The sequence below is a fragment of the Cricetulus griseus genome, chromosome 3, assembly GCF_003668045.3.
Source record: "Cricetulus griseus strain 17A/GY chromosome 3, alternate assembly CriGri-PICRH-1.0, whole genome shotgun sequence".
Taxonomy (NCBI): Eukaryota; Metazoa; Chordata; class Mammalia; order Rodentia; family Cricetidae; genus Cricetulus; species Cricetulus griseus.
Window position 1 is genome coordinate 180944309 of NC_048596.1, and position 72089 is coordinate 181016397.

Sequence of the window (72089 nt, forward strand, 5' to 3'; positions counted from 1 at the left end):
CCAAAGCATCTTCTCTCTGTCATTAAAGGGCTCTATCCCTGGTCCTTTTGATCCTGATGCTCACAAGACCCCTGTATATGACAAACCAGTCCCATCCAAAGACACTGTCTTTTTCATGTTTCATTAATTGTCTTGCAGGCCAACCATAGGACATCACCAAAATGATGATTCTTGTAATGCCAATCTTCAACACCAGGAAGCAGAGAGAGCTGAGGAGGAACTTCAGCTGGGCCCAGGAGCTGGGTGGAGAGAAAAGCCCTTCCTTTGAGTGCAGGAGGGATGACAACTGGGAGTCCACTAGCACAGTGCTTCTCAACCTGTGGGCCAGGACCACTTTGGGAGTTGAAGGAGCCTTTTACGAAAGTGGTAATCAGATATTTATTTTGTGATTCATAACAAGGAAAATTATTGTTATAAAGTAACCATTTGAGGATCCCCACAACATGAAGAATTGTGTTAAAGGGTCTCAGAATTTGGGAGGTTGAGAACCACTGCACTAGGGCCTCAAGGTGTTATTGAACTGCTGCACACACAGGAAGAGGAGCCACAATTTCAGTGTCCTTCAAAGAAACTGCCATGACCTAACAGGGAGGGGACCTGCAGATTCTAAGGGTAGCATAAAGGACAAGGGACCCTGAAGATGGACTCACTATTCTGTGAGTCTTGACAGTAAAGAGGTGTCATGAGGATGAAGGTCACACTCAGTGCTCCTGCTCTTTCACTTATCTCCATCTGTGACATCTTGAGTCTCTGTATCTATTCACAGAAGCCCTGTGGCTTCTTCTGTTACAGCTTTCTGCTCCCTCATCTTCACTCCAACAACCACATTGTGTTGGTGAGTAAAAGGCCAGGGGTCGTGGTGACTCTGTGTTCAAGGACAGGGATCCTGGTATACCAGAAGGATTTCAGAAGTCATGATGTGTTTATCCAAGAGACAAGAGAAGCAGCAGAAACTGCAGAGGTGTCTTTGTACTGCCTGGGGCTATTGGCTCCCTGAGCATTCTGCCTTATCAATTCTCCTGCAATAAGAACTTTGCCCAGCCCAACCAAATTTCGACACCTACACCCAGAAAGGTATAAACTGCTGCCTAGGCCTACCTGTTCTGTTTTCTGTTATTGTGAGACTGTCATCTTGTAGCAGCACAAACTTAGGCCTGGGATTCAACTATGCCACTCGATAGACTTCGTGGCTGGCTGTATGCTGTGTCCTGTGGGCTCCTGCTTCTCCTCCTCCATGTGCATGTTGAGACTGTCTAAGTGAGCAGAGGTGACCAGGGTCAGAGATGCCCAGTTCTGATGTCAGAGGCTGAGCCAGTGGAAGGGAAGGTACCTGGGTTAGAGGAGCTAGTGGAGATGAGAGATGAAAGCTAGGGAACTGTGTACCTTATAAAGCCCCCACTAAAGTCCACAGGACTGGCCATGTAGGACAAGGAGGGTCAGAGATGTGTAATGTTACCATGTACTGAGGAGCCAGCAGGGAAAGATGAGCAGGAGGGACATGTCCCTCCTCCATGTGTGGTTGTGATTAGAGCTCCTAGTGCATGTGGATAATGATAATAATTCTTTCATAATGCCAAGCCTCGAAGAGCCTGTCACCATCCGGACTAGAGAAGTGCCCTGCCAATTTTCAAGAGGGCCAAATGGACAATGTTTCCACTACTAGGTAATCTAGAAGGCCTCATCTACACATTCCACAGCTGAACTGAGAGGACCCAGTTACCTTCCCCATGTACTACGGTGACAATGAGGTAGGAATTCCTAAGAGTTGTGACAGCTGATGGCATCTCTTCACCTGCAGGACAGGACTTAGCCAGCCCCATCAGGAACACACACACAGGGCAGGTGAGAGGAAGCCTTGTCCTTGTGAAAGATGGTGAACTTGGTGTCTATACCTTCCTGGGAATTCCCTTTGCCAAGCCATCTGTGGGACCACTGTGCTTTGCACCACCTGAGGTCCCTGAGACGTGGAGTGGTGTGAGAGATGGGACCTCTGAGCCAGCCATGTAAGTTCTGGTACCCAGGGGACTTCAGGCCTGAGCTCGAGGCCACACTGCAGTGTTTCATCCATCTTGGTCCTATAGTAGATTTCTGTCTGTGCTAAGGGCAGTCTCTCATGCATTTTTCAATGAACGTGTTAAGGATTAGAGAATAACAACTGTGCCAGGCTTGACACTTGCAGGGACTTAGCTCCTGGTACTGCAGTTAGGAGCAGTAAGGCCAATCTTCAGTCACTGTGACCATCCACTGTCCAGATGCCAATGACTAAGGAGCAGGTACACATGCTTTCAACTGTGAAGAGACAATGTAGAAAAATGAGGCACTATGGGAGTCTGGAGTGAGAAGAAGAATGTCTCACCACCTTATGGTATTATCCATTCATTCCTTTAGTTCCCATGTGGGCATAGAACCCCAGTACTTAAGTTTCTTAGTTTGTGTTCTGTTGCTGAGTTAGAGAACCCTGACAAAAGCAATGTAGTGAAGAAAGATTTTACTATGGGTCACAATTCCTGATTATAATCAACCATAGGTGGAAACCACAGAGGAAGAAGTTTAAGGGAGCTGATCACATCTCATCCATACACAGGAACAGAGCCTATAGGTCACATGCATGCCTTCTAATGCTTCACTTAGTCTCCCCATTCTCACACAATTCAGAAGATCTTCCTAGGGAATTGTGCCTCCTACAATAGGCAGGTGTTCTTGTCTCAATGAACATAATCAAGATAATTTTCCACAGGCATACCCAGAGGCCAAAAGGATCTAGACCAGTTGTTCTCAACTTGTGAGTTACTATTCCCACAGGGGCTGCATATCAGATATCCTGCATGTCGGATATTTGCATCACTATTCATAGGAGTAGCAAAAGTACACTTTTGAAGTAGCAATTTTATGGTTGGGGATCACTACAACATGAGGGATTGTATTAAAAGATAGCAGCATTAAGAAGGTTGAGAACTGCTGATCTAGACATTCCCTCATTAAGACTCTTTTCCCAGTGATTCCATATTATGTCACATCAACAGTCAAAAGTAATCACCACACCAGGATTTAAATAGTACAGAAGTGATGAATGTCAGTACAGGAAGATGATCATTTCCATAAAGGATGCCAGCATTCTCCACATACTAGCCTGATTCAGGATATTACTATCCAACCAGAGGACTCCCTAAAAGTCTTGCTACATTTCCAATTCCACATGGCCTTTATCTTGGTAGTTAGGGACTTTAGAGAGGGGTCACATGTTAGCATGATACCATGGAAAGCAGTATCTAAAGGTCGATGAAAGAAGATTCAGACTAAGATTTATGTTTGAACACCACATATCTTTGACTAACTTTTCCATTTTCCCAGGTGTCTGCAGACTGATATGCTGAGTTTACAAGTTTTAAAGGAGAGGAAGATGATGGTGCCTCCCATCTCTATATCTGAGGACTGCCTGTATCTCAACATCTACACACCAGCTCATGCCCATGAAGGTTCTAACTTACCTGTGAGTGTCAGGCTGTGGACAGCTGGGGAAGAGGATGTTTATTCCTCTGGAAGATTGGAAGGGAGAAAATAATTCTGAAATCCACTGTAGTTTAGACCCTGATTAGTAGTCTTACCTTATTGGGTTCAAGAAAGTCATCTCAGCCATGGTCAGCTGCTGAAACATGGGTGAGTGACTCAGAGTTCTGGGGCTCTGAGAGGTAAAGGGCTCTAGGTCTTTGTTTAAATCAGGAATTCTTCTATTGCTTTCAACTTGGCAGACTCACTCTGGAATGAGTTCAAGGGCTGCATATTGACTTCACCAAAATTTCTTACTCCAGGTTATCTTTGGTGCAAATGGAATCTGATGTCCCTTCTGATTAGCAGTCAGGAAAGACACACATGGAGACACTCCTATTTGCTCTACTTTGATGGGTTTGAGAACTATGATGACTTCACTTTAGATCAAGAGCCATGAATCCATGCTGAGATATCCTGTTGGGGAAGTGTGAATAGAAATATGCTTCTAGGCCTATGGTACCCCATCAGTGGGCCATATCCCAAAATCCCGAGGAGATCTGTGTGTATATCAAACTGCACAGAGAAAAAGTAGTTGATAATATAATAGGCACTCCAGTTGAGCTTGGGCTGGGTGTGGTCCTCCTGAGATCTGTGTTGATGTCTCTAGGGGATGGTATGGATCCATGGTGGTGCACTGGTTATAGGAATGGCTTCCATGAATGATGGATCCATACTGTCAGCTATTGAGGAAATAGTAATTGTCTGTATCCAATATCGCTTGGGTATCCTTGGCTTCTTCAGGTGAGCCTGGGACTGGGATGAGAAATGGGAGCTGAGTAGAATATTTAGAGACCTCTAATTCCTGTTCCTGCCACTTCGCAGCACTGGAGACAAGCATGCCAGAGGCAACTGGGGCTACCTGGACCAAGTGGCTGCCCTACGCTGGGTCCAACAGAATATTGCTTACTTTGGAGGCAACCCTGGCAGGGTCACTGTTTTTGGTGGGTCAGCAGGTGGCACAAGTGTGTCTTCACTTGTAATGTCACCCATGTCCAAAGGACTCTTCCATGGAGCCATTATGCAGAGTGGAGTGGCCCTACTGCCTGACCTTATCTCTGACACATCTGAGATGGTCTACACAGTAAGTATCCTCATCAACACCAGCCCCTACTTTGCTATCTCAGTACTTGCCTCTGGTACTCTGTTAATCTGTTAATTGAGGAAAACAAGGATCATGGGAAATTGCTTCTTTCCAGTAATTTCTCAAAGTCATAATATTTAGAGTTCATCCTCTCTGCTTTATGTATGCTGAGTGAATTATATGACAGCAAGGCTGTGCACAATGTCTTCCACCATTGGCAAAATTATTCCTCATGGTTTCCTAGTTTGCTTTTATTGCTGTGATAAAGACCATGAGCAAAAGCTACTTGGGAAGAAAGAGATTTATTTCAGCATACAGTTGATAGTCCATCTTGAAGGAAAGTGGATACTCAGAGAGGGCCCTGGTGAACTGAACAGAGGACAGGGAGGAACCCTGCTTACTGACATGTAGCCCATGGCTTCCTCAGTTTGCTTTCTTATACAGACTAAGATGCCTGCCCATGGTGGCACTACAGACACTGGGATGTACCCTTCTGTATCAGTCATTTATCAGGAAAATGCCTGGACTCACCTGTGAATCAATCTGATACAGACATTTTCTTAGTTGAAGTCCCACTTTCAAGATTACCATGGCTTGTGTCAAGTTGACAAAAAGTATCTAATTGGGACAAAGGGAAAGGGTCAGCTGGTATAAACATTTGCTGTGCGAGTGTGTGGTCCCAAATTCAAATCCCCACAGCCCACATAAGGCTAGAGGTGGTAATATGTGTTCAGTAAACCCAGTGTTCCTATGGACAGATGGGCAGTTTAAACAGCAGGATCCCTGTAATGTCATAGTCCAGCTAAGCTGGTGTAGACAAAGCATACAAAAGGTAAGGTGACCAGTGACACTCAGGGATGTTCTCTGACTTTCATAGGCAAAATATGACACACCATACCCATTGTCATACATGAACACCACACACACAAATAATTCAAAACAAATATGCAAATATCCATTTCCCAGCTGTTACTGCTGGGCAACTGAAAATGTGAACAATTCCCCTCAAGTCCTTTCATACACAACAAACAGTAGGGTTTGGTATTTAGAGGCAATGACATCTATTTGAAATCAAGGAAACTCTGCTCCCTGATGGGACAGATGAGCAAAACAGTGCCTGTTCCATTTACAGATAATGGCCAACTTATCAGGATGTGAGACCAAGGACTCAGAGGCCCTGGTACACTGCCTACGAGACAAGACTGAAGCAGAAATTCTGGCTATCAACCAGGTTGGGAGAATTGTGTGGATTGGAGGACCTGGTCACTAGGATGTGGGGTTGTCAGTACTTACTACTCTAACCAGTTAACTGGTCTCCAAGGTTTGGTGTCCTTTTAATCCTGTGTGCAGAAATAACAATTAGGTGTGTTTTGGTGTCCAGTTTCTTCTGGAATGAGCCTGGGATGAGACAGGAAATGGGGAAATAGATGGGTGTTCTGTTCTATATTTTACTATGTTCTGAAAATGGGCATCACAACATTTGTATGATTCATCTTCATCATTGACACTTAATGCCCCATAGGTCTTCACTATGATCCCTGGTGTTGTGGATGGGACCCTAGGCACCCTCAGGAGCTCTTGGCCTCTGTGGATTTTCACCCTGTCCCCAGTATTATTGGTGTAGACAGTGATGAGTATGGCTGGGCAATGCCCTTGGTAAGACCTAGTTCTAAGCCCCTGGGAATCTAAACTCAAATTGTGGGTAGTGGGAACTCAGAAATACTTTGATCTAGACCCAAGCCATCCTATTCTTAAAACTGTTCTCTACTTCCCAGTACATGGGCCTTGATCATGTCATAAAGAACATAACCAGAGAGACCCTGCCAGCTGTTCTGAAGAGCAGAGCAGCACAGATGGTGAGAGACCTTGTTTCATGTCCTGATAGAATTATTATTAGTACTATTTATTATTATTGATTAGTCTTAGAAAAATCATTAATAATAATTATTATAATTATTCCCATATACTCTTCTGAGATATCATGACCAGAAATAAAGGCTGTGTATGTGTGTGTTTCTGTGTGGGTTTACCAAAGCTTGTACCTATACCCTATACCCTGTCTCACCCCGGGCCCATTCCTTACTAGGAGATTGCTGATTACCTACATAAGGTCCTGTCCTGCATCACTCTTCTTGATTCCTCTTGGTGTAGATGCTGCCTCCTGAATGTAGTGACCTGCTAATGGAAGAGTACATGGGGGACACTGAGGACCCACAGACCCCCCAAGCACAGTTCAGAGAGTTAATGGAGGACTTCATGTTTGTGATCCCTGCACTCCGAGTAGCATATTTTCAGTGTGAGTACATCTTTAGCAAGACCAAGTGCAGTAGGGGGGCACTCAGTGTTGTGGGTCCCAGGTGAGCTCTGTAAAGTCTCCAGGCCTGACACATGTCTTGATCATGTATCTGATACCAGAGTTCTTAAGCCAATTACCTTAGTAAATACTTATGTGTAGTGGAAAAGAGTGACATCTCATCCAGGTCCAGAGGAGGAAATATAGAAGTTACACTTGGGGCCTTGTCAAAACCATCATCTGGGAATGCCAGGGTCACTGTTAAAAAAAATAGGTTTTCCCATAGCCAATACTCCAGGCTGCAGCTCACCACTCCACTGTGATTCCACATAACTTTGGAGCAAAGTTTCTTGTCACCAATGTTAGGTAGGAAAAGCTCCATGTGAGAGATGATGCTAACATGTGTCCTCACCCCCAGGTCCCCATGCTCCTGTCTATTTCTATGAGTTCCAGCACCAGCCCAGCTTCATCAAGCATAAGCATGTCAGACCATCTCATGTGAGGGCTGACCATGGTGATCACATTAACTTTGTCTTTGGCTCTGATTTCTGGGGCATGAAAGGTGAGCCTTTCTAGTTTTCCTTGTGCTGAATGGTGTCCCTGATGTGCTCCTGAGGAATTAGTACACTCTCAGGACAATTGAGGAACCTGAGGCTCTATGAGAGAATGGGATCAAATGGTAACCATTTCTGAGCTAAAAAAATACCCAAAATAAAACAAAAAATGTACCAGAGATAGAATATGAACCTTTGTCCATCTAGCTTGTGCTGGAAGGAATGAGCACACACTGGGGTAGGCATAAACCTGAGTAGAGATTGAATGGACGCTGGGTTCAGAGTGCTGAGGGAAGAGAGTACACACCAGGCAGAGCATTCAGGTTCAGGCTGTGGTTGCTATAGTAGAGCATGAGTTGCATCTGCATGAGGTGAGCAGGACTTGGACCCTTGTCTCCTTCTGTCTGCAGTTGACTTCACTGAGGAGGAGAAGCTGCTGAACAGGAGGATGATGAAGCACTGGGCCAACTTTGCAAGACAAGGGTGAGAACATGCCCCTCCCTCACCCTCCTCTGGTTTTGTTTCCATCCAGGGCTCTCATGTGTTCTGGGTCCTTAATTACACCATAGTTTTCTCCAAGCCCTGGCACACTTAGGCAGATACCTTCTAGCTTTCAGTTACTGCTCACCCCACAGACATCTGGTTGGTGAGTTATAGTATTGTGGTACTGTTCTTTAGATTTTCCCTTTGAGAGGGAGACACAAAACCAGACATCTTCCCTTGCTTCATATGAACCAGACATTAGTGAGTGACACTTGTATTCTATATCAGTATACCAGTCATCTGTCCCCTTAGGCCCTTGGACTGCTGCTCATCTATTACTTTGATACAAATCAAGGGATCAGGCCTTGAATGAGAGTGACCTCACCCTTCCCTGTTGGTGGCATATCCACAGGAACCCCAACAGCGAGGGTCTACCCTACTGGCCTGAGTTGGTTCATGATGAGCAGTACCTGAAGCTGGACATTCAGCCTGCTGTGGGCCGAGCCCTGAAGGCTAGAAAGCTGCAGTTTTGGACGAAGATTCTGCCACAGAAGATCCAGGAGCTAAAGCAGGCTCAGGACAAGCATGGGGAGCTTTAGTGCAGGTTCCAGGAAGGTGTGTGTGGTTGAGGGCAAATGTGGTCATCCTGAGGTTTCAGAGTCCCTTTATTTATTTTATTAAATGCTTACATAAGCCAGGCATTGGTGGCACACGCCTTTAATCCCAGCACTCGGGAGGCAGAGGCAGGCGGATCTCTGTGAGTTCGAGGCCAGCCTGGTCTCCAGAGCGAGTGCCAGGATAGGCTCCAGAGCTACACAGAGAAACCCTGTCTCCAAAAACCAAAAAAAAAAAGCTTACATAAGCATTTTTACCCTCAGCATTTGTCCTTTCAGTAGTGTATGACAAACCCTTTGTGTGTTACTCATCATTTTGTACACATTTTATTAGACTCAATAGATGGTCCCACAACCGTATGGGGACCGTGCGTTCCTCTCATTTTCTTCAACGCTTCACTCTTTTAGGCTCTGCCCTTCTTCCACCCTCTCTCCCTCCAATCGTCTTTTCTCCATCCTCTCTCTCATCTTCTTCAAGCCTCAGACCCTCGTCAAACAGTGAAGCCCATGTCCTCTCTCAGCGGAGTTCATGTTTTCACAAGTTACCAGTAGAAAACCTGATTTTCCCAAGCTGTATTGCCTTCTTACGTTCACAATGCTGTTCTCAATAGATAATAAACTACAAACTGGACTGTTGGTGTCTGTGGCCTCAAACCTTGCAGGGTGAGACATGCGGATTACATAAACCCAGGGCAAGATAACAAGACTCACACCTCAGAAAGAAAACAAAAACCATGATGCTCAGTAACTTATAAGCAGTAACAATTGTACAGTTTTGTATTTTGAGAAATCCTTGCCCAAGACACTCACAGATCTGCTGTGTGGTGAGAAACCGGTCTTTGGCTAGAGGTCTCAAGGATTACATCTTGTGCCCTCTGCTGGTAGAATATGTAAACAATGGCATTCCAAGGACAACATTAGGTCCCTGCTGACTTGAACTGTGGGAAGGGAAGATCTTCCTGTTAGTGAGACTGACCATGCAGGTTGTTTCCATTCTCTATGTAGAACATTTATTGACATTCCTACTGCTAGCTTGTCTTTGCTTTACAGTCCTCTATATACTCACTAAACTTCCCACAGGGAGTCAGAATATGCTTTAGACTTTAAATTATTTAATTTTTAGTAGCTTGAGTGTGAATTGTTTTATGGGACTAGGGATTGATCTTAGGGCTTGTATACCCTCAGACTACTGCAGATTGTTTAAGTGCAATTAATCTCTTTTAGATGTATGGTTTAGTATGTCTGAGAAAATTCTCAAAGCATGTAACTGGCACCACATCAGATTTAGAAAAACCCTCCCCTGGGGCTGGAGAGATGGCTCAGTGGTTAAGAAAAACCTTTCTTACCCCACCCAAGGATCTCCTTAGGCCCTTTTGGTTTCATTCAGTAACTTTAGTCTGCTTTCAAAGTAACTATGGCATTACTTTGTCTTGTTATATTGAGGCTTGTCTGAAATCTTAATATAAATAGAATTTTCTATGACTGTATGTCACCTTGCACAATATTTTTGTTTTCTTCCACTGTGGACTTGTTGGGGAATATTATTTTAGGTGTTCAAGGTTTGTTTATGCTGCATTTGTTTCACTCTGTGAATCTGTGTTACTGTTCCTGTATGAAACACCTGATGGTTTAATAAAGAGCTGAATGGTCAATAGCAAGGCAGGAGCAAGCATAGGCAGGGCTACTAGGAAGAGAGAATAAATAGAAGGTGAAACAATGGAGGAGCAGGACGAGAACAAGGAGAGGAGGACATCAGGGGCCAGCCACCTAGCCACCCAGCCAGCCATGGAATAAGAGTGAAAGTAAGATATACAGAAGTAAGAAAGAGCCCTTCTTGAAACTTCCTGGGTCTGCTCTGCGTGTATTGGACCCACCTAGGTTGGAAGGACCACCCTGAGTCTGATTACACCTCAGTCTTGGCCCCCCTCTGCCCTCTGCCCTCTGTCCTCTACGTTAGTCTTGGCTCCCATATGCCCTCCTCTTGAGTGAGGAGAACACCAGGAGAGGTCAGACCATCCAGAGTTGCCCACATTGAAGCCTTGGCTCATCTACACCCACTGGGAGATGAGAGAAGAGGGAGACACCCCATCTGCACCCACTCGAAGAAGGGATGGGAAGATGACAGTATAAGAACACAACAATAGAAAGACCAATATGACACCACCAGAATCTAGGGTCTCTACACCAGCAAGATCTGAACATCTCAACATGGATGAAGCAGAAGAGAAAGACCTCAAAAACAACTTTATGAAGATGATAGAAACCCTCAAAGAGGAAATGAGAAAATCCCATAAAGAAATGGAGGAAAAGACAAACCAAAAAATTCAAGAAATAAACAAATCTTTTAAAGAATTCAAAGAAAGCCAAGAAAAAAATAAACTAAACAATTGAAGGAAACAATTCAAACAGTTCAAGGCTTGAAAGCTGAAATAGAAACAATAAAGAAAACATAGAATGAAGGGATGCTGGAAATAGAAAAGCTGGGTAAATGATCAGGAACTACAGATGTAAGTATAACCAATAGAATATAAGAGATGGAAGAGAGAATCTCAGGTGTTGAAGACTCACTAGAGGAAATACAGTCATCCACCAAAGAAAATCTCAAGACCAACAAAACCCTAACAAAAATATCCAGGAAATATGGGACACCATGAAAAGGCCAAACCTAAGAATAATAGGTATAGAAGAAAGTGAAGAAATACAGCTCAAGGGTACAGAAAACATATTCAACAAAATCATAGAAGAAAACTTCCCCAACCTAAAGAAGGATATGCCTATGAAAGTACAAGAAGCTTACAGAACACCAAATAGACTGGACCATAAAAAGAAGTCCCCTTGCCACATGATAATCAAAACACCAAACTTACAGAATAAAGAAAAAAATATTAAGAGCATCAAAGGAAAAAGTCCAAGTAACATATAAAGGTAGACCTATCACAATTACACCTGACTTCTAAATGGAAACTCTTAAAGCCATAAGGTGCTGGGTAGATGTTCTACAAATGTTAAGGGAACATGGATGCCAGTCCAAACTACTGTAGTTTGTTTGCATCAAGTTTCCGCCTCCGCATGGTGATTGGGGTGGCCGCGGTCAGGGAAAAAGATCCTGGAGGCCTGAGTCTCTGGGGGGTCTTACAGGTGGAAGGATGAAAAGCCAGAGCTAACATGGGGTTAGCTCGTTAAACAACTGCAATAAAGCCTCGTGCTGTTTGCATCAAGTTTTTGCCTCTGCCTGGTGATTGGGGTGGCCGGGTCCTGGGTTGAGATCCTGGGGGCCTGAGATTCTGGGGGTCTTTCAATACATGCTGAGGCTAATCACTTTATCTTGAGCTAGTTTCAGATGCTTTAGCTATTCCTTGTCCCTCTGTGTCTGAAAACAGACAGGGTTTCTCTGTGTAATCCTGACTGTCCTGGAACTCATTATGTAGACAAGGCTTGCCTGCAAATCTGCAGATCCACATTTGAGGTCACCATTAGATACAGAGGATCTTCATTCACCTTCAGAATAGGCTACTAGTCCTGTCCCAAAGAAACAGAAGTAAAAATGCCTTGAGAGACACAAAAGTTCAATTGATCTTTTATGATTCTGCGTGTGTGTGTGTGTGTGTGTGTGTGTGTGTGTGTGTGTGTGTGTGCGCGCGCGCGCGCGCGCTCGCGCTCGTCTGTCTGTTTCTTATTACATGTGTGCAGGTATACTTGTGTCTGTGTGTACACATGCATTCATTTGTGTATGTCCATATTGAAGGAAAAGCACAGTATTTTTTCCTTAGACACATTGACCTTGTCTTTTTGACACAGCATCACACATTAATATGAGGTCTCAGGGATTCTGATAGTCTGGCAGGATTGAGAGTGAGACCCAGGAATCAGCATCTGGCTGTCTGCCCAATGGGGGACTCCATGCATGTGTCAAGATACCTGTTTGCAAAAGGAGGAGGATGAAGTAAGGTCTCATGCTTGCCTACCAAGCAGTATACATACACCACTCTCTCAACTTTCCTTTGCTTTTTCCTTCCCCCTTTTAAATTTTTGTTTCATTTTATTTCATTTTTTTTGGTTTTGGTTTTTGGTTTCCCTTATGTAATGGTGTAACTCCCATTGTAGACATCTTGAACTCACAGAGATCATCCTGGCTCTGTCTCCTGAATGTGCTTCCTTTGTTCAGAGGTCTTTGTGTTTCTGAATTTCCTGATGCAGATCTGTGCTGATGGCTGCACAGCTGAAGCAGGGACATCTGAACTGAGGACCTCCTGTGGCCTCTGGCTGATTCATTGACCTATAAATGTTTTTCTCTGTGGCTGGCAGCTTTACATCCCTTGAGGTCTCCTTTGCATTTTCCCATCCTAGGAAATGTCTGTGTTGTTACCATCAATGAGAGCCTGGTGCCATGTGACCCTGAGAAGGGCAGGCCTTTCTAGCTCCTTCCTGTACTTCTCATGTCAATGCCATGAAGAAGCCCTGGGTATCCCCGTGGAAGGGCTGCAGACTGGACATGTCTAGGGCCTTCAAACACAGCTACCAACAAGACATACTTGCCCTGGCCCAAGAGCTGCTTCAGGTGTCAATGCCACAGTTTTGGTGTGGAATATTACCAGGAAGTCCATGCCACAGTGAAGAGCACACAGGATTAGAGAGTCCTGACTGAGAATTTTGCTGCAATATTGCACTTCACTTGGGACTGGATATCATAAGTTTCTTTCAAGGACAAGACATGGGTCAGGATGAAAATCAAGTGAACATTTAATAAAATAAAGGAATTTCCATGTCAGGTCAGGGAAATCTTAGTGCAATTATGGAGAGTGGAACATTGCTCCAGGCTCATGTACAGTCCTGATGTGTCAACATCAAGCAGAAGTGACCCATAGGGTCCACAATACTGAGTCAATGTGGGAATGGCTCCCACAGAAAACCAAGAGCTGCCATTCTGTGGAGGTCACACAAAGGCAGCTGCCAAGAGTTTGCCCTGCTCTTCTTCAGGGATTCCAGCCACACATGGGCTTTTCAGCAGACTCACCTGAGGAGACAAAAAGCAAATTGTAACCACAGTTATGCAGGAGCCGCTCACTTGAATGCTGGTGGACACAGTCAGAGTTATGGCAGGTCGAGGAACAGATGTCACATGGAAGGACAATCCTTTATGAGAGATGAAACCTTCATGCATGTTTTGTTCTATTCCCTTTCCTTAATGCCTCCCACATGTTGTGTGTGTGTCTGGGTTCATCCGTGTCTTCTGGTGCACACGCATGTGATCTCAAATGTGTGATAGGAGAGGTCTCAATTGTCCCAGTTTCCTTGTTTTCTGAGGTACTCTCCTTGAAGCTAGAGTTGGGTAATAAGCCTAGACTGTCTGAGCAAGCAGTCAGTCTGAACAACCATAGAGGTGGAGTTATGCTCACCATGACATGCAAGGCTTTGATGTGGTTGCTGCTTCTGAGCTCATGTCCACATGTTTGCAGACCAAGTACTTGGTGCAGTGAGTTACCGCTGCCTCTAGTGGGGCATTTGATGGCTACATTCTCATCTGATGATATCTCTCATGAGCCTAATGTAGTCAACAGATCAATGGGTCATGGACCCTTTGTGGTGGTCAGTCCCCAGGAGCCACATAAAGGGATACAGTGGGAAAGCTCCTTCTAGGGCCACACACATCTTCAGGTTCATGTCCTATGCATGGTTGCAGAGTATCAGAGGCAAAGGGCCTTGCACTTCAAAGATGAAATACACCAGGGAATGCCCACTTAGTTTGCTTGGGACTCCATGTCCCATGCCTTGCTGTCCCTTACCTGGGAACTGTGTCTTCTGTCTTTGGGGTGAGGAGGCAACAGCATAAACTGGAAAAGAGGTGACTAATTCACCTCCTCACCCCTTTCCAGCCCCTTCTGTGCTTCTTCTTGGAGGCTATGGCTCCCTCCTGGGGCTGGTCCTTGCTAGAGATGGGTGGTGACTGTTGAACCGCTATTTCCTCGGTGTTTTCATATTCAGGGTTCTCACTCTGGATGTCCAGGATGTCGATAGTGTCATGTGTTTCCTCCCTGCACTGTACATCGGTTTCCTTCAGATCTCTAGATGTGCTGATGCTAGCTGTGACCTCTGTGTCACTCTGTGGTCCTGGCATCCCTGTACCACTGTTGTCTTCGTGGATCCACAGCCAATCAAGGGATATGACACTGAGCATGGTGTCACTGCCCGTGTCCTCAGTCTCAGCCTCCTCAGCATCATGGGGAGCTGAGTTATAATAAGAAGTGGTGTCCTCCAGGCAGGAGAGGGAGTCCTCAGATGAGTCACTATCACTAGATGAGCTAGTGCTCTCTGTGTCCTCTGAATCTTTATTGATGTTATGGGCGGGCACAGGAGAAAACTGTGGGCCGGAATTCCAAGGCCAGCTGATATCCGGCAGCTTGTATAAATCTGGAGCGCTGGATCTAGAGGACATCTGGCTCTTTTTCACATTATCCAACTCTTGCCTGTTGTAGTCTTCAGATGTCATGAGTGTGGGCAAGGCGGGTTCACTCCCTGCCCTCCTTAGGGTGGCAGGGAGGGTTGGAGGACCTGCAGAATTGCTCTTTGGAACCTGCCATACTTCACCAAGGATGGTACTATCCCCTTTTCTCCTGTGGACCATATTGGTTTTTGCTAGGCCAACATTGAGCATATTTGTTCCTTGGGGTTCCAGGGTTTTATCCAGCAGCTTGTATAAATCTGGAGAACTTGACCTAGAGGCGCTCTTGCTTTTTCTCCTTTCATTCACCTCTTGCCCCTTTTTGTCTTCAGATGTCATGAATGTGGGCAAGTCAGGTTCACTCCCTGCCCTCCTTAGGTTGGGAGGGAGGGTGGGAGGACCTGTAGGCCTCTTGAGAGAATGGCTCTTTGGGACATGCCATATTTCTCTAAGAATGTTACCCCCACTCTTTCTCCTGCTGAACATATTGTTTTCTCTCAGGGCATCATTAAGCCTATTTGTTTCTAGGAGTCCCAGGCTTTCTTTGGCCCTGGGGCCTAAGCAACACATAGCATCAGCAATGGTCGTGATGGACAGACTGGAACCAGTGTCTCTACAAGGTGATGGAAAATCTCCATCCCAGAGATTCATGAATGGTAATTCCTCTTCCATGTTCACCACCGGGAAAGGTGGGGCTTTGGGCCCCCACAAGATGCTACAAGTCAAAAGACAAAGGAAGGTTTAGGGGAGTAGTTTGTAGTTCTAATTTATACTTCATGAAAATCATAGCTTCCTCAACATCGTAATGATAATCTTGGGGTCAGATGTTTAAAAAAAAAGCCAACCCAAACCCCAAAGCAATTATGAGAAAGCATAAGAAAGATCAGAGTTGAATTAAGTGGTCACTTAGAGGTTGAAACAAAGACCAAAGAAACAAAGATCAAGGGAAGACATGATTTGAAAGGATGAAGAAGTCTGACAAACTTGTGTCACCCTGAAACATGAGAGAAATTGTTGAAATGTAAGACAGGACATAGGGTATGAACGAAAGAAAAGTAGGGTCTCAGGCACTGTGTGTGTGTGTGTGTGTGTGTGTGTGTGTGTGTGTGTGTGGGATGTGAATTAACTCTAGAGATGTGGTAAAACTGAAAGGAGTTTTCTCGAACCATAAAAGAGACACCAGCATTGATAAGATGTTATCCACCCTACATACCACTTGCTGTCTTCCAGCTACTACACTCTGGGTGTGATGATGAATTCTGGATGTTACAAAACTTGGAAAGGGATCAATTTAGGGATAAGATGGAAAGAGTAATACAATTTCTATTAACAAGGACATCCCAGGCCAACATTGCATGATGGACTTACCTACAGGCCTTACATTATAATGGAGGCCAACTCAGCTCAAGAACCATCATCAGACACACGTAAAAATCACTCCAAACTCAGTCTGGAAATCCAGTATTCCCCCGTGGCTGAACACACACACACACACACACACACACACACACACACACACACACAGGCATTCATGCACACAGGCTTGAGTGAACTCTAATATCCTTGATGGGCACACATACGCAAGCACACACAAACACATAAGCTTGTGTATTCTCCAATGTCTTTGATGAACATCCACAAACATGCACTCAGAGACACACTTGCACAGACACACACACACAAACTTGAGTATGCTAAAGTGTCATTGATGAATATCCACACACACACACACACACACACACACACACACACACACACATATGCACATGCCCACATATGCAGACATGAACACATGAGCACAGGCTTTAGTATATTCAAGTGTCATTGATGAAAATCCACACACAGGCACACACATGCATACACACACACACACACACACACACACACACACACACACACACACACACACAAATGCAGGCACACACACACACATGCACAAGCATCCATGCACACCCACACATGTACAAGCACACACACAGCAGCATGAGTATACTCCAGTGTCACTGATGAACATTCGCTTGTACATCTGGTATCAGCTTCTTGGTATTTACACAAAGTTCATAAACACACGACAGAGTTGATGCTTCATGTTCCCAGTGAGTTCAACAGGGAATCCTTGGATAATTCTATGGGAAACTAGTGGACAACAAGCATGGTAGGAGGTCCAATGAGAGGCCAATGCTCAGCCACAAGAAGTTTGTGTCGTTTTTCTGAAGTAGAAATAGACATGAGATTTGTGTCTGTAACCCCAGGTGCAGAGAGATGGTGATCCTGACTAGAACCATGGAGAAGTGGGTGGACTCTTAACTGAAATGGGGGCCTTTGGGGTACATACAAGGGGCAGCTGCCATGTAACAGAGCAGAGGAAATGATCCCAGGTCCCTGTGCATCTCTAGAAGTTTATAGGGGAATGTCTTAATCACACAGTTAAGGTTTCAAACAAGAAAAATAAAACCAATGTAAAACATGGCAAAACATCTTTCATGGAACAATTAAGCAAAATGAACACAGGAGCAGAAATCCATGCCACAACCAAAAGCACTGAGTGTATGAATCAAAATGACTAACAATACGCAAAATCCAAACTAAAAGAGGAAATCTGCCAATGTCAACGTTCAAGAGATTCTGAGAGTCCATTTGATCATGACAAATGGAGAACTCTGACTGCTCCCCACCACACAAGAGTTGCTCTGCAACATCAAGACAAACCCCAGCCTTCTGCAGGGCTTATGTGAACTGATTTCCATAACTACTCACCACGGCTTTGTGTGATGTCAGAGAAAGGAATGGACCAGCAAGAGCTGGGAATAACCCAAAGATGTTTCTCTATCCAGATCATGGGACTGTATAACTGTTGTCAATGTGAGCACATCCCCAACAAGATGCTTTTTAAAGGGCAAAGGGAAACTCTGCTCTCATGCTCTCAGAGGACAGGGAGGTATGACAGATGAGGAGCTGCAGACTTGGAAAGATAGGTTTGAAGCTGCTGGGTACATGACTTTCAGGCTCCTCCTGCATACAGTCACCCAATTCCTCCTGCTGCTTCTCATTTCCCTGGGCCTTTATGACCTTCCCAAACTGCACCTCCTGCTGTGTATGTTTGGTGTTTTGATTATTATGTGGCGAGGTGATCTTTTTTTTTTTTTTTTTTGGTTCAGTCTATTTGGTGTTCTGTAGGCTTCTTGTATTTTCATTATTTTCTTTAGGTTGGGAAAGTTTTCTTCTGTGACTTTGTTGAATATGTTTTCTGTGCCTTTGAATTGGATTTCTTCACCTTCTTCTATACCTATTATTCTTAGGTTTGCTCTTTTCACAGTATCCCATATTTCCTGGATATTTTATGATAGGGTTTTGTTGGACTTAGGATTTTCTTTGGTTGATGAATCTATTTCTGCTAGTGTGTCTTCAACTCCTGAGATTTTCTCTTCCATCTCTTGTATTCTGTTGATTATGCTTACATCTGTAGTTCCTGATCATTTACCCAGATTTTCTATTTCCAGCATTCCCTCAGATTGTGCTTTCTTTATTGTCTCTATTACAGTTTTTAGGTCTTGAACTGTTTCCTTGAGAGATTTGTTGATGTCTTGTATTTTTTGGTTTGTTCTGTCTTTAATTTCTTTAAGGGACTTTCTCATGTCCTCTTTGTGGTCCTCTATCATTTTCATGAAGATGTTTTTAAGGTCATTCTCTTCTGGTTCATCTGCATTGTGATGTTCAGGTCTTACTTGTGTATGGGGAGATCTGGGTGAATGACGCTTTGGACTGGAGTTGGGTAAGAGCAGGGGGTCACTCACCTTGTTTCGGATCAGTCAGTGGAAAGGGAAGGAAGAGTGGCCTGTTCCCAGATTCAGGGAGCTCCTCCCTGCCTGGGCATGTCTACTCCAAACAGGCACAAGCCTGGGGAGATCTGGGTGAATGGTGCTTTGGAAGGGAGTTGGGTAAGAGCAGGGGGTCACTCACCTAGTTGCGGATCAGTCAGCGGAAAGGGAAGGAAGAGCCAAGTTTTAACTTTTGAAGAAAATTACAACCTGTATTTCAGCATGACTACACCATTTTGCATCTCCTCTAGCCATGCATTGTGAGCATGCCAATAGTTCCATGTCTTTGCCAACACTGATCATGTGTGTATGCTGTAGTGGTACCTGAAGGGCTCTCTAGGAGGTCCAAGCATTGCAGATAGGTTTTGTCCTTCTCCCTTTCTTCTCTCTTGATGAACTGTTAGACTACGTTCCTAAAAATAGTCCCCAGGGTCTATTTCCTTACTTATCCACTGACTCATTCCTTAGACTGATCCCCAAGTCCAACTATAAAAACAAAAAGGTCCAGGAATCAAAATTTGCTATTTGGCTACACTGGCTAACCTGTCCAATCAGGAGCTACCAACTCATGTTAATACAAACTTCTTTGTTGTGAAATATTCCTTTACACTGTGTGGATATATGTCACTGTGATTGGTTTAATAAATAGCTGGGCAGAAAGAGTTGGACAGGAGAATCAGACTAGGAAAGTGCTGGGAGGAAAAAGGTGGAATCTGGAGTCATGAGAGACCCAGAAAGAAGCAAGATGAATGTGCTGTGCTGAAAGACAGCACCACCATGTAGCAGAGAGTAGAGGAGGTATATGGAGAACCATAACTGTAAGAATCTAGTCTTCAATCCCATCAAAGACCTAAGAAGGACATAATATTATGTGAGTAAAAGGAAATGCAGAGCAACCAGCTTCTAAAATTAAGAGATGACACCAACAGCTGACTGACTGTTCAGTCACCCAAAGTTCGTCTGTAATATTTAGGCATCCAACTTTGATCTATACACTGAAATTTTTGACAGCAGGGAATTTTGGATGACTGTAATACCCTTTCTTGGCAAATCATGGCAGTTATTTTTTGTCTCTTATTGGTCCAGCTTAGACAGTATACTGTCAGCAATTGAGGCAAGAGCAGTTTCTTTGACCAAATGACTAGCTTGTGCCATAAAGAAAATAAACTCTGTGTAGCCCTACTATATGCCGATGACACATTGGTGGAGAAAGAAATCAGAGAAACATCACCCTTTACAATTGCCACAAGCAACATAAAATACCTTGGGGTAACACTAACCAAAAAAGTTACAGACATGTACAGTAAGAATTTTGAGTCTCTAAAGAAAGAAATTAAAGAAGATACCAGAAAATGGAAAGATCTCCCATGCTCTTGGATATGTAGGATCAACATAGTAAAAATGGCAATCTTACCAAAAGCAATCTACAGATTCAATGCAATTCCCATCAAAATCCCAACACAGTTCTTCACAGAACTTGAAAGAACAATACTCAACTTTATATGGAGAAACAAAAGACCCAGGATAGCCAAAACAAACTCTGTACAATAGAGGAACTTTTGGAGGCATTACCATCTCTGACTTCAAGCTCTATTATAGAGCCATAGTTCTGAAAACAGCTTGGTATCAGCACAAAAACAGACAGGTAGACCAATGGAATTGAATTGAAAACCCGGATATTAACCCACATATGTATCAAAACCTGATTTTTGACAAAGAAACTAAATCTATACAATGGAAAAAAGAAAGCATCTTCAACAAATGGTGCTGGTAGAACTGGATTCAGACATGCAGGCAATTGCAGATAGATCCACATCTGTCACCATGCACAAAACTTAAGTCCAAATGGATCAAAGATCTCAATATAAATTCAGCCACACTGAATCTTCTAGAAGAGAAAGTGGGTGATACCCTTGATTGAATTGGCACAGGAGACCGCTTCCTGAACATTACACCAGTAGCATAGACATTGAGATCTTCAATTAATAAATGGGACCTCCATGAGGGAGCAGAAAGGTTGAGTCAGGTGAAGAATAGAAGAAAGGGTATGTGATAGATAGGGCTTTAGTTGGGAGGTGGTAGGGGAGGAAGGGAGGGAGAAGGGAACTGTGATTGTCATGTAAATCAATCTTGTTTCTAATTCAAATAAAAATGATAAAAAAATAAATGATACCTCCTGAAACTGAGAAGCTTGTAAGACCATTTTGGAAATCAGTATGGCAGTTGCTCAGAAAAATGGGAATCAGTCTACTGATGTGTAATTTGAGCTTTAGTAATGTTTCTTTTACAAATGTGGGTGCCTTTGTATTTGGGGCATAGATGTTCATGATTGAGACTTCAGCTTGATGGACTTTTCCTGTGATGAATATGAAATGACCTTCATTATCTCTTTTGATTTTAGTTTGAAGTCTGATTTGTTAGATATTAGGATTGCTACACCCGCTTGTTTCTTGGGTCCATTTGATTGGAAAATCTTTTCCCAACCCTTTACTCTGAGGTACCGTCTGTCTTTGAAGTTGAGATGTGTTTCTTGTATGCAGCAGAAGGATGAATTCTGTCTTTGTATCCATTCTGTTAGCCTGTATCTTTTTATAGGCAAGTTAAGACCATTCGCATTGATGGATATTAATGACCATTGATTGTTTATTCTTGTTTGTTTTGGATTTGTTGGTGTTATTGTGTGTGGATTTCCCCACTTTTTTTTTGGTGTTTGTTAAAGTGGGATTATCTATTGCCTGTGGTTTTTTGAGAATAGTCATCTTCATTGCATTTGAGTTTTTCTTTCATGAATTTCTGTAGGGCTGGATTTGTGGATATGTATTGCTTAAATCTGGTTTTGTCATGGAATATCTTATTTTCTCCATCTATAGTGATTGAAAGCTTTGCTGGATACAGTAGTCTGGGCTGGCATCCATGTTCTCTTAGCATTTGTAGAACATCTATTCAGGATCTGGCTTTCAAGTTTCCCTTGAGATGTTGGGTATAATTTAGATAGGTCTGCCTGTATATGTTACTTGGCCTTTTTCTTTTGCTGCTCTTAAAATTTTTTCTTTATTCCTTAAGTTTGGTGCTTTGATTATTATGTGGCAAGAGGACTTCTTTTTGTGTTCTTTTGAACACCATCTATTTGGTGTTCTGTAAGCTTCTTGTACTTTTATAGGCATATCCTTCTTTAGGTTGGGGAAGTTTTCTTCTATGATTTTGTTGAATATGTTTTCTGTACCTTTGAGCTGAATTTCTTCACCTTTTCTATACCTATTATTATTAGGTTTGGTCTTTTCACGGTGTCCCACATTTCCTGGATATTTTGTGTTAGGGATTTGTTGGACTTGAGATTTTCTTTGGTCAATGACTGTATATCCTCTAATGAGTCTTCAACACTTGAGATTCTCTCTTCCATTTCTTGTATTCTATTGGTTATGCTTACATCTGAGGTTCCTGATTGTTTACCCAGCTTTTCTATTTCCAGAATCCCCTCATTACTGTGTTTTCCTTATTGTTTCTAATTCTGCTTTCAAACCGTGGACTGTTTGAATTGTTTCCTTCACTTGTTTGGTTGTTTTTTCTTGGCTTTCTTTAGATTCTTTAAGAGATTTGTTTATTTCTTGAATTTTTTGGTTTGTGTTTTCCTCCATTTCATGTAGTTTTTTGCTTGTTTTTTCTTCTATTTCTTTAAGGGATTTTCTTGTTTCCTCTTTAATGGTCTCTATCATCTTCATAAGATAAGTTTTAAGGTCCATCTCTTCTTCATCCTCTGTGTTGGGCTTTTCAGATCTTGCTGGTGTGGAGTCCTTAGATTGTGGTGGTGTCATATTGGTCTTTCTGTTGTTGAGTGTGTTCTTATTCTGTCATCTTCCCATCCCTTTTTCCAGTGGGTCCAGATGGGGTCTCTCCCTCTCTCAGGTGGCAGGTGGAGGGCTGAGAGCAGAGGGGGAACCAAGAGTGAGGTGTGTCTGAACTCAGGGTGGGCCTTCTGGTCTGGGCAGGTGCACTCTTGTCCTGGGGGAGGATAAGGAAGAAGGGAACAAGGGGTGATGGGGGAAGTTGGTTGCAGAGTAGTGCCCAGACTCACCTCAGGTGGCAGGCAGAGGGCCGATAATTTCTTTAAATGTTTAACATGTGTCTCCTGACTTAGGAAGTTTGCTCTAGATTATAAATACAAAATCTGAATACATGTGATCACATGAAACTATGTGTGAGAATGTTCATACAACTTTATTAAAAACCAAACCTGGGATCGTAGGTCAGGACCTACAATTCAACAACTCAGGAAGCCAAGTAGTGTGACCTTGAGGTCAGGGCCATTGTGGGCTACATAGAGCTCTTGTCCAAAAAAGAGGAGCAAATAAGCTAGTGAAACAACTGTGCATAGATTTGGTACATGAATAGAATGTGTTATGTGTACACTTAGATGTCATTCCACAATATAAGGAAACAAAAATATTATGTAAAGTGACATAGTCAGTCATTAAACATTCTACTTATATTGCATTGGAGATAAGTCCCAATATAGTAAGATAAAGTAATGTCTTGGCTACATTGAAACGGGGTCAAAGGTAGTGAATGACAACAAAGTGTCTGGAGGAATGCCTTTGGTAGGGGAGTGAGGCTGTTCTGAAACTGATGTGCCGTTGCATGACTTGAGAATTTTCTCAGACTTACTAAACCACACATCTGAAAGAGATTAATTTAATTGCATTTCAATTATCCACAGTAGTCTGAAAAGTATAGTTCTCATGCACAAGCCCCAAGATCAATCCCTCACCCAATAAAAATAATCCACACTCAAGCTACTAAAATTGAGTTAACTATTAAAAGTCTAGAACACATTCTGGCTCTCTGTTGGAAGTTTAGTGTGTATATACAGAAATGAAAACACAGAGAAGCTAACAGTAGCAACCTCAATAAATTCTTCCCTGTCCACAGTTCAAGTCTGCAGGGACCTAATGTTGTCCTTGGAATGCAATTGTTTACACTTTCCACCAGCAGAGGGCATACGATGTTATCCATCAGACCTCTAGAGAACCAGTTTCTCACCACAAAGCAGATCTGTGGTTGTCTGGACCCTGAATTTCTCATCTACAACTGAACATTTGTTACTGCTTGTAAGTTACTGTGATTGTGGTTTTTGTTTTGTTTCTGAGATGTTGGTCTTGTTATCTTGCCCTGTGCTTATGTAATCCTCCTGTCTGAGGCCACAGACACTAAGAGTTTATAGTTTACTATGTATTAGGAACAGCATTGTTAACTTATGAAGGCAATATGGCTTAGGGAAATCAGGTTTTATATTGGCAACTTAGATATTTGAGAAAACATGAACTTGCTGAGAGAGGACATGGGATTTCCTGTAGTCAACAGTACCTGAAGTTACTGCTTCATTTGAAAAGGGTCTGAGGCTTGGAAAAGAGGAAAGAGAGGATGGGGAGAAGATGATGAGAGGAAGGAAGGAATGAACAAATGAATGAATGAATGAGCCTAATCACAGTGAAGTGTTAAATCAGATTGGATAACTTTGGGGCTTACAACACATCCATTCAGTTATGTGAATATTTATTGACTTTAACAAAATCTGTTCAGAAAGATAAGGAGTAGCTCATGGAGTTTTTCCATGCATTTCCTGAGGTTAGAAATGCTTATGTGAGTGTTGGAACAAATAAAAATAAATAAATGCACTTTGTAACCTCAGGATGACCCCATCTGACCTCAACCCTACAACCTTTCCCGTCACAGGGCACTAAAGCTCTGTGTGCTTGTCCTGATACCACTTTAGCTCCTGGATCTTCTCTGGCAGAGTCTTGGTCCAGAACTACAGCCTTCCGGCTTTCAGAGCTCGGCCCACAGTAGGATGAATGTCCAGCCGCAGGTACTGCTCATCATGGATCATCTTAGGCCAGTAGGTCAGACCCTCACTGTTGGGGTTCCTGTGTATATGACACCAACAGGGAAGGTTGATGTCATCCCGATCTAAATCCTGATCCCCTGAGTTGGGTCAGAGTAATAGATGGGTAGGACAAGGCCCTCAAGGGACAGATGGACAGGTGTACTAATGTGGAACGCAAGTGTCAGTCACTAGTGTTTGCTCCATATGAAGCAAGGGAAGATGTCTAGTTTTGTGTCTCACTCTCAGAGGGAAAATCTAAAGAATAGTACCACAATACTGTGACTCACTCACCAGGTCTTTGTAGGACGAGCAGTAACTTAAAGCTCAAAGGTGTCTGTCTAAGTGTGCCCTGGGTTACAGAAGACTATGGTGTAATTAACGACCACATACGCTAATGAGGCACACTCACATGGGAGCCCTAGATGGAGACAAAATCAGAGGAGGCTGAGGGAGGGGCATGTTCTCACCCATGTCTTGCAAAGTTGGCCCAGTAGTTCATCATCCTCCTGTTCAGCAGCTTCTCCTCCTCAGTGAAGTCAACTGCAGACAGAAAGAGACAAGGGTCCATATCCTACCCACCTCATGCAAGCACAACTCACACACCCCTATAGCAACTACAGCCTGATCCTGAACCCTAGGCTTGGTTTAAACTCTCTTCCCTCAGCACTCAGAAAACAGCGTCCATCCAACACTCTACTTGAATTCTCTCAGGTTCACTCCTATCCCAGTGTGCTCTCTTTCCTTCTAGTAGAAGCTAGACTAGGAAAGGTTCATATCCTAACCTTGGTAGAGTTTTTGTTGTTTTGTTTTGGTTTTGGGGATTATTTTTGGAGCTTAGAAATGGATAGCACTTGATCCCATCTCTCTGAGAGTCTTGGTTTTCTCAACCGGACTGAGAGCTCAATAATTCCTCAGGACATCATCTGGGGCTCCAATCAGTTCAAGAAAACAAGAAGGACTCACGTTTCAAGCCCCAAAGGTGAGAGACAAAGACAAAGGGAAGGTGATCACCATGGTCAGCTCTCACATGTGATGGCCTGACATGCTTGATGTAGCTTGGCTGGTGCTGGAAATCATAGAAGTAGACAGGAGCATGGGAACCTGGGAATGAGGACAATGTTGACATAATTATCTCTCATATAGAGCTTTTCTTCCTAATCCTTGGCTACAAGAAACCTAGCTCTGAAGTTATCAAGAGTCATAGTTGAGTGGTTAGCTCTAGGCTGGAGAATAGGCTATGGGAATCCTTTTGTTAAACAATAACCCTGCCATTCCCAGGTGAGTATTGACAGGATACCAAGTGTAACTAATATGTTTCTCCTTGTGGACCTGGATAAAATGCCACTTTTTTTTTTACACTACACATAAGGATTTACTGAGGAAAGTGTCCTCAGAGGCCTGGTGTCAGAGACCTGATGAAGATATGGGTCAGGCCTGAATCCTACAGTGCTCACCTAGAATTCAAATCTCCAAGTTTCCCCACCCTTTGTCTCATTAAAGATGTACTCACGCTGAAAATGTGCTACTTGTAGTGCAGGGATCCCAAACGTGAAGTTCCCCATAATGTCTCTGAACTGTGCTTGCAGGGCCTGGGGGTCCTCAGTGTCCCCCATGTACTCTTCCATTACCAGGTCACTACATTCAGGAGGCAGCATCTACACCAAAGAGAGCAGGAAGAGTGATGTAGGGCGGGCCCCTGGATAGGTAGGCAGAGACATCCTAGTAAGAAATGTGGCCAGGGGTGAGACAAAAAATAGGGGGAAATGTACAAGCTTTGGGTGAGCTCACATAGAAACACACAATACATAGTCTTTTATTTCTGGGCATGCTGTAGAGAAGAATATATGGGAACCCGTTCTGTTAGGATAGGATTCAAATTTCTTACCATCTGTGTTGCTCTGCTGTTTTGAACAGCTGGCAGGGTCTCTCTGGTTATGTTCTTTATGACATGATCAAGGCCCATGTACTGGGAAGTAGAGAACAGTTTTAAGAATAGGATGGCTTGGATCTAGATCAAAGTATTTCTGAGTTCCCACTACCCACAATTTGAGTTTAGATTCCCAGGGGCTTAGAACTAGGTCTTACCAAGGGCATTGCTCGTCACGGTCTATAACAATGATGCTGGGGACAGGGTGAAAATCCACAGAGGCCAAGAGCTCCTGAGGGTGCCTAGGTAGGAACGTCCCATCCACCACAGCAGGGATCATAGTGAAGACCTATGGGGCATTAAATGTCAACGATGAAATTGAATCATATACATGTTGTGATGCCCACTGGATATCCACACGATTTTCCCATTTTCTATATTATCTCAGGATGCTATCCTAATGGCAGAAGAAACTTTACATCAAAATTAGCAAATCTTGTTATTTCTACACACAGTACTAAAAGGACACCAAACCGTTAACTGGTTTGAGTAGTAAGCACTGGCAATCCCACATCCTGGTGATCAAGTGCGACAAGTCACACAATTCTCCCAACCTGGTTGATAGCCAGAATCTCTGCTTCCGTCTTGTGTCGTAGGCAATGTACTAGGGTCTCTGAGTTCTTTGCCTCACATCCTGATAGTTTGGCCACTGTCTATAAACAAAAAGTCTTTCACCCCTCCCAGCAGGGAGCATACTTTCCTTGATTCTAAATCTATGTCATTGCCCCTAAGTATCACATCCTATTGTTTGCCATGTATGAAAGGACTTTAAGTGGAACTATTCACATTTTTTTGTACCCCTTTGTTCCACTATTTTTCTTACCCCATGTTTGCATTTGTCTACACCAGCTTAGTTGGACTATGAACTTCCAAGGATTCTACTGTCTCTACTTCCCATCTCACCATAGGTGCACTGGATTTACTGAACACATATTACCACCTCTAGCCTTATAAGGGGTTTGGGAATCTGAACTTGGGACCTCACACTTGCACAGCAAGTATGTACACCATCTGACTCTCTGTCTCAATTTATGAGTTCTGGTTAGATTTTTTTTTAGTCAACTTGACACAAGCCAGGGTGATCTTGATAGCGGGACTTCAACTGAGAAAATGCCACTATCAGATTGGCTCATAGGCAAGCCTGGCATTTTCCTGATAAGTATCTGATACTGGAGGGCCCATCCGATGGTGGGCAGTGCAACCCATGGGCAGGTGTCCTGGGCTGTGTAAGAAAGCATACTGAAGAAACCATCAATAGCAATTCAGTAAGAAGTGTTCCTCCCTGGTCTCTGCTTGAGTTCTGACCACCAGAGACCTGCCTGAGTGCCGACTCTGACATCCCTTCAAGATGGAGTATATACAGGAACCTGAAGTCAACCTTTTCCTCCATAAGTAGCTTTTGGTCATGGTATTTATCACTGGGAAACCCTGTGTAAGAGTTTGGCCAGTGGTGGTAGCCACTGGACACAGCTTTTCTGTTGTATATCATACTCAGTATACATAAACTAGAAGGAGCATGGATCCTAAATTTTATGCTTTTTAGAAATTATATGGAAAGAAGCTATATTTCATGATCCTTGTTTATCCTCACTTTACGGATTAACAGAGAACCAGAGACAAGGACTGAAACATCAAAGTAGGGGCTGGTGCTGTTGAGGGCACTCACTGTGTAGACCACCTCGGACTTCTCAGAGATAAGGTCAGGCAGCAGGGCCACTCCATTCTGCATAATGGCTCTGTGGAAGAGTCCTTTGGACATGGGGGACACAACAAGTGAAGACACACTTGTGCCACCTGCTGATGCACCAAAAATAGTGACCTGGTCAGGGTTGCCTCTGAAGTAGGCAACATTCTGCTGGACCTAGTGTAGAGCAGCCACTTGGTCCAGGTAGCCCCAGTTGCCTCTGGCATGCTCGTCTCCAGTGCTGTGAATTGGCAGGAACAGGAATCACAGGTCTGTCCATGTTCTACTTAGAATCCATTGTCCAGCCCATTCCCAGGATTACCTGAAGAAGCCAAGGACACCTAAGCGATACTGGATAGCAACCATTCCTATATCCTCAGTAGCTGCTAGTTTGGATCCATCATTCATGGAAGCCATTCCTGCAACCAGTCCACCACCATGGATTCATACCATCACCTGGTGATATCAATACAGATGCCAGGAGGCTCACAGGGAGGTCAAAGTCAACTGGACTATCTATTAGTAACTGCTTTTTCTCTGTGCAGGTCGACTTACACTCAGTTCTCCTCAAAATTTCTGGACATGGTTCACAGATTGGGTACTTTAGGCCTATAACCATTTCTTTCACTTTTGCCTCTAGGAAATCTTGCATGGATTAATGGCTCTATATCTAAAGTAATATCATCATTATTCTTAGATCCATCAAAGTAGAGAAAAAGGAGTGTCTCCATGAGTGTTTTTCCTGATTGCTAATCAGAAGGGACATCAGATCCTATTAGCACAAAAGATAACCTGCAGTTAGAAATTTTGGGGATGTCAATATGCAGCCCTTGAGTATCTTCCGTAGTGGGTCCTCCAGATACAGTTGATATAAGAATGTGATTTAATCAAAGACCTAGAGCCTCTTGCCTCTCAGAGCTCAAGGGCTCCGAGTCACTTACCCAGGTTTTAAGCAGCTGACCATGGCTGAGATGAGCTTCTTGAATCCAATAAGGTAAGACTACTAATCAGGGTCTAAACTACAGTGGATCTCTGAATTACTTTGTTCCTTCCAATCTTTCAGAGAAAGAAATATCCTCTTCCTCAACCGACCACTGTCTGACCCTCACAGGTAAGTTAGAACCTTTATGGGCATGAGCTGGTGTGTAGATGTTGAGATACAGGCAGTCCTCAGACATAGAGGTTGGATGCCTGATCAGTTTCATCTTCTTTGCAAACTCTGACTTTATTCTATCAGTCTGTGGACACCTGGGGGGAAATTGAAGACAGTTAGTTCAAGATACGTGATGATCAAACCTAAATCTTTGTCTGAATTTTCTCTCAGCCACCTTCAGCTCCTGCTTTCCATGATGCCCTGATAACATGATCTCTCTCTAAAGTACCTTCCTACCAAGATAAAGGCCACCAGCTCTGTAGAAATGACAATGGAGCAGGACTTTTAGGGTGGCCTCCAGTTTGATAGTAATATCCTGAATCAGGCTAGTGTATGGAGACTGCAGGCATCCTCTATGGAAATGATTGTCTTCCTGTACTGACAGTCATTGCTCCTCTACTATTTAAATCCTGGTGTGGTGGTTAGTTTTGAGTGTTGATGGGACACAATGTGGAATCACCCGGTAAAAGAACATTAATGAGGCATTGTCTTGATCAGTAGTTCTCAACCTTCCTAATGCCTTGATCCTTTAATACATTTCCTCATGTTGTGGTGACCCCCAAAGATAAAAATCACTTTGTTGCTCCTGCATAACTCTAATATTGCTGTGGTTATGAATAGTAATGTAGATATCTGTTATGCAAGATAACTGATATGTTACCCCTGGTGAGTTCTGACCTATATATAGGTTGAGCACCACTGGCCTGATTCCTGTTGGCCTCTGAGCACACCTGTGACAAATTATCTCAATAAACATTGAGACAGGAGTACCTGCCTGTTGCATGAAGCACCATTCTCTGGAGAGAGTCTTCTGAATTATATATGAATGGAGAGAGTAAGTGAAGCATTAGCAGGCATGTGTGTGTCTGTAGTGATTGTAAGTAAAGCCCATATGTCCAGGTTTAAGTAAAATTTACAGTAAAGCCTTTGTGTCTGTCTTTGAGAGAAAGTCCATTGATATGTTTGGATTAACCAGTAGAGGTGAGAAATAGTTTTGAGACTGTTTAAACCTTGAAGAAATGTTGTTTCTCTGGAATCTGGACTATCAGAATGAATGGATACCGTAGGGTAGTGACATATTCTTCATCTCAGTTCCAGACTCTCAAAGTACCTCTTTTTTCCACATAGTCTGCAGTGGAAAGCATTTGTACCTGTTCCTTAGTCAGTGGCACCTGGAGAATGGATGGTCACAGTGACTGTGAAGGATTGCCTTGGTCTGCTCCTCACTGCAGTACCTGTGGCTAACTCCCTACAGGTGTCAAGTTTTCACCCAGGAGCCTGGCACAGTTGTTTTTCTCTGTTCCTTAGCACAGTCACTGAAAAATGCCTGGTAGACTGCCCTTAGCACACAGAGAAAGCTGCTCTAGAGATGAGATGGAGGAAGCACTGCAGTGTGGCCTGGAGCTCAGGCTTGAAGTCCCCTGGGTCCCAGAACTTACATGGCTGGATGGGAGGTCCCATCTCTCACACCACTCCACAACTCAGGGGGCTCAGGTGGAGCAAAGCGCAGTTTTCCTACAGGTGGCTTGGCAAAGGGAATTCTCAGGAAAGTGTGGACACCATCATCACGTCTTTCACATGGACAAGGCTTCCTTTCACCTGCCCTGTGTGTATGTGTTCCTGATGGGGCTGGCTGAGTCCTGGTCTGTAGGTGGAAAGAAGCCATCAGTTTTGACATATGGAGATTGCTACCTTATTGTCACTGTGGTACATGGGGGAAGATAACCTGGGTCCTTTCAGTACAGCTGTGGGATATGGAGATGAGGCCTTTTGGAATACCTAGGGCCAGAATCCTTGTCCATTGACCCTCTTGAAAATTGGCAGGGCACTTCTCTAGTTGGCAAGGTGACAGACTCAGAGCCATTTGGAATTAAGAAGGAATTATTGTCATTATCCAAGGCCAGTAGGAGCTCCAAGCACAATCACACACAGAAGAGAGACATGTCTCTCTTGCTCTTCTGTCCCTGCTGGATCCTCAGTACAGGTACCTTAGATATCCCCAACCCTCAGTGTGCCACAGGGACCTTCCGATGGGATTTGGTAGGGGCATTAGGAGGCACACAATTTCCACATGTTCATCTGTCATTCCAACAGCCTCTTCCCTCCCTGGTGCCCCACCACTAGCTCAGCTTGTCTCTGCAGAACTGGGCAGCTCTGACCCTGGTCCCCTCTGCTCACTTAGACAGTCCTACCATGCACATGGAGGAGGAGAAGTAGGAGCCTACAGACCACAGCATATAGCCAGCCATGAAGTCTATTGAGTGGCATGGTTGAATCCCAGGCCTAAGTTTGTGCTGCTACAAGATGACAGTCTTATAACAACAGAAAACAGAACTAGTAGGCCTTGCCCAGGCCCGAATTTATACCTTTAGGGGTGTAGGTGTTGAAATTTGGTTGAGCTGGACAAAGTTCTTATTGCAGGAGAACTGATAAGGCAGAAGCCACAGGGAGCCAATTGTCAGCAGGTAGGACAAAGACACCTCTGCAGTTTCTGCTCTTTCCTTGGTCTCTAGGATAGACCCAGCATGACTCTGAAGTCCTTCTGGAATGCCAGGATCCCTGTCCTTGAACATGGAGTCACCATAGTGATTCCATCCTTATCCTTAAGTCACCTTTGTGCTTCAAGATTCATAGAGCATTGAGTCCACTGCCAGGGTGGTCATAGGATCTGCAGGTCCCCTCACTGTTAGGTCCCCTCACTGTTAGGTTATGCTGGTTTCTTTGAAAGATCCTGAAATTCTGGCTCCTCTTCCTGTGTGTGCAGCAGTTTTATAAAACTTTCAGGCCCTAGTGCAGTGGTTCTCAATGTCCCAAATTTTGTGAACCTTTGATACAGTTCCTCATGTTGTATTGACCCATAAAGATAAAATTACTTTGTTGCTACTTCATAACTGTACTTTTGCTACAGTTATGAATCACAATATAAATACCTGGTATATAAGATATCTGATATGAAACTACGAAAGTGGTTCTGTCTCACAGGTTGAGAAGCACTGCCCTAGTAGAAATCCCAGGCATCAGCCCTCCTGCACTCAAAGGAAGGGCTTTTCTTTCTGCTCAGCTCCTGAGCCCAGCTGAAGTTTATTCTTAATTCTCTATTCTTCCTGGTGTTGAAGATTGTCATTACAAGAATCATCATTTTGGTGCTATCCTATGGATGGCCTTCAAGGTAATTTAAAAGCTAGCATACCCAAAGGATGCATTCTCATACCTCAAGGACATTAGCTCAACTGTGTTCATAGCAGCATTATTTGTAATATCCAGTACACAGAAACAACCTAGATGCCCCTCACGGGAAGAATGGATAAAAAAAATGTGGTACATTTACACAATGGAGCACTACTCAGTGGTAAAAAAGCAATGGCATCATGAAATGTGCAGGTCAATGGATGGAACTAGAAAAAAAAGATCCTTGGTGAGGCAACCCAGACTTAGAAAGATAAACACAGTATGTACTCACTCATAAATGGATATTAGACATAAAGCAAAGGATAACCAGCCTATAGCCCATGATCCCAGAGAATCTAGGTAACAAGGAGAACCCTAAGAAGACATACATGGATCCCCCCTGGGAAGGGGAAATAGATAAGGTCTCCTAAGAAAATTGGGAGTTCGGGGGAGGAAGGGGGAAGGGGAGGGTGAAGAGAGAAGAGTTGGGAATGGGATGGTCAAGATGGAGGAAGGGCAGAGAGGAGAAACCTGGCCTAAGGATATTCCCAGAAATCCACAAGGATGACCCAAGCTAACACCGTAAGCAATAGTGGAGAGGGTACATTAAGTGCTCTTCACCTGTAATCAGATTGATGACTACCTGAATTTCATCATATAATCATCATCCAATAATTGATGGAGGCAGATGCAGAGATCCTCAGACAAGCACTGGGCCGAGCTTCCAGAGTCCAGTCAAAGAGATGAAAGAGCGATAATATGAGCAAAGGGTCAAAACCATTTGGGGGATACCCACAGCAACAGCTGACCTTAGCTAGTGAGAGCTCACCGACTCTGGATTGACAGAGGGGGAACCTGCATAGGACCAAACTATTCCCTTTGAATATGGGTGACAGTTGTGTGGCTTGGACAGTCTGTGGGGTCCCACTGGCAGTGGGACCAGGATTTGTTCCTAGTGTTTGAACTGGCTTTTTGGAGTCCATTCTCTTTGGAGGGATACCTTTCTCAGCCTATATATAGGGAAGAGGGCCTTGGTCCAGCCTCAAAGTGATGTTCCAGACTTAGTTGCTTCCCATGGGAAGCCTTGTCCTCTCTGAGGCGTGGATGGATGGATGGGGGGGGGGTGGGAAGGTGGGGAGAGCAGGAGGAAGGAAGGGCATGGGACCTGGGATTGGTATGTAAAATGAGAAAAGATTGTTTCAAACTAAAAAAATGATAAAAATATATTAAAGAAGCAGTATCCTAGGATGCAGCAGGTTTGGCATATGTAGCTAATTGAGAGCATCAGGATCTAGAAGATGGGGGGATAGAGCCCTTTAAGGACAGCAAGAAAATGATTTAGGGAAACCCAGAGGCAGATTTGGCATCATCTGTCACCTTGGTATAATGGAATATACTATAAGAGAAACTTTTAATAGAGGGCCTATAAAAAGCTTGGGGACAACAATAAGCTCACAGTATAAATTAATAACGTGGGAGGTGAAGGAGGAGAATTATTCAGTCAGAAGAAACCAAAGAAGGAGAATTATTGTGTCACAAGGGGTCAAAGAGTTTATGGCGACCTCTGAAATTTAGAAACAGCCTTGCTTACATGGACAGCTGTAGCATGAATTCTAATAGGTCTTAATAATAAAAGCCTGGAGTCAGATATAGGAGAAAATGCTGAAAAATCAGAGACAAAGAAATAAGCCACAGCCACACCTTACCTCGATAACTTCCCAGTTGAAAAGCTGTGCTAGCCTTTAGTTCACCACAGAGGTCTGGATATTTGTACAGTGAGACAGAAAGTGAGATGGTTGGACAGAGAGAGGAATAGAAGCTGGAGGAGACAGGAGCTCAGTCTCTTTTGGCTGGGAAGTTAGCAAGTTAAGGTGTGGCTATGTCTTGCTCCTTCTTCTCTCTGATCTTCAGGCAAGCTTTATTGTTAGAGTACAAACAAGATATTACCAAAGACAAGTACCCAGACAAATGCCCATCTTCTGGACCTTCTCATGCTCCCATCCCACTTATAGAACACACCTTACAGTCAAACATTTTCACAGATGTCCTGAGCGTGAAAGATGTACCTCATAGTATCTCCAGGTCCTGGGGGTGGGGAGAAACACCAAGAGGATAAAATACACACACACACACACACACACACACACACACACACACACACACACACACACACACACACACACACACACGAGAACGAGAAAGAGAGACTCATAATGACAACATCGTCTGTACCAGCACTGCCAAGAGAGCTGCTGAGAGAAGCACAGCTGTGACCTGCACACAAAATGCCAGCCTGCTGTGATAGAGATCAGAAAATGAGGAGATGACAGAAAGTCATCTAAGGACTTAAGAAACCTACATGCTCTAAGTCTTGAAGGTAAGTGTTTGAACACATCGGTTTATTAATTCCTCTTTACCTCAGAAAATGCCTGCTTTGGATGTTGTGCAGTCTTAAGCAGTCCTGATCCTCTCTTCCTGGGACTGCAAGGAGTTATCCAGTGAGACCCTCCTTCTGCTGTGTGTGTCATCTCTACCAGCTCCCACCTCCCTGGTACCTCCCCTCCCACAGCTCCACGTTCTGACATTGCAGAATTTGGCAGACCTGGTAAGTTGCAACAAGAATAGTTAAAAACCCCAAATCAGACTAATGAATCTTCTGTTGCAGCCCTCATTTTGATCCACAGGAATCAGCATCTTTGGTGCCATCTTTGTGGATGAGTCCAGGGCACCAGCTACTCACAGCTACCAACAGCGACTTTCAACATCTTTGTGAGTCTATGTGCTCACCCTGTCCTGTAACTCGCTGCCTACAAACAATGGCCTAGCAGACGGTATCTTTGTTCATGTATCTCACTAAGGGCAACTGCCTATGATGACTGACAGTTATTACAACAGACAAAACCTATGGAAATGGTCTTTCTTAGAGCTTGATCACACCCACAGTGCACTATCTTCAAAGAAAACCTCTCCATGAAACCCTGTGTAATGGAGAAAAATGTCCTGCCTGGAAGCTAAAAAAACCTTACTCCAAATCAGGAGTTATTGGTGAAAATTAAATTAGTTGAACATATTTCTTATCTTTCTGCTTTTGTTTTTGTTTTGATTTTTTTTTGGTTTTTTGAGACAGGCTTTCTCTGTATTTCTTTGGAGCCTGCCCTGGAACTCGCTCTGCAGACCAGACTGGCCTCAAACCCACAGAGATCTGCCTGCCTCTGCCTCCTGAGTACTGGGATTAAAGGCATGCTCCACCAATGTCCGGATTGTTTTGATTTTTGAGACAGAGTATTTTATGTAATCCAGACTGGCCTGCTGTCTCAGTGTTCTGGGTTAACAGGTGTGTCACAAAACATGCAGCTAACACAGGGCTTCTAAGTAATCCAAGGCATCGTCTTTAAGCCTCCTTTCTTTTGGTGTTCCTGTGGACAATACAGGTCAGGGTGAGACAGAAGAGGACAGGTACACTCCATCCCTCTTACAGTTGTCACCAACTTTGAGCCCAATAATTCAGACAAAAAATACTCCAAACAGTAGCCATGAGTGATTCAGACAGATCTTCCTGCCTGGAGAACCCTGGTTGACCTCTTAGAGCCTGGTGACCCACAGCAGGGGTCATGGGTGAGGTGAGTTCAGTTCATCTGACTAGGGAAGCTAAGGAAGAGGTCAACTAAGTTCACGCTATCAGATTACAGAGGCCCATGAAGAAGTCAAGGGTTCATATTAGGAGAGTATAAGTGCTGCATGCATACCCTGGACTTGAAGTCGTTCTGGATGAACTTCAGATAAAAGCCTGGGAGTTGCTGATAGCCCCAGAGCACACATGCCCTTTGCTCTGGAATCCAACCTGCCCTTGCCCCAGGTTAGGTGCATGGTGAAAGGAGCCCAGGAACCACTAAGGTTGAGGTTTATAGGCTTCCAGGAACTCCTGGATGCCTAATACTCTGTACCCTTTAAAGGATGACAGGTCACTAATCTGTCCTAGGAGGTGACACACTCAGAAATATCTGACATTGTGAATGTACTGTATTATCATTATCCAAAAGTCCAGGAGTAGCTACAGCTACAAAAACACTGAGGGAAAAGATCCATCTGCTCCTTTATGCCCTGAAGTCAGTTCTCTTCCTTCCACAATATGGAAGTTGAACTCTGCTTGGAGGCAGGCACCTTTACCTGTTGAGTCATTTCACAGGCTCTGGTAAGGGAATTTGGAGACATACATTTATTATGATTTCTTCTGACATGTCTGTGAGTTACTCCCTCTCTGTAGTCTCAGTATATGACTCTGTAGAGCTTACCAGTTTAACTAAGATTCCCTCTGTTCCCTTAAGAGTCTCCCCTGTGAATCCTGTAACAAAGGGAGATTAAGGATTGTAGGAGCCAGAGCACCTTCTCAAGGACACCATGAGAAGACCCACAGAATCAACTACCCAGGCCCATAGGAGCCCATACAGAGTGAACCAATAAGTAGGAAGCCTACCTGGGTCCTAGGCCTTCTGCATATATGTGACAATTCTGTAGCTTGATATTCTTGTGGGACTCCTAACAGTGGGACCAGGGTCTGTCTCTGACTCTTTTGCAGTCACACTGGGTTACCTGGCCAAGTCTCAAAACAAGAGAGGCACTTAATCTTACTACAACTTGTTATGCCATGTTTTGTTGACATCCATGAGAGCCCTGGCCTTTTCTGAATACAAACACAGAAGAGGAGTGGATTGTGGGGGCAAGTGGGGGAGGGATTGAGAGGAGATGAGGGATGAGAAACCGAGGACAGGATGTAAAATAAATGAATATTTTCCTAAATTCCTAAAAGTAATAGTAATAATAAATTAATAATGATAAATAATGAATTTAGACAAAAAGAGCTTTGCCCTGCATGAGAAGAAGGAGAAGCAAAAGCCCATATGCCACCACAGCATTTAACCAGTTAGGAAGTTAGTCTGGTAAAGTGATGGACTCCCAGACTAGAGTCTGTGCTACAGCGAGATACACTGTGTGTCATTGACAGGAACAGAATACAGGGACCTATCTCAGACAGGAATTTGAATTCAAAGTGGAGTAGGTGGAGAGTTTGCTGCAACAGGGCAAGGTTATTGAACTAAACAGACATGGCAGAGGTTACAAGAGCCAGTGGGCAGCAGAGAGGGCCAAGCCATGTCTTCCATACCTGTCTCACCTTTAGCATTTGTGGAAGGCACCACAGGGCTGTCCTAGAATACCAGCAACCTTCCCTTAACCTGGAGTCACCAAGTTCACAGTCCTTTCAGTAACAAGCCCAGGGCAGGTGTTGGGGTGGAGAAAAGTCTGCAGAAAAATGTAACTGGAAATACCAGGAGGGCTTCTCTAGGAGATGCATGCTGAGGATGTCACAGGAGAATGGGATGCAACTCTGAGAAAGGTGACATGGACAGAACAGGCCCACAACCCTGAAAACTGTTCCATGCTTTCAGGACTTACAGTTTTCTGGGTCCACATCCAGGGTTCCTTATCCATTGAAGTCATTATTTAAGTCTACACATCACCCTCCTGCTCAAATGTAGCTGTTTCATTGAAACACACTGCAAACCTGGCACCTCTGAAGTACCTCTACCCTACCTATTCCATCTCCATACTGCCTTGCTATCATGGCCAGCTCCTAAGAAGGTCAAGTTCACAGTCCTTTACCTACACAACAAATTTTAATGGGAACATTTTGTAGTCTCTGGGGGTAGGCAGGATTTCAGAGCCTATAATACAGGTGTATGAGTAGGAGTTTCAGAATCCCAAAGAGCCCTGACAGGTTACATCCAAGAGTAAAGGATCGGGAGCAGCTCCCACCTAGCCTAGACTGACTTTCTGTAGGGTGAGATGTGGGCATCAATGTCAGACAAGGTGGTGTTGTGAGGTGCCATCTGAGGATTGGTCTTGCTTCCGTTTTTCCAGTACCCAATATCCTTGGGCACCCACAGCCTGGCACAGCAGAACTTTCTCCTAGCACAGCACAGCCATGGCTTCTCTTGTCTCATCTAATCAGCAAGGTTTGCTGCCATTTCACTGCAGCCCCTCTAAGTACTCTAGTTCAGTTTTTGGTCCTAGACCTTCCTGGCAGATGTTCTCTCTACTCTTGAATTTCCTGAGGCAGAATTGGTGGGCTGTGGGGCTGAGAGATGCCCTGAAGATGCTCCCATCCCTGAGGGAAGACACCAGCTCCTCCATTCTGTGTATCCTTGAGCTTCTTTCAAAGCTGGACTCCAGCTTCATGTTGAGGCAAATTCTTCTGCCACTTACAGAGCATGATTCAGAGTATATACATTGATGATTTTCCAAGAGAACATGCTACTTGTTGTATTCCTGTATTTATGGAATGGTTGTGGAAATTTCCATATACATAAATACTTAGAGACAACACAACAAAAAATAGTTCTTCTTCAGCCCCACCCCACCTCGGAGTGCTAATGCACACGTCCACACCTGTTTCTCATTTTTAAAAAAGACTTTGGCTCAGAAATAGATGAATTGTTTTGAATGTCAATCATAGGCAACATTTAATTTGCAGATACAGTAGGTGGAGACATTTTTAGGTTCTGACATCTTTATTAAGTGGTGTTGGGCCTTTAAGTTTATCCTGAAATAAATAATGAAGCAAGTTGTTAGTATAGTGATATATTATTTATGATTTATTAAAACTTGTTTGGTGTTTGCTAGCTTAGTGGAGTTACTACAATCCAGGTATATTTGTCATCAAAGGACCTCATCATCTTCTTGGAGACTTCAAAGACCACTGACAGGAATGGTCATAATGCACTGCAGAAAACTTACAACATTTTAAATATATGCTTCAGGTCTCTGAGAAATTACAGAACCATAATTTATTAAGAACACCTGGGATACCCAAACTGAGTTCCTAGTTACCTGCTTCAGACTCAAGCCTGAAATCATGTTCAGGAAGCTAGATGAAACTTATTTCTAGAATTAGTTAGTACTCTATATGGCTATTAATATCATGACAGAAAGCTTAAATATATACATATATAGTAATCACAAATTTTGAGACAGTATTTATACCCTAAGAACAGTTTTAAAGAATCAAATACAACCAAAGGGTGATAAAATTAAAGGCAATAGAATAATCGTATAAGTTTATTTTCTTCTGTCCCATACCAAGTGGCTCTTCTGACATGAGACAGAGATTTTGGATTTTCCTTTAACAAACATGTGTGGGTTTAGGGAAGGAGTGAGCCACTCTCCAACTTCAAAGGCACCTTTAATTGTTAATTGAATTGGGACTACAAAATTACCATTTGCATTAAATGTCTGTAGAGAACAGCCAAACAAACATTTGTGAAGTTTACAAATTCCTACCCTCTTGGAGGTGTGTTATACCATTAGGGAAATTTGCTCCTTTTCTTGGGACATTTTCTCTTGATGATTTGACCTTCTTTTACTGATGTCTCATTTGTCCAGTGGTCTTTAGAGTCCTTAATTGGATATTTTTATTCTCCTGGGAAGACAAAACAAAACCTAACTGCCCTAACTTTGGAGAGTTCCATTTTTGGCATGTTATATTTTTGTCAAGGCGAATTTTTTTTTTGTAACAGAAAAAGTATTGTCCTCTAATAATATTTTCTTATCTGATCAAATAAAATGTATTTGTTAGTCTTTTAAGTTAGTTTATATTGAATGACCATGCGTTTGATGAACTATCATCTATCCTAATCAAGAGATCTCTTCTGTTCCAATCTAATCTTTGTCAATCTTGATGGTATCCATAGTTTTCTTCTCTTGTGGAAACAAAAGCAAAACCTCTTCTACAATGTAAACACATATTCTGGTTTCCATTCTGAGGTTAATTCACCTTTAAAGTGTCCAGGCTGAATGAAATCAGCATTTTTCTACTTTCCAAACTCTCTCTGTGGCTGTTGTTCCTTTCTCATTAGTATTAAAAATGTAAAGTTAATAAAACATTGTATAATCTATCTCCTGGGGTCTTTATTACGCCTTTCTGTTTATTAAGCATATCTTTTAATGTTCGAGTAGCTCTTTCTATAACTGCTTGTCCTGTAGGATTGTGTGGTATACTTGTAGTATGCTTTATATTGTAATATGCAAAAACCTGTTTCATTTTACTAGAGACATAAGTTGGAGCATTGCCAATTTTAATTTGTACAGTTATTCTGATAATGCCCGTCACTTCCAATAAATGTATGATTATAGAATCTATCTTTTCAGTGCTTAAAGCAGTTGCCAATTAAAATCCTGAATAAGTATCTATGGTATGGTATACATACTTTAATTTTCAAAACTCAGCAAGATGAAACATTTCCATTTGCCAAATTTCATTTCTTTGGGTACCATTTGAGTTACTTCCTGCAGGTAATGAAGTTTGGTTATACAAAGAACAAGTTGGAAAGTTTCTTGGCTTATTGCCAAGGGATAAAAATATGTCTTTAAGGTTTTTCTATTAACATGCTGGTTTTTTATGATATCCTGGGGCTTCAAGCACATTTCCTACCAATAGCTGATCAGTATCATCATTATCTTGTGCTGGATTGCCTGGTAGACCCAAATGGGATCTGTTAGGTCTTATATATACAATGGATGATTTCTATTTCTGATTACTTGTGTTAGTTGAATAAATAAATAAAAGAGTCAATTTTGAATCACCTGGGACCAGTTCAGTGGTTTCAACATGTAAAACAACTTTCTGTGAGGCCCTTAAGAGAAGCACACATATTTCTTCCTAGGAAGGGGAAACAGACAAGATCTCCTGAGTAAATGGGGGTGGGTAGAAGAGGAGAGGGCAAGAGGGAAGGGAAGTGGAGAGGAGAACATGAGGGGATGGGGATGTCAAGCTGGGGGAAGAAAAGAAGTGAAGAGTAAGGAAAGAAATAGACTGATGGAGGGAACCATTTGGGATTATCAAGAAACTGGGCATTCGGGAAATACCCAAGAACACACAAGGGTGACCCCAGATAAACTGTAAGCAATAATGGAGAGGGGGACTGAACTTGTTTTCCCCTGTAATTAGACTGAAGACGACTGTAACTGTCAAATCTTCATACAGTAACTGATGGGAGCAGATGCGAAGATCCACAACTATGCTTAGTCAAGCACCTGGAGTCCAGTCGAAGTGAGGGGAGAGTGAAAATCTGAGCAAAGGGGTCAAGACCATAATGGGGAAACCCATAGAAAGAGCTTACTGACAGTCCTGAGAGCTCACTGACTCAGGACTGACAGCAGTGGAAGGAACCTGCATAGGACCAAACTAGAACCCCTGAATGCAGGTGACAGTGGGTGTATTGGGCAGTTTATGAGGCCACTGGCAGTAGGTCCGGGATTTATTCCTAGTGCATGAACTGGCTATTTGGAACCAATTACCTATGGAAAGATACCTTGCTCAGCCTAGACACAGGGGGAAGGCTTTGGTCAGGTCTCATTGTAATGAAACAGACTTCGTTGACTCCCCATGGGAGGCTACCCTCTCTGAGGAGCAGATCAGGGTGGGGTGAGGGGAAGGTTGGGGAATAGGATGAGGGGAGGGAGGAAGACCTGGGATTGATATGTAAAATTAAAAAAATAAAATAATTAAAAAATAACTTTCTGCATATTGAGAGTAACTATATTAAGAGGTTCTGAAAAATCTAACAATGCCATGATAATATCATATAATTCTCATTTTGAATTGATTCATAAATCACTTTACTTATATTTCTTGACTTCCATCCTGTCTTTTCTGATTTATTTCTTCACTATAAAATGTAGGGGCTTCAGAAATTGGTGTTCCTTGACCATGCGCTGGACCAATTATTTCTTTTTATAAACTTATTTTAGGGATATTTATTGCTAATCTCTCCTCCAAAATTACTGAAAGCTCTTTGTCAGTGTTCATTTTCTGCCCATAATGAAGCAATTTCAGCATTAGTAAAAGGTACCATAATTTCTGCTGGGTCTATTCCTGTTAATTGATGAAGTGTCAGTTTTCCTTTCAGAATCAATTCTGAAAGTGTGCTGGATGGTTTTGTGGGTCAACTTGACATAAGCTAGAGTCATCAGAGGAAGGAGCCTCAGCTGAGAAAATGCCTAGTTGTGATACAGGTGTAATGCAGTTTCTTATTCAGTGATCAATGTGGGGAGGTACATCCTGTGGTGGGGGGCACCATCTCTGGGCTTTTGGTCCTGAGTTCTATAAGAAGGTGGGCTGAGCAAGCCAGAGGAAGCAAGCCAGAGGAAGCAAGCAGCTCCCCTCTATGGCCTCTGCATCAACTCCTGCTTCTGGGATCCTGCCCTGTCTGAGTTCCTGTCCTGACTTCCTTCAGTGATGAACAGCAGTGGTGAAGTGCAAGCCTAATAAACCTTTTCTCCACAACTTGCTCTTTAGTTAATGGTGTGTCATCACAGCAATAGAAACTGTAACTATATAGGTCCTTAATTTTTTAGTGTGCTGTAAAGAATATACATTGTAAGCTATTATCTTCTTTCTGAACAAGAATTCCTATAGGAGAGTAAGTAGAAGGTAATATGACCAGCATATACTCAAGTTCTAGGTCCAAGCAATCCACAGGTCATCCTATAATTTCTCTTCTACCAGAGCCAATTCTCTCTCAGCTTCAGCTGATAATTTTCTTGGACTATTTAAGTCCTTATCACCTTGTAAGATTTGAAATAAATTGCTTAGCTCTTGAGTTATTAACCCAATTGTGGGATGTAGCCAGTTAATATTTCCCAGAAGATTTTGAAAATCAATAAGAATTCATAATTGATCTGTCTTAATTTGTACTTCCTGTGGTTGAATTTTTGTATTTCTGTATTATATCCCAGGTAATTAATAGTCTCTTTTTATTTTCTCAGGAGCATTTTAGAGTCCCCAAAAGGCAAAAATTTCTTTTCCTCCTCAAACAGTTTTTCTAAGGTATCTAAATCTGAATCAGCTAGTAATATATCATTCATATAATGGTAAATTATAGATTGAGGAAACTGTTTATAAGTTATTTCCAGTGGCTGTTGTACAAAATATTGACACAAGGTGGGGCTGTTTAACGTCCTTTGGAGAAGAATTTTCCAATGATACTTCTTAACAGTCTGGGAATTTTTGTAAGTAGGAACCATGAAGGCAAATTTTTCTCTATTTTTTCCTTGTAAAGGTATAGTACAAAACCAGTCTTTTAAATCAATTACTATAATAGAGTATCCTTTAGATAATAAAGAAGGGAAGGGAATTCCAGGCTGTGAAGAACCTATTGATTGAACCACCTTATTTTTGGCTCTTAAATCTGTTACCATTCTCCAGTTTCCATATTTCTTTCTAATGACAAATATAGGAGAATTCCCAGGACTGGTCTGTTCTTCAATATGTTGAGCATCTATCGGCCCTGTACCAGCTGTTCTAGTGTGTGTATTTTCTGATGTCAAAGGCCATTGTTCCACCCACACAGGTTTGTCAGTTTACTATTTTCAAGGTAGGGCTGTTGGTATCCTTGAATTTCCCCCAGTTGTTGTGCCATGCTCATATAAACCTGAATTGTCTGTGACTGTTCTTGATAATTCCTTTTAATATATCTCTCAGAAGCATTCTTTATTTTATTGCCTGTTTCTGAGATTGGAGGAATGTCAATCTGTGTTTTTCACTGTTTTAAACAAATCACAATCCCATAAATTCATTGCTATGTTAGCCACATTTGGCTTTAATTTTCCTATTTGTCTTTGTGACCCTATGCATTTGGCCCATGCTGCACTTTGTTTTACCTGAGGTAAAGTTTAATCCCAAGAAGCTGATCCTTTACCTCCTGAAGAGGCCAATCTAGATGCCAAGATTTTGGTGAAATTATTGTTACCTCTGTACTTGTGTTTACCAATCCATTAATTTTAATGCCATTTATATGTATTTTTAGCTTTTGTCTCTGACCATTTATAGTAGTTTTTCAAAATACTTGTTTTCTGGTCTCTCCTGAACGTTTTGTTTTATGTATAGAAGTTGTTCTTTCTTTGGTCGCATTCAGAGAAGTGTGGTTTTAACAACAGGTATTAAGTTTTTTAATTGCTGTTTCTACAATTCTGACAAGTAATGATTGTGGCAAATTTGATATTGGGGACTTCAGGAGGGCCCTCAGGGAATTTCCTGATGGCAAAGTATTACCTTGCCTGTCTATTTTTGATTTGTATTCATTAGTCCTACGCCAGCATTTGCTACCCTGTCTGCATACTCAGGAAGGCTGGGGCATTCTGTTTGAATTATTTCCAGAAAAAAAATGTTGTTTCCAGGAATGCCTTGCCTACAATTCCTTTTCAGATGACCATGTTTATCACAATTAAAACATCTGACATTTTGAATTTTCTTAAAATTTATATAATTTATTTCTCTTATCAAAGCAGCATCATAAGCATTAGATACAATAATAGCCTTATTTCTAGTTCACTCATCTTGTCTTTAAAAGTCTAATCACCCTTTTGCATTCTGAATTAGCATTTTCAAAAGCCAAAGATTCAATTAATATTCATCTAGATTCTGGAAATAATATCATTCTACTTATAGCTGAAGTCATTCTTTGTAAAAACTCAGTGAAGGTTTCTCCTGGGCTTTGTGTAATTTTAATAAATGGCCCAGTTCTCTTTCCTGATTCTTTAACCCTGACCCAAGCATTCAAAGCTTCTATATGACTGAGCACCAATGGGTGATCATCAAATCCAGACTGTCTTTGGAAATCAGCATATTGTCATTCACCGAGAAGCTGGTCTTGGGAAATTTCAATACCTCTAGCTCTACTGCATTGTTCTATGACACTAGCTTCCTCTTCCACCATGTTTTCCACTGTAACTGATGACCAGCTTTTCATGTTCCAGTCTTGTGGAATAATTCTGTTGTGAGTTGCACATGAATTTAACATCTGCATCATATTAGGTGGATGTATAACACATGAAATGACTGATTCTTCAAATCTAAAACTTCTACAAGATTTCAGTAAACTTCTGCACAGCCTTGGGGATGATGCTTATCTTTGGGTGGTTGTTCTTGTATAGTAACTGGATAAACTAAATTTTGTTTTCTAATAACCTTGGACCCCACCTCTTCAGTTTGTAGGTCTTCTGCAATTTGTGTTGTTGTTGAATTCTAACTTTAAAGCATGGTGGTCTGATAAGATACAGGGGGTTATTTTAATTTTTTTGTATCTGTTGAAGTTCGCTATGTTGCCGAGTATGTGGTCGATTTTAGAGAAGATTCCATGTGGTGCTTAGAAGAAGGTATATTGTTTTGTATTTGGATGGAATGTTCTATAGGTATCTGTTAAGTTAGGTCATAACTTCTATTAGTTCCTTTGTTTCTTTGTTAAGTTTCTGTCTGGTGTTCCTATCCAGTGGTGAGAGTGGGGTGTTGAAGTCTCCCACTATAAGTGTGTGTGGTTTTATGTGTGATTTGAGTTTTAGTAATGTTTCTTTTATGAACGTGGATGCTATTGTATTTGGGGCACAAATCAGAATGAAGTGAGACTTCATCCTGATGGATTTCTCCTGTGATGAGTAGGAAGTGACCTCCTTCATCTCTTTTGATTGATTTTAGTTTAAAGTCCAATTTGTTGGACATTAGAATTGCTACCTCTGCTTGTTTCTTGGGTCCATTTGATTGGAAAAATCTTTTCCCAACCTTTAATTCTTAGGTACCATCTGTCTTTGAAGTTGAGTTGTGTTTCTTGTATGCAGCAGAAGGATGGATTCTATCGTCTTATCCATTCTGCTAACCTGTGTCTTTTTATAGGCGAGTTAAGACTATTAATATTGAAGGATATTAATGACCATTGATTGTTCATTTTTGTTTGTTTTGGATTTGGTGGTGGTGGTAAAATTATGTGTGGGATTCCATCCCTTTTTTCTTTTGGCTGTTGGTAAAGTGGGACTGTCTATTGCCTGTATTTTTCTGGTTGTAGTTAACTTCCTTGGGTTGCAGTTTTCCTTCCAGAATTTTCTGTAGGGCTGGATTGGTGGATATGTATTGTTTGAATATGGTTTTGTCATGGAATATCTTGTTTTCTCCATCTATATTGATTGAAAGCTTTGTTGGGTACAGTATTCTGGGCTGGCATCCATGGTCTCTTAGTGTAGGTAGAATATCTATCCAGGACCTTCTGGCTTTCAGAGTTTCCATAGAAAAGTCAGGTGTAATTCTGATAGGTTTGCCTTTATAAGTTACTTGACCTTTTTCCTTTGCTGCTCTTAGTATTTTCACTTTATTCTGTATGTTTGGGGTTTTGATTATTAGGTGGTGAGGAGAACTTTTTTTTTTTTTTTTGGTTCAGTCTATTTGATGTTCTGTAGGCTTCTTGTACTTTAATTGGCATGTCTTTCTTTAGGCTGGGAAAGTTGTCTTCTATGATTTTGTTGAATATGTTTTCTGTGCCTTTGAGTTGGATTTCTTCACCTTCTTCTCTACCTATTATTCTTAGGTTTGCTCTTTTCACGGTATCCCATATTTCCTGGATATTTTGTGTTAGGGATTTGTTGGAGTTAAGATTTTCTTTGGTTGATGAGTCTATTTCTGATAGTGTATCTTCAACTCTTGAGATTCTCTTTTCCATCTCTTGTATTCTGTTGGTTATGCTTACATCTGTTGTTCCTGATCATTTACTCAGCTTTTCTATTTCCAGCATTCCCTCAGATTGTGCTTTCTTTATTGTCTCTATTTCAGTTTTTAGGTCTTGAATTGTTTCCTTGAGAGATTTGTTGATATCTTGTATTTTTTGGTTTGCTTTTTCTTCCATTTCTTTAAGGGATTTTCTCATATCCTCTTTGAGGTCCTCTTATCATTTTCATGAAGATGTTTTTAAGGTCATTCTCTTCTATTTCGTCTGCATTGTGATGTTCTGGTCTTGCTGGTGTATGGTCCCTAGTCTCCGGTGGTGTCATGTTGGTTTTTCTGTTGTTGAATGTTCTTTTATATTGTCCTCTTCTCATCCTTCTTTCTGGTGGGTGTAGCAGGAGTGTCTTCCTCTCCTGGTGGGTATGGGACCAAGGTTCCCGTCTGGCAGATGCAAACAGTTCCAATATTCTGATGTCTGTCCTCTTCTCCTGGATGGAGGCAGGACTGTTACTGGGGCCTTGGCAGTCTCTGGGTGTGCTGGAGCCTGCCGGCCGAGTTCGAATCTCGTGAGCAGACCTCTGGAGTCAGGTGTCCCTGATTAGGGCTGGGGAACCCGATCCAGAAGCAGCTCCTGTCTTACCTGGGCTGGTGGATGGAGGGGGACTGTTACCGGAGCCTTGGCAGTCTCTGGGCGTGCTGGAGCCTGCCAGCCGAGTTCGAATCCTGTGAGCAGACCTCTGGAGTCAGGTGTCCCAAAAGGAACTTTTTATCTTGAAAAATCATCAATGAATGATGTTCTGTAAGTGGTAGAGGACATTTCAGCTAGACATGATTCCAGAGTCCAACTTTGAAAGAAACACCAGGATATCCAGAAAATGGTGGAGCTAATGCCTTCACCCAGACCTTAGAGCATCACTCAGGGTATCTCTCAGCCCAACAGCTCAAAAATCAAGTAAAGAGAACTTCAGCCAGCAAAGCCTGGCATCACAGATTGGAGGGTCTATAGTGAAATGACAGCAAACCTCGCTGATTGGACGAGGCAAGAGAAGCCATGTCAGTGCCATGTGGGGAGAAACAGAAATCAAAATTTATAGTTATATTAGTTAGGTTTTCTAGATATACAGAGAAATATTTGAGGTGGATAGATAGTCTTCAAACCTTTCAAAGATTTATAGAATATGGCATTTAAAATAGTTTATTAGGGTTTTTCTTGACAATGAGACATAGCTACTCCTAGCAACACCAATTACATCAGAGAGGAAGATGGGCATCAAAGAAACTTATTATGGAGATTGCTTTTGATATGGCAATGATAGCCATTTGGGCAAGAAACTGTTCTTGCCTGGACTGTTTGACTGTATACTGTATAAAGTGGACATGTAGGATCCACAGGAAAGTGACTGCTGAAATTGCCAAAACAAGATGGGACAGTCCTTCACTGTTCCTGCTTCATAGAAGAGTCTGCCAGACATTCTACAGGACACAGAGAAAAATGACTGACAAACTGCCAATACAGGTGGGACTGTTTCAAATTTCCAGCATCATGGAGAAGTCTGCTAGACACACTATGGCCTATAGGCTGAAGATGGATGCTCCAATGTTACAAAGTTGGGTGACTGTCTTGGCAGTGGCAGTGAGATGTCTCTGCCAATTCTAAAGTTTATATATCATCCTTCTGAGGTCTTTGATAAAATTGAAGACAGATAGTTATGGTTATGGTTTTCCTTAGTTATGATAAAAGATAAGTTACACATAAAACTTTAGAGTCACAAAATAGGAGAGAAGATAGAATATTTTCTTTAAATTATGCCAAATGTTAACTATAGTTTGTGCTAGATAACTGTTTTATTATATATAATTTTTCTGTTAAAGTTATAAACTTTTTATTTAGATAGAAAAGGGGAGATGATGGGGGATGTCTTCTTTATATATGTTTCTCTTATTGGTTGATGAATAAAACACTGATTGGCCAGTAGCCTGGTGGGAAGAATAGGTGGGGCTACCAGACTAGGAGAATGCTGGGGATAGGATGCAGAGAGAAATGGCAAGAGAGATGCCATGTAGCGGCTGAAGGAGTAACATTCTGGGTTACAGGTAAACCACAGCCTCTTGGCAATACATAGTTTAGTTGAAATGGTTTAATAAGTGAAGAAGAGCTAGCCAGTAAGAAGCCTGAGCCAACAGTTTCTAATTAATATAGCCTCAGTGTGTTTATTTGGGCCTGGAGGGTGATGGGACCAGGCGGGACAGAAATTTCATCAACACAAAAGCACCAAGGAGGGAGGTCTACAGTGCCAGGCTGTAGGTGCCCAAGAATATTGGGCATGGAAAGGTGGAGGCAAGACCAATCTCCATGTGGCACCCCAGTCTGTCTGACACTGATCCACACACCATACCCTCTGGAAAGTCAGGCTGGGCTGGGTGTGAGCAGGTCCTAACCTTGAACTCTTGGATGTAACCTGCCACGGTTCTTCATAATTCTGAAGCTCCTACTCATAGACATATATTATAGGTTCTAAAAGCATATGTAGTCCCAGACACTAGAAGCAGAGTGTCCCCATTGAACATTCATTGAGTAATAAAGAACTGTGAACTTGATCTCCGTAGGACCTGACCATGAGAGGAAGGCAGTACGGAGATGGAGTGATGAAGGATAGGTACTTCAGAGGTGACAGGTTTGCAGTGTGTTTCCGTGAAACAGCTATGTTTGAACAGGTAGAGTCATTTGTAGACTTAAAATCATGATTTTAAGGGATGAGAGACCCTGGATGAGGATTCAGGAAACTGTAAATCCTGGATTCAGGGAGAAGTTTCAGGTTGGAGGGCATGCTCATGCAGTTCTCTTTGTCCATGTCACCTTTCTCAGATCTGAGTCACATCAACTGTGACATTCTCAGCATGCATCTCCCAGAGAAGCCCTTCTGATATTTCCAGTTACATCTTTCTGCAGACTCCTCTCCAGCCCAACACCTGACCTGGTCTTGTTACTGAACGGACTGTGAACCCAATGACTCCAGCTTAAAGGGATGGTTGCTGGTATCGTAGAAGGACCTTGGGAGCAGTGCTGTTCCTTCCACAGATGCTAAAGGTGAGGCAGGAATGGTGGACCTGGCTTGGCCCTCTCTGCTTCCCACTGGCTCTTCTAACCTCTGCATTGTCAGTTCATTTCAATGATTTTGCTCTGTTGCAGCAAACCCTCCACCTATTCCACTTTGGATCCAAACTCCTGTCTGAGCAAGGTCTCTATTCTGTTTCCAGTAAATGACACACAGTGCATTCCACTATAGCACAGACTCAGGCCTGGGAGTTCATTTTGCCAAAGGACTAACTTCCTAATTGGTTAAATGCTGTGGCCTATGGGCGCCTGTGTCTTCTTCTCATTCAGGGCAGACTCTTAATGGGAACACAGGAAACATTAAATTAACCTGGTAAGTTCTTCAGAGTCAGATCCTGAGACTACAGTGAGGGAGTAACTCATAGACATGTCAGAAGAAATTGTAGGAAGTGTGTGTACTCAAATCCCTAACCATGGCCTGTGAAATGACTCAGCAGGTAAAGGTGCCTGCCTCTAAGCTGGTGGCCAGAGATCCACTTTATGGAAGGAAAGAACTGACTACAAATGCCCCTACCAAAGCCCACAGAGTAGTCTCCTAAGCAAAGTATCACTGATACAGGAGGAGGTCACCCATACTGAGGAGCCAGCCCAGTAGTAGGGGATCTGAGTTGGGCTGGACCTAAAGGTCAATAGATAAATGAGCAGATGGATCTTTTCCTTCAGTGCTTTTGTAGCTGTAGCTGCTCCTGGACTTTTGGATAATAATAACATAATACATTCATGCTGCCAGATACCTCTGTCACCCTCTAGGAAAGAACTGTGGCCTGGCAGCCTTCAAAAGGCACAAGGTTTTTGGGACATACAGTAACTCCTGGTACCCCACATGCCTCAGTTGACCTTAGAGGTCTCTTGGTTCCCTTCACCATGCACCTAGTCTGGGGAAAGGGCAGATTGGATTACAGAGTAAAGGGCATGTGTGCTCTGGTACTATCAGCAACACTGGGGCTCTTATCAGAAGCTGATAGACTGGCTTCGTGCCCAGGGTGTGTATGCAGCACTTACATCCTCCTAGTGTGAACCCCTGACCTTCTCCTGGGCCTCTGCAATCTGATAGTGTAAACATTGTTGACCTTTTCCTGAATCTCTCAGTCATATACACTGAACTCACCTCACCCGTGACCCCTGCATGTGGGTCACCAGGCTCTGGGAGGTCACCAGGGTTCTCCATGCAGGAAAATATGTCTGACTCACTCATAGCTACTGTTTGGAGTATTCTTTGTCTGGATTACTGGGCTCGGAGTTGATGACAACTGTAAAAGAGATGGAGTGTACCTGTCCTCTTCTGTCTCATCCTGACCTGTGTTGTTCACAGGAACATCAAAGTGACAGGGACTTACAGAAGCTCACAAGGCCCCTGCATATGACAAACCTGTCACATCCAAGGATACTATTTTTTTCTGTTTTTTTGTTTTGTTTTGTTTTGTTTTTTGAGACAGGGTTTCTCTGTGTAGCTTTGGATTTTTCTGTTTTTGTTAATTTCCTTGAAGCCAACCATAGGACATCACCAAAATGATGATTCTTGGAATGCCAGTATTCAACACCAGGAAGCAGAGAGAGTTGAGGAAGAGCTTCAGCTCAGGAGTTGAGCAGAGAGAAAAGCCTGTCCTTTGAATGCAGTAGGGCTGAGGCCTGGATTTTCCACTAGGGAAGTGGCTCTCAAACTGTGGATTGTGACAACTTTGGGAGTTGAATGAGCATTTTACAGGGGTGCTACATCAGATATCCTGTATATCAGATACCAACATAATGATTCATAGCAGTAGCAAAATTACAGTTATGAAGTAAAACAATAATAATTTTATGTTTGGGGGGGTCACCACAACAGGAGGAACTGTGTTAAAGAGATGCAACACTAAGGAATTTGGGAACCATTACACTAGGGCCTGAAGGTATTATTGAATTCCTGCTACACACACACACACACACACACACACACACACACACAGAGAGAGAGAGAGAGAGAGAGAGAGAGAGAGAGAGAGAGAGAGAGAGAGAGAGAGAAGCCAGAATTTCAGTGTCTTTCAAAGAAGCTCCCATGAACTAACAGGGAGTGTGCCTGCAGCTTTAAGGTCACCATAAAAGACAAGGGACCCTGAGGATGGACTGACTACCCTAGGAGTCTTGATAGCACAGAGGAGTCCTGAGGATGAAGGGCACACTTAGATTCCTGCCCTTTTACTTCTCTCCATCTGTGGCATCTTGAGTATTCCCACTCACAGACTCCCCATAGCTTCCTCTGTGAGAGATTTCTTCTCCCTGAGTGTCACTCAAACACCCACATTGTGTTGGTGAGTAAAAGGGCCAGGGATCTTAGTGACTCCATGTTCAAGGATAGGGATCCTGGCATTCCAGAAGGACTTCAGATGTCATGCTGGGTCTATCTAAGAGACCAGGGAAGGAGAGGAAACTGCAGAGGTGGCTTTGCCCTGCTGCTGACTATTGGCTCCCTGACCCTTCTGCCTTATCAGTTCTCTTGCAATAAGAACTTTGCCCAGCTCAAACAAATTTCCACACCTACACCCCAAAAGGTACAAATTCTTGCCTGGGCAAGGCCTACCTGTTCTGTTTTCTGTTATTGTGAGACTGTCATCTTGTAGCAGCACACACTTAGGCCTAGGATTCAACCATGCCACTCGATAGATTTCCTGCCTGGCTGAATACTGTGTCCTGTGGGCTCCTGCTTTTCCTCCTCCATGTGCATGGTGAGACTGTCTCAGTGAGCAGAGGGGACCAGGGTCAGAGCTGCCCAGTTCTGCAGTCAGAGGCTGAGCTTGTGGGAGGGAAGAACCAGAGATAGAGCAGCTAGTGGAGATAATAGATGAGAGTTTGGGAATTGTTCACTACTTAATGCTCCCACCAAAGCTCACTGGATGGGCTATGTTGCAGTTCCAGATACGTGTAAGGTTAGCAAGTGCTGAGGAGCCAGCAGGGGCAGAGAACAGGAGGGACATGTCCCTCCTTAGTGTATTATGAGTAGAGCTCCTAGTTAGTGTGGATAATGATAATAATTCCTTCATAATGCCAAGCAGCTAAGAGCCTGTCACCTTGTGGACTAGATCAGTGCCCTATCAGTTTTGAAGAAAGATGATAGACAGGGTTCCTGGTCCTAGGTAATCCAGAAGGCCTCATCTCCACATCCCACAGCTGAACTAGAAGATGTATGTACCATGCTGAAAATGAGGTTGGAATTCCTAAGTGTGGCTGATGGCATCTCTCTACCTACAGGTCAAGACTCAGTCAGCCCTATCAGGAACACACATACAGGGCAGGTGAGAGGAAGCCTTGTCTATGTGAAAGACGGTGAACTCGGTGTCTATACCTTCCTGGGGATTCCCTTTGCCAAGCCACCTGTAGGACCACTGCGCTTTGCACCACCTGAGCCCTCTGAGCCATGGAGTGGTGTGAGAAATGGGACTTCTGAGCCAGCCATGTAAGTTCTGGACCCGGAGGACTTCAGGCCAGAACCTCAGTTTTTCCTCCATCTCAGCTCTAGAGCAGCTTTCTGCCTTTGCTGAGGGCAGTCTCCCATGCAGTTTTTCAGTGAATGTGCTGAAGAGTAGATTAGAACTGCTCTTTCAGGTTCCTGGGTGAGAACTTGACATCTGTAGAGAGTTATGTCCAGGTGAGTCATGTAGAGAGTTATGTCACTGCAGTGAGGGTCAGAGACTAAGATGCTCACTGGGACCATCCATTGTCTAAGTGCCACTGACTAAGGAGCAGGTATACATGCTTTCAACTGTAAAGAGATGATGTAGAAAAATGAGATACTATGAGAGTCTGGAGTGGGAAGAGGAATGTCTCACTAGCCTACAGCATTGTCCATTCATTCCTGTAGTTCTCATGTGGGCCCAGTACCTGAGTATCTTAGTTTGTGTTCTGTTGCTGTGATAGAGTACAGCAATAAAAGCAATTCAGTGAAGAAAGATTTTACTATGGGTCACAATTCCTGATTATAATCAACCATAGGTGGAAACCACAGAGGAAGTAGTTTAAGGGAGCTGATCATATCACATCCATAACCAGGAACAAAGTTAAAGATAACATGCATGCCTGTTATGCTTCACTTAGTCTCTCCATACTTTCACAATTCAGAAGATCTTCCTAGAGAATGGTGCCTCCTATGATAGGCAAGAATTTATATATCTCAATGAACATAATCAAGATAATTTTCCACAGGCATGCCCAGAGGCAAATAGGGTGTAGACCAGTGGTTCTCAACTTGTGGGTTGCTATCCCCACAGGGGCTGAATATCAGCTACTCTACATAACATATATTTATAATACTATTCATAAAAGTAGCAAAATTACAGTTAAGAAGTAGCAACAAAATAATTTTGTAGTTGTGGGTCTCCATAACATGAGAAACTGTATTAAAGTGTCAAAGCATTAGGAAAGTTGAGAATCACTGATTTACACAATCCCTCATTAAAATTCATTACCCAGGTGATTCTACATTGTGTCAGTCAACAGTCAAAACTAACTACCATACCAGCATTTAAATAGTACAGAAGTGATGATGGTCAGTGGAGGAAGACAATCATTTTAATAGAGGATGTCAGAATCTCCATATTAGCTCTCAGGATATTACTATCCAACCAGAGGCTTACCTGAAGTCCTGCTCTATTCCCATTTCTACAGACCTGGTGGCCTTAACTTTAGAGAAAGGACAAAAGTTATCAGGGCATCATGCACAGTATTATGTGGCTGAGAAAAAAATCAGACTAAGATTTAGGTTTGACCACCACATACACAATTTGGACTAACTGTCTTTCATTTTCCCTAGGTGTCCGCAAACTGATATGATGACTTCACAAGTTTCAAAGGAGAGGAAGATGATCGTGCCTCCCATCTCTATGTCTGAGGACTGCCTGTATCTCAACATCTACACACCAGCTCACGCCCATGAAGGTTCTAACTTACCTGTGAGTGTCAGACTGTGGACAGCTGGGGAAAAGGATGTTTCTTTCTCTGGAACATTGGAAGGGACAAAGTAATTTAGAGATCCATTGCAGTTTATACCCTGACTAGTAGCCTTATCTTATTGTGTTCAAGAAGCTCATCTCAGTCATGGTCAGCTACTGAAACCTGTGTGTGTGACTTATCACACTGGAGCTCTGAGAGGTAAGAAGCTCTAGTCTAGGTCTTTGGTTAAACCAGATATTCTTCTACCAATTTGAACCTGGCAGACCCACTTGGGAGGGTGCTCAAGGGCTGCATATTGACATCACCAAATTTTCTAGCTTCAGGTTATCTGTTGTTCCAATGGGATCTGATGTCCTTTCTGAACAACAATCATGAAAGACACACATGGGGACACTACTATTTGCTTTACTTTGATGGGTCTGAGAGTGATGATCTAGAGACATTAAACCATGCTGATACTTCCTTTTGGGGAAGTGGGAATGAATATTTGCTTATATGCTTAGAGTACCCCATCTGTGGACTACATCTTGAAATCCTTAGGAGATCTATGTGTATGTCAGCCTTCACCGAGAAAAAGCATTTGATAATCTAGCAGACAGCCGAGTTAAACTAGAGCTGGGTATGGCATCTATATTGATTTCTTTAGGTGATGGTATGGATCCATGGTGGTGCGCTGGTTGCAGGAATGGCTTCTATGAATGATGGATCCATACTGGCAGCTACTGAGGATATAGTAATTGTCTCTATCCAGTATCGTTTGGGCATCCTTGGCTTCTTCAGGTGAGTCTAGGACTGGGATGTATAATGGGGTCTGAGTTGAACATGGACAGACCTGTGATCCATGTCCCTTCCACTTCACAGCACTGGAGACAAGCACGCCAGAGGCAACTGGGGCTACCTGGACCAAGTGGCTGCCTTACACTGGGTCCAACAGAATATTGCCTCCTTTGGAGGCAACCCTGGCCAAGTAACTATTTTTGGTGCCTCTGCAGGAGGCACAAGTGTATCTTCACTTGTTGTGTCACCCATGTCCAAAGGACTCTTCCACAGAGCCATTATGCAGAGTGGAGTGGCCCTGCTGCCTGACCTTATCTCTGAGAAGTCTGAGGTGGTCTACACAGTGAGTGCCCTTATCAATACCAGTCCCTGCTTTGCTACTTCAGGTCTAGCCTGTGGTAATCTGTTCATGTGTTAAGTGGTGGAAAACAAGAATCATGTGAAATAGTTTTTTCTGGTAAATTATGAGAGGCATAAAATGTAGAATCTACCCACATCTACTTTATGTATGCTGAAAATATATTATATGACAGCAAAGCTATTTCCCTGGCTTCCACCGTTGGGAAAACTTGTACGCATGGTTTACTTGTTTGCTTCTTATTTCTGATAAAGACCTTGGCCAAAAGCTACTTGTGGAGAAAAAGGGTTCACTTCAGCTTACAATTTATAGTCCATATTGAAGAGAAGTTAGAGGAGTCACTGACGAAGTTCCCTGGAGGTCAGAACTGAAGCCTAGGCCATGGAGGAACACTGCTTACTGCCATGTTTCTCATGGCTTCCTCAGTTTGCTTTCCTATACAACCCAGGGTGGTACTGTTCATAGTGGGATGGGCCTTTCTGCATTAGTTATTTATCAATAAAATGCTGGACACACCTATGAGTCAATCTGAGAGAGGTATATTCTCAGTTGAAGTTCCTCTTTCAAGATTACCCTGGCTTGTGTCAACTTGACGAATAAATATCTTACCTAGACACATGGATTGAGGGATAGGGAAATGGTAAAAATACTCACTCTGCAAGTATGAGGCCCCAAGTTCAAATCCCCAGAACACACGTAAGTCTAGAGGTGGTACTCTGTGTCAGTAAACACAGTGCTCTTATGGACAGATGGGAAACAAAAACTATGAATCCCTGAAAGATCAAGGTCCAGTTAAGCTGATGACAAATGCAAACAGTGAGTAAGGTGACAAGTGACACCCGAGAATGTTCTCTGTACTTCATAGGCAAAATATGACACACCATACCCATTGTTGTACATGAACACCACACACAAAAACAAACAAAACAACAATTAAACAAATATGCTGGCAGAAATGGTCCCTGTCCCAGCTATTACCTTTGAGCAACTGAAAATGTGAACAATTCCACTTAAGTCGTTTCATACACAACAAACAGTAGGATGAGGTATTTAGAGGTAAAGACAGACACTTGGAATCAAGGGATGAGCAAACTAATGCATATTCCATTTACAGACAGTGACCAACCTATCTGGATGTGAAGCCAAGGATTCAGAGGCTCTGGTACACTGCCTACGAGAGAAGACTGAAGCAGAGATTCTGGCTATCAACCAGGTTGGAAGAATGGTTTGGAGGAACTGGTTACCAATATGTGGAATTGCCAGTACTTACTACTCAATCCAGTTAACTTGTCTCCATGATTAGGTGTCCTTTTAGTACTGTGTACAGAAATAACAAATGGGCTAATTTTGATGTTCAGTTTTTTTTTTCTGGAGTTAACATAGCATCCTGAGATAAAATAGGAAATGGGGAAATAGTGTGTGTATTCAGTAACATCAGACTATTTATGTGATTGATCTTAAGCACTGATCCTCAATGCCCCTTAGGTCTTCACTATGATCCCTGCTGTGGTGGATGGGACGTTCCTACCTAGGCACCCTCGGGAGCTGTTGGCCTCTGTGGACTTCCACCCTGTCCCCAGCATTATTGGTATCGACAGTGATGAATGTGGATGGGGAATTCCCTTGGTAAGGCCTCCTTCTAAATCCCAGGGAATTTAAACCCAAAAGGTGGGTTGTGGGAACTTAGATACTTTGATCTAGAGACTACCCATCCTATACTTAAGACTCTTCTCTACTTCTAGTATATGGGCCTTGATCATGTCATAAAGAACATAACCAGAGAGACCCTGCCAGCTTTTCTGAAGAGCAGAGCAGCACATATGGTGAGAGACCCTTGGCTCCTCTCCTGATAAAGAGGGTTTCCATATATTGTTCTCAGATGCCATGCCCAGTAATGAAGACTAATGTATGTGTGTGTTTCTGTGTGGGCTTACCAAAAACTTATGCCTTTTTGCCTATACCCGGTTTCCTCCCAGGCCACATTCCTTACTAGGAGGCTGCTGCCTACCTTCCTAAGGGCCTGCCCTACATCACTCTTCCTGATTCCTCCCAGTGTAGATGCTGCCTCCTGAATGTAGTGACCTGCTAATGGAAGAGTACATGGGGGATGTTGAGGACCCTCAGACCCTCCAAGCACAGTTCAGAGAGTTGATGGAGGACTTCATGTTTGTGATCCCTGCACTCCAAGTAGCACATTTTCAACGTGAGTACATCTTTAACAAGACCAAGGGTGCAGGGAGCTTAGAGTTGTGGATCCCAGATGAGCTCTGTTGTCTCCAGGCCCGACACATGTCTTGATCCTATCTCTGATACCAGACATTTGAAATCCTCATGTCTAGTGTAAAAGAGTGACATCTTATACAGGTCCAGAGGAAGAAATATGTTATTTGTACTTAGGGTCTTGTTAAACTACTCATCTGGGAATGTCAGTGCCACTGTTTAAAAAAAGGTTTCCAATGATCCAGCCTGCAGCTCATCACTCAACTGTGATTCCAGATAACCTTAGAGCAAGGTTTCTTGCCACCAATGTTAGGTAGGAAATCTTCATGTGAAAATCAATAGATCATCATGTGTCCTCACCCCCAGGTTCTCATGCTCCTGTCTACTTCTATGAGTTCCAGCACCAGCCCAGCTTCATCAAGCATAAGGATGTCAGGCCATCCCATGTGAGGGCTGACCATGGTGATCATGGTGCCTTTGTCTTTGGCTCTGACTTCTGGGGCTTAAAACGTGAGTGTTCCTTGTTTCTTTTGAGCTGAATGGAGCCCCCGATGGATTCCTGAGGGATTAGTGAACTCTTAAGACAGGTGAGGAAACTGAGACCCTGGGATAGAACAGAATCACATGTTCACCATTTTTTAAAACCTAAAACAAAGTAAGGTGAATAAAACAAACTGTAACAGGATTAGAATATAAACTTCCCTCCTCTAGCTTGTGCTAGAAGGAAAGAGAGCACACTGGGGTAGGCATGAACTTGAGAGAATTCAAGTAGAAGCTTGAATGGATGCTTGGTTCAGAGTTCTGAGGGAAGAGAGTACACACCAGGCAGAGCATTCAGGTTCAGGCTGTGGTTGCTATAGTAGAGCATGAGTTGCATCTGCATGAGGTGAGCAGGACTTTGACCCTTGTCTCCTTCTGTCTGCAGTTGACTTAACTGAGGAGGAGAAGCTGCTGAATAGGAGGATGATGAAGTACTGGGCCAACTTTGCAAGACATGGGTGAGAACATGCCCCTTCCTCAGCCTCCTATGGTTTTGTGTCCATCCAGGACTCCCATGTGGGTGTGCCTCATTAGCATACATGATCCTTAATTACACCATAGTCTTCTCCAACCCAGGGCACACTTAGGCAGGTATCTTCTAGCTTTCAGTTACTGCTCAACCCACAGAGACCCAGTGGGCGAGTCACAGTATTGTGGTACTGTCCTTTAGATTTTCCCTCAGAGAGGGAGACACAAAACTAGACATCTTCCCTTGCTTCATATGAAGCAGACAAAAGTGAATGACACTTGCTTTCTATATCAGTAGACCAGTCCTTCTGTATACTCAGGAACTTGGCCTACTCATCTATTTCTCTGACCCAAATCAAGGGATCATGTCTTGGATTAGAGTGACCTCACCCTTCCCTGTTGGTGGCATATTCACAGGAACCCCAACAGCGAGGGTCTACCCTACTGGCCTGAGTTGGTCCATGATGACCAGTACTTGAAGCTGGACATCCAGCCTGCTGTGGGCCGAGCCCTGAAGGCTAGAAAGCTGCAGTTTTGGACGAAGATTCTGCCACAGAAGATCCAGGATATAAAGGGGGCTCAGGACAAGCATGCAGAGCTTTAGCGACCTGTGACAGTAAAGACGAACAGGGTTAAGGGCAGATGAAGTAATCCTGAGGTTACAAAGTCCCTTTGATTATTTGTATGCACTCCAAAACCCACATTAGCATTTCTAACCTCAGCACTTGCCCTTTCAGTCATGTGTGACAAGCCTTCTATGTGGTACTAATTCTTCTGGATACATTTTATTAGATTAAATAAATGGTCGCACAATCATATACCACATGAATGTGTGCTCACCTCATCTTCCTTAACACTTCACTATTTTAGACTCTTTCTTTAATTCTTTCTTGCTTTCTTTCTTCCTTTCTTCTGCCCATCATCTTCTCTTTTCCAAGCCTCAGACCCTCTTCCAATGAAGCAGAAGCTTCAGGCACTGTTGACTACAGGAAATCCAATGTCCTCTCTCAGAAAGTTCAGGTCTTCTCATATTTCTAAGTTACCAATAGAAAATCTAATTTCCCCAAGCCCTATTGCCTTCATAAGTTCACAATGCTGTCTCAATAGATAAAATAATATAAATTGGACTCTTAATGTCTATGGTCTCAGATGTTTAGAGGCTGAGACAGGAGGATTACATAAACCCAGGGCAAGATAACAAGACCCACATCTCGAGGCAAGCTTTGTGCCCTGGAGAAGGGGGAAAGGGTCACCATCCCCTGAGCAAACTGAGAACATGGGAAGAGGGGGGAAGAGAGCTACGAGAATGAGAAGGGAAGAAAAGGAAGAATGCAGAGGTCATGAGGGAGCAGAAAGGTTGAGTCATGTGTAGATTAGAAGAAAGGATATGTGATAGGTAGGGTTTTTAGCTGGGGGGGGTGGTAGGGAAGGAAGGGAGGGAGAAGGGAACTGGGATTGTCATGTAATTCAATTTTGTTTGTAATTCCAATAAAAAAACAAGACCCACATCTCAGAAACTAAACAAACATAAACCTCACTAAGTTACAAGCAGTAAATTTTTTTTTTACAGATTTTCATATATTGAGAAATCATTGCTCAAGACACCCACAGATTTGCTGTGTGGTGAGAAACAGGTCTCTGGCTAGAGGTCTCAAGGATTACATCTTGTGCCCTCTGCTGGTAGAATGTGTAAACAATGGCATTCCAAGGACAACATTAGCTCCCTGCTGACTTAAACTGTGGGCAGGGAAGATTTTCAAGACTGACCATGAAGGTTGTTTCCATTCTCTATGTAGAGCATTTATTGACCTTCATACTCTTAGCTTGTCTCTGCTATACAATCCTCTATATACATATTAAACTTGCCACAGGGAGTCAGAATATGTTTTAGACTTTAATAATTATCTCATTTTTAGTAGCTTGAGTGTGGATTGTTTTTATGAGACTAGAGATTGATTTTAGGGCTTGTGCATGTTAGGCAAGTATTCTACCAGTGAAATATACCCTCAGTGTCTACTGTGGATTGTTTAAATACAATTAATCTCTCTCTCTCTCTCTCTCTCTCTCTCTCTCTCTCTCTCTCTCTCTGTTTTTTCAAGACAGGGTTTTTCTGTGGCTTTGGAGGCCGTCCTGGAACTAGCTCTTGTAGACCAGGCTGGCCTCAAACTCACAGAGATCTGCCTGCCTCTGCCTCTCAAGTGCTGGGATTAAAGGCGTGTGCAACCAATGCCTGGCTACAATTAATCTCTTTAGGTATGGTTTAGTAAGTCTGAGAAAATTCTCAAGGCATGCAACTGCCAACACATCAGATTCAGAACAATGCCCCCCACCACACCCAATGCCTTTCTCAGGCCCTTTTGGTATTATTCACTACCTTTAGCCTGGTTTCAAGGTAGCCATGACATTACTTTATCTTGGTATTGGGGCTTGTCTCCAGTCTAATATAAATAGAATGTTTTATGATTGTATGTTACTTGGCATGTTTTTGCTTCCTTTAATTGTGGAATGTCATCCAAGTGTGTATGCAATACTTTCTACTTACCCCATCTATGCACAGCTGTTTTACTTGCTTATTTACTTTTCTTGGGGGGCATGGTCTCTCTGTAGCCCAGGTGGGCCCTGAACTCATGATCTCACTGCCTTGGCTTCCTGAGTAGTTGAATTATAGGTGTGGGCCTCCAATTCAAGATTTTGGTTTTAATAAAGATATGTGGATATTCTTATGCATAGTTTCATGTTATATGTATTCAATTTTTGGGAAAACCTAGATTAGAATTGTTATGTCATGAGACACATGTCCTAAACAATTAAAGAAGATGTATCTCAGTTGTAGAGAGCTTGTCCTGTATGTACAAAGCCCTGGGTGTGATACACAGAAACATAGAAAATAAAATGAATCTAGATCATATAACATAGGCCTGTCATCTTAGCTACTCAGAGGGTTAAGGCCACGGATCACAAGTTTAGACCTTTCTGAGGTATAGAGCAAGGTCCAGGTAAAGTAGGGAATTAGTTATGGTCTATTTCCACATAAGAAGTACAAAAACTGAAAAAACTCTAATTTGAGTTAGTAGGTTATTAAATGCTGGTGAGGGGGGAAGAGGAAAAGTAGGAGAAAAATAAGAATAACAATAACAATAAAAATAATAAGAGGAAGGAAGAAAGAAGATGAAGAGGAAGAAGGAGGCGGAGGAAGAGAAGGGGAAGGAAGAAGAAAAGAAGAAGAAGAAGAAGAAGAAGAAGAAGAAGAAGAAGAAGAAGAAGAAGAAGAAGAAGAAGAAGAAGAAGAAGAAATGAAACTGGATGGAAGGAGAATATGGTGAGGCCTAGGGGGAGAGTCTTAGGAATGATAGGGTTAGGGATACGTATGATACATTGTATTCATATATGAAACTAAAAAAAATAAAAATCCCATGGTTCTTGGAATATAGCCCAATGGTAGATTGTTTATCTGACACGTGTAAGATCCTAGATCCAATTCTGTGTCCTCTCTTTAGAAGCTTTTGGTTAATTGTCTACACTGAAGCTGGTTGGCTGTCAAATTTCTATGTCCATCTCTTACCAACCACCAAGTTTTCTCCTATCTACAAATGACTTATAACACTTCTGCAGAGCTACAGCCCTACTGTCCTAATCAGTTGAAGCTGCTAGCTAATTCTGTCCTGAGATAGATGTCTGTGGCTCAACTCCTTGGAAGATTAAAGCAGGAGAGTTTGGTGATCTCAGGAGCTAAAGGGCTACCCATTCTAAATAATACACTGCATCTTAATAAAATATATAATATATACATTTGTGAACATGTATGTAGTATAACATGGATGGTTTATAAACAATAGATATATGTTATGCATTTTTATGCCTTATCCTAAAATCATCCTCAGGCTGGAATGCCTCAAAAGGAAGGTGCTTCTGTGAGGCCTCTGACCTCAGAGGCTGTTTGTGCCACATTGTCCTCTGGAGTTTATCCGGGTTCCCGATGGGTCCATCAAAAGGATTTGGATTGAATATTGGACTTGGTTAGTGTGCTCCAGGGTCTATGTATTTTTTTCTTTAAATCATAGCCACACAGTAAAATTTCCATTTTGTTATGATTCTTTTTTTTCTGATGGACATGCAGTGGGTGTTTCTTGTAAAGGGCCAATTTTTTATTAAATTATTCCTGCAAGAAAAAATATGTTAGTAGTTTTGGAGACCATGAAGCTCAAGGTTAAAATATTAGTGTGCTGTGGGGTGAGGGCTAGCTGTCTGTGCCAAAGATTGCATCCTGTGTCTTCAACTGTACAGATGGGATAACTAATGGTGTTCAAGAGTTGGACACATTGTGTTCATGTATGTAATTACCAAAGAATAAATAAAACCTCAAGGTTCTAGGAATATAGTTCAGTGATAGGGCACTTATTTAGCTTGTGCAAGACGCTAGATCCAGTTCTCTGCCCTGGCTCTTTTATTTGATCTTCTGACAACTTCTAAAGACCCAACACTTACTAACATCCCATTGCAGACTAGGTTTCAACATAGGTATGTGATGCATAAACTTTCAGAACATAGCCCTAGAGATTTTCATTTCAGCAACTAAGGCTATGAGCAATGAAAAATGTTGAAGTAAGCCCTCTGCATGTGGGCTAAAGATGTGTAGCTTGGTCTGTTTGTGGGCTCCTGGCAGTGGGACCAGGATCTATCCTTGGTGCATGAGCTGGTTTTTTGGAGCCCATTCCCTATGGTGGGAAGCCTTGCTCAGTCTTGAAGCAGGTTAGATGGGCTTGTTCCTGCCTCAACTTAATGCACCAGGCTTTATTGACTCCCCATAGGAGGCTGTTACCCGTTCTGAGGAGTGAATGGGAGGTGGGCTGGGGAAAGATGGGGGAGGAGGGGGGAGTAGAGGGAGGGAAAACTGGTTGCTATGAAAAATGAATTTAAAAATTAAAAAAGAAAAGGAAATTTCTTTACCTATTGTATTGGCAAATTAAATGTCACCTAAGACAATTTATCAGTGTAGTTTACTTCAGTCCTATGGTGGTGAATGGTATAGGTTCCCCTGTCCTCCCCAAGGTAATTTTTTGTTATTTTTTCTTTTTTTTTACTTATTCTTCTCTCATATATTACATCCCGACCACATTTCCCCCTCCATCCTGTCTTCCTAGAGCCCACTACCTTCTCCCTTATATACACTTCTCCTCCATTTCCCTTCAGAAAAGGCCAGGCCTCCAAGGAATATCAACTAACAAGGCATAACAAGTTACAGTAAGACTAAGTACACAACCTCATTATCAAGTCTGGACAAAGGCAACCCACTAGGAAGAAAAGGGTCCCAAAAGCAGGCAAAAGACTCGGGACAGTCTCTTCTTCCACTGTTAGGAGTCTCACAAGAACACCTAGCTACACATCCATAACATATATGCAGTTCTAGGTCAGAACAATACAGGCTTCTTGATTGTTGCTCCAGTCTCTGTGAGCGTTTATAAGCTTTGATTAGTTGATCCTGTGGGTTTTCTTGTGGTGGCCTTGAACTCTCTGACTTCTACAATCATTCCTTCTCCTCTTATACAGGATTCCATGAGCTCCACCTAATGTTTGGCTGTCAGTCTCTGCATCTGTTCCTTTAAGTTGCTGGATGAAACCTATCTGATGACAATTATGCTAGGTTCGGTCTATGAGTACAGTAGAATATCAGTAGGAATCATTGCATTGACTTTTTTTCTTTTTCTAGTTGAGAAGCAAAGAGAAGACATCTGTCAGACTCTTACATACCCATAGGTTTAAAAAATGAATTATAAACAAAATCAATCCACATTCCTTTACATCCAAGCTTTTTTAATTTAATTAAACCTTTTCATTTATTTTATATCCCACTTGAAGTTTCCCCTTCCCCTCTCCTGGCCTCTCCTTTACTCCCCAATTCATCCCCTCCTACTCTGTCTCCATTCAGAAAAGGGCAGACCTCCCATGGGTGTCAACAAAGAATGGCACTAACATTGAGTTGAGGCAGTTGAGGCAGTAACAACTCCTCCCCCCACTGCCTCAATCTGGGCGAGGCAGCCCATCATGCGGAATAGGTTCCCAAAAGCCAGCTCAAGCACCAGGGAAAGGTCTTGATCCCACTGCTAGGAGTCCCACAAATAGACCAAGCTACACAACTAACACACACATGCAGAAGGCCTAGGACCATCATATGCAGGTTCCCTAGATGTCTATTCAGAGTCTGCCAGTTCCCAGGTGCTCAGGTCAGCAGTCTTTGTGGGTTCTCCCATCATGACCTTGACCACCCTGGCTCTTACCAATCCCTCCTCCCTGTCTTCAGCAGGACTCCTGGAGCTTGACCCAGTGTTTGGCTGTGGATCTCTGCATCAGCTTCCATCGGTTACTCGATGAAGCCTCTCTGATGACAATTAGGGTAGTCACCACTCTGGTTATATGAGATTGCCTGTTCAGGAAACCTCTCCACTATTGCTAGGAGTCTTAGCTGGGATAATCTTTGTGGATTTCTGGTAGTTTCCATGGCACCAGGTGTCTCCTTAATACTGAAGTACCCCCCCATCAAGATATCTGTTACATTATTATCCTGCTCTGTCCTGATCCCAACCTGCCTAACACAATCTCTCATGTTCCCATTCCTCCACTGCCCCTGGCCCCAGTTACCCAGGAGATCTCTTCTATTTGCCCTTCCCAGGTAAATTCATGAATCCCTCTTTGGGACTTCTTGTTACCTAGCCTCTCTGAGACTATAACTTCTAGAATGACCATCCTTTACTTTACAGCTAATGTCCATTTACAATTGAGTACATACCATGTTTGTATTACCTCACTCAGGATGATTTTCTACTTCCATCCATTTGCCTGCAAATTTCATGATGTCAGGTTTTTTGTTTTGTTTTGTTTTTTTAACAGCTGAGTAACACTCCATTGTTTAATGTGCCACATTTTCTTTATCCGTTCTTTGGTTGAGAGGCATCTAGGTTGTTCCCACCTGCGTTAAGCTGAGCCATGCCAGTGACTAATATAGTGGTTGAATATTCATCTCATGTGATCAAAGAACAAACAGATGCTCAATAAAGACAGATCCAGATGGAAAAACCCCTCTAAATGGGTTACAATCTGTTTAAAAATATACATAGGTTTGGGAGAGAAAAGAAAAAAATGTATATACAGTCATAGAATAAAAGATAATTTAAAAATAATAGAGTAAAATCCTTAAAATAGTAAAGTAAAATAAAAATATATGAGCTGTGTAGAGATGGAAAATACATGGGGGGTTGGATCCTATATGTTATTTTGTTTGCTTTTTTTAAAATTTTTTAAATTTTAAATTTTTTAAAATTTTTAATTTTTTTAAAATTTTTTTGCTTTGAATAGCAACTGGATGAAGACTCTCCTTCCTCTCCCTGTCCCCGGGCTCCAATTTGGTCAGGGGTTCTTGTCCCCAACCCCTTCTTCGAGGGACTATGCAATCTTCTCTTGGGGTCCTCCTTGTTTCCTAGCTCCTCTGGCAATGTGGAATGTAGGCTAGTGATCCTTTGTTCTATGTCTAAAAATCAAAAATGAGGGAGTACATACCATGTTTATCTTTATGTGATTGGGTTACCTCACTGAGGATGGTTTCTTCTAGTTCCATTTTTTGAATGGTAATGAGCAAGTGATAATTGCTGAGACATTTGATTATGAAAGCTGCTATATTAAACCAACCTATACATTTAAAAAAATTTCTTGAATTCAAAATGAAAGTGAAAGTGTACGTAACTTTGGAGAAGAGGTTATCCTTTTATTTCCACAGGAAACGAGAGACTGTGGATTCATTTCAGATTGATACGGATCAGGCTTGATCAGGGAAGACCCCTTGAAAATCCTGGCTATAGACATAAAAAAATAAACCTAGAAAAACCAAAAAACATGTAATGTATATTTTACATGCTCAAAGATAAAAGAAAAAAATCATCTTTGCCTAACTTATGTACAACACACAGTCTATACTTGTATTAATACAGACATGTATGCTACCTTTTAAAGTATATATATTTTCAGAACAAGGAGACCAGACACTTATGAGAACAGATGGCCCGTATTATCTATAATCTCAAAATGCCTTTGTTACAGTCTTCTCAGAATTCTGCATCTATAACAACTTCAAGGATGCTGACTGAGACTGTCAAGCCTCACAAACTACTCGTAAAAACTTAACAATTATCCTGATTTTCTCCCCTCTATTTTTTTTTTTTTGGTTTTTCAAGACAGGGTTTCTTTGGAGGTTGTCATGGAACTCACTCTGTAGACCCGGCTGGCCTCGAACTCACAGAGGTTTGCCTGCCTCTGCCTCCCGAGTGCTGGGATTAAAGTCGTGCACCACCAATGCCTACCTCTTTTTTTTTTTTCTGATTTTCTCAAGATTCCCCAAAGATACCAGTGCCCAAAAAACAACAGGAAGTAGTCTAGAGACTGATACCCACATTTCCAAGAGATGGAGTGTGGGTAGGTTTTGGTTATTCAATGAATTATGGATGTTTATCATTGTGTAGGGGGGTTGGTTACAAGTTGTTATTGGACATAGTTAAAAAAAGCAAAACAAAAAGGTTAAATTAAGATCTCTTTCTAAAGGAAAAGAAGGGGATATGATATAGGAATTATAAGAAAAAAGGGTAGATTATTGAATCAACTTAATCCAAAAAACAAATATTAATCTCAAAATATTTTACATTGGTATGGATTCTGTTATATTGATACAAATTTAAACTTTATTTTTGTTATAGTGTATAACTGTTACTACTCTTGTGGAGTGTATTGTTTATGGAGCTCATTTAAAAATGTAATATTTAGCTAAGAAATACCAATTAATACTAAGTTATCTATAGTAGTCAAAATTACAGTTACGTTAGGTATGTTTTCAAAGTCATACACAGATATATTTAGATAGATAATTGGTCTTCAAACACTTCCACGACCTACAGAATATGACATTTAATGTATCTAATAACCTAAGGTACTTCATGACAGTGAGACACATATACTACTGACACTATCAGTCTACTTCAACAAAGATGACGGACATCAAAGAAACTCCATAGGGAGTTTCATTTCTTTTTTTTCCTTTTTTTTTAAAATTTAAATTAGAAACAAACTTGCTTCACAGGTCAATCCCAGTTCCCTCTCCCTTCCCTCTTCCCCTGCCCAACACTAACTCCCTATCTCATCCCCTTTCTGCTCTCCAGGGAGGGTGAGGCCTGCCATGGCGAATCTTCAAAGTCTGTCATATCATTTGGAGCAGGGCCTAGACCCTCCCACGTGTGTCTAGGTTGTGAGATTATCCCTCTATGTGGAGTGGGAGTATTATTCTTTCAATTTCTGTGAATTGTGCTGGTATTTTGATGGGGATTGCATTGAATCTGTAGATTGCTTTTGGCAAGATTGCCTCTTTTACTATGTTGATCCTACCTATCCAAGAGCATGGGAGATCTTTCAATATTCTGGTATCTTCTTTAATTTCTTTCTTTAAAGACTCAAAGTTCTTGCTAAAGACTCAAAGTCTTTCACTTGTTTGGTTAGCATCACCCCAAGGTATTTTATGTGGTTTGCGGCTATTGTAAAGTTGATGTTTCTCTGATTTCTTTCTCAGCCCATTTATGGTCTGTATATATTAGGGCTATGATTTTTTTTTTAGTTAATCTTGTATCCTGCCACTTTGTTGAAGGTGTTTATCAGCTGTAGGAGTTCCCTGATAGAGTTTTTCAGCTCACTTATGTAAACTACCATATCATCTACAAATAGTGAAAGTTTGACTTCTCTCTTTTCAATTTGTACCCCCTTTTTCTCCTTTTGTTGTGTTATTGCACTGGCTCGAACTTCAAGTGCAATATTGAAAAGATATGGAGAGAGTGGTCAGCCTTGTCTTGTTCCTGATTTTAGAGGCATTGTGTGGAGTTTTCTCTCCATTTAGTTTGATGTTGGCTGTTGGTTTACTGTATATTGCTTTTATTAGGTTTAGGTATGTTCCTTTTATCCCTAATCTCTCCAAGACCTTTATCATTAAGGAGGGTTGGATTTTGTCAAAGGCTTTTCAGCATCTAGTAAGATGATCATGTGGTTTTCCTTTTTCAGTTGGTTTATATGGTGGATTACATTGACAGATTTTTGAATGTTGAACCATTCCTGCATCCCTGGGATGAAACCTATTTGATTACGATGGATGATTTCTCTGATGTGTTCTTACATTTTATTTGCCAGTATTTTATTGAGTATTTTTGCATCAATGTTCATGGGGGATATTGGTCTGTAGTTCTCTTTCTTAGTTGTGTCTTTGTATGGCTTGGATAGCAAAGTGATTGTAGCCTCATAAAAAGAGTTTGTCAAGGAACCTTCTGCTTCTATTATGTGGAACAGTTTGAGGAGTTCTGGTATTAGATCTTCTTGAATTTCTGGTAGAATTCTGTACTGAAACCATTTGGTCCCGGGCTTTTTTTTGGTTGGGAGACTTTTGATGACTGCTTCTATTTCATTAGGGGTTATAGGTCTGTTTAAATTACTTATCTATTCTTTATTTATCAGTTGCAGAGCCTCCTATTTCCTTTGCCTCAACAAGAGAGCTGGGTTATCAGGTATGTGCTGCCATACCAGGCTCACACCTATCTTGTAAGTAGTCCTGGGGATTTGTATAATACACTGTCACCTTGATGTTCCTATGGATGAGGCAGCTGTGGGTGTGATAGAAGAGAATGTGATAAAATTCTGTGCCTTCTTAGAGTTGTTTGTGGTTCAGAAGCCAGGTACCTGAAACAAGCCTGTTTGGAATAGCAGCTATGCAGGAGCACATTAGAGCTTCTTGCCTCTAATGTTGAGTGACCATTAAAGCCCAGGAAGCTGCAGACAAGGGTCTCAGGCTGAGGGAAGTGTGGATTCCTTAGAATGGCTGCTACTGTGGGGAGTGGCATGAATTTGTCAGAGTTCACAGTAGAATGTCTGGGGATAAGAAGCATAAAGGTTTTCACACACACCCTACCCTACTACTCTCTTGGCTCAACTTCTGATAAGGGCCTGAAGACTATGTGAGAGCCCCTGACCACATACTCTTTGTCCTAGAAGCCACATTGTACCTGTGCCCAAGGCTAGATATATTGGCAAGGGATCCTGGGACTCTTATTGTAGCAATGTGGTGTGAGGCTGGAGAGTTCTGGTTCTGTTTGGGGTTGAGAAAATTTCCAGAATCCTTCTGAATAGTTTCATTGTTATCCAAGGTCCTCAGCATCAGCAACCACAGCCTAACCACAGCCACACAACGGGAAGGGAAATTTCCCATCTGTCCCTCCGCTCATGACCATCTGCCTAGTGCGTCTGACCTCCAGGCGCAGAACGCCTCAGAGCCCATCACACTGTTCTACTTCTCAGTGCTGAGTGTCCTAGAGCATCACTGAACCTGTGTGTGCTCCAGGACCACCTGGGGGCTTTAGTGGAGGCATTGCCCTCACTGCTCTATGTCATTCTCCATGAGTTCCTCCCTCCCTGATCCATTGCCTCCTGCCTTTTCAGTCTCTGACTGCAGAGGTGGCAACTCTGACCTTGTTCCCATCTTCCTCTTTCAGAGTCTCACACTGAACTCACAGGAGGAGAAATAGGAATCTGCAGGCCACAGTCTTCAGGAAGCCAAGAGGGTGACACACTGGCATAATCAGCTAGCTGATGATGGTTCTCACCCTTTCCTAATGCAGTGACCACCAACCGTAAATTGTTGTGTTCCTGACAACCGGGGAGCTTTCATGGGACTAACCTAGGCCCTCTTTATATGTGACATTTGTGTGACTTGGTCTTCATGTGAGACTCTTAGCAGTGAGAGCAGGGGATGTCTATGACCCTGTTGCCTCCTTTTGAGACTCATTCTTCCTGCTGGATTACTTCATCCTATCTTGGTGGAGGAAGGGGTTCCTAGTCTCACTGAAGTTTGGTATATCCTGCCTGGCTGGTATCCATAGGATGCCTGCCTGTATCTGAAAAGAAGGAGGAGTGGATGGGATGGGTGGGGTTTTGAGTAGGTGGGGGCACTGGGAAGAGTTGAAGGAGGGGAAGTTTTGGCTAGAATGTAAAAACAAGAAATAAAAAATATTGTGTTGCTACTTCAGAACTATAATATTTTTATTGTTATAAATTATAATGTAAATATCTGACATGTGGGAAATGGTATATGTGACCCATGTGAAAGGACTGTTGGACCCCTCCACTCCAAAGGGGTCAGATTGAGAACCACTGAGCTAGCTCCTGGGCCTGAGTTTGTGCTGCTAAGGGATGCACACTGTGTTTCCCAACAGGAAGCAATTGTAGGCCTCACAAGGTAGGATTTGTATCCAACAAAGTATAGGTGGGAGCTCAATGGAGCAGCACAAGGTAATGTCAGAGGAGATCTGCACTGGCCAGGCAGAGGTGAGGAGAGCCTGTGTTTATCAGGCTGGCAAAGTCACCTATCAGTTTTACCTTTTTATTACACCCTCACACCCTCCTAAAGACACAGCATGGACTCTGAAGTCATTCTGAA

At 42.6% G+C, this 72089-nt stretch overlaps 2 protein-coding genes and 1 pseudogene across 4 annotated transcripts; 2 read left to right on the forward strand and 1 right to left on the reverse strand.

Moving 5' to 3' along the window:
• The first annotated feature begins 1167 nt into the window (after positions 1–1167).
• Positions 1168–8559, forward strand: LOC100759544 (liver carboxylesterase-like). Its single transcript, XM_027406113.1, is given in 14 exon segments — positions 1168–1242; position 1276; positions 1799–2003; positions 3352–3490; positions 4157–4290; positions 4372–4630; positions 5763–5861; positions 6153–6183; positions 6186–6286; positions 6406–6486; positions 6782–6926; positions 7342–7485; positions 7888–7960; positions 8373–8559. Coding segments are annotated over 14 exon segments (1674 nt in total).
• A 16006-nt stretch (positions 8560–24565) lies between these two features.
• On the reverse strand, positions 24566–31744 carry LOC100766735 (annotated as a pseudogene).
• Positions 31745–52924: 21180 nt separating this feature from the next.
• Positions 52925–60188, forward strand: LOC100766249 (liver carboxylesterase). Of its 3 annotated transcripts, none has more exons than XM_035441429.1 (12): positions 52925–53000; positions 53524–53728; positions 55082–55220; positions 55868–56001; positions 56083–56345; positions 57475–57569; positions 57842–57982; positions 58099–58179; positions 58415–58559; positions 58943–59086; positions 59502–59574; positions 60002–60188. In XM_035441429.1, exons 1-12 carry the CDS (start codon positions 52925–52927, stop codon positions 60186–60188), a joined length of 1683 nt encoding a protein of 560 aa, XP_035297320.1. The 3 variants fall into 3 exon arrangements, with proteins under 3 accessions (XP_035297320.1, XP_027261891.2, XP_035297321.1); XM_027406090.2 differs by having other exon boundaries at positions 56083–56341; positions 57471–57569; XM_035441430.1 differs by lacking the exon at positions 57475–57569 and having other exon boundaries at positions 56083–56341.
• The last annotated feature ends 11901 nt before the right edge of the window (positions 60189–72089 follow it).

Coding starts and splice junctions, on each gene's coding strand:
- LOC100766249 (XM_035441429.1), top strand. CDS start 52,925: ATGCCACTCGATAGATTTCCTGCCTGGCTGAATACTGTGTCCTGTGGG. Junction 57,570..57,841: donor AGATTCTGGCTATCAACCAG/GTTGGAAGAATG, acceptor AATGCCCCTTAG/GTCTTCACTATGATCCCTGC. Junction 59,575..60,001: donor GCCAACTTTGCAAGACATGG/GTGAGAACATGC, acceptor GCATATTCACAG/GAACCCCAACAGCGAGGGTC.